Source organism: Halichoerus grypus, chromosome 9 (genome assembly GCF_964656455.1).
Source record: "Halichoerus grypus chromosome 9, mHalGry1.hap1.1, whole genome shotgun sequence".
In the NCBI taxonomy this organism is placed as follows: domain Eukaryota; kingdom Metazoa; phylum Chordata; class Mammalia; order Carnivora; family Phocidae; genus Halichoerus; species Halichoerus grypus.
In genome coordinates this window covers 112,719,198-112,771,579 of record NC_135720.1, presented here as the reverse complement: position 1 = coordinate 112,771,579, position 52,382 = coordinate 112,719,198, and the positions used below count along the sequence as shown (strand labels likewise).

The window sequence follows — 52,382 nt, the reverse complement described above, 5'->3', positions numbered from 1 at the left end:
GAAAATAGTTTGGCACTTCCTAAAATGTTAAACATCTAATTAGCATATGACCCAGCAATTCGACTCCTGGATATATACCCAAAAGAACTGAAAACAGGGACTCAAACAGATACTTGTACACCAATATATATATTAGCATCATTCATAATAGCCAAAAGGTCTAGCAACTGATGGTCAAAAACACCCAAATGTCTGTCAACTGATGAACAGATAAACAAAAATGTGGTACATCCATACAATGGAATATTATTTAGCCATTAAAAATGGCTTCTGGTTGAAGATACGATATAGATGATCCTCAAAGACGTTACACTAAGTTAAGAAAGCTAATCACAAAAGACTACGTATTAAATGATTCCATTCATATAAGATGTCCAGAACAGAGAAGACAGAAGACTGGAAGTAGATTGGTGACTGCTAAGGACTGGGAGTGTAGGGGAAGGAAGGATAGGAAGATCATAGGGAAAGGGTACAGGGTTTCTTTTTGAGGTGGTAAAAATGTTCTAAGGTTGTGTGATAGTTGCATATATCTGTGAACGTACTAAAGACCACTGAGTTGCATACTTAAAATGGGTAAATTGGGGGTGCCTGGGTGGCTCAGTCAGTTAAGCATCTGCCTTGAGCTCAGGTCATGACCCCAGGGTCCTGGGATTGAGCCCCACATCAGGCTCCCTGCTTAGTGGGAAGTCTGCTTCTCCTCTCTCTGTCCCTCCCCCCTGCTTGTGCATTCTCTCACTCTCTCTCTCTCTCTCAAATAAATAGAATCTTTTTTTTAAAAAAGTGGGTAAATTATATGGTATGTTAATTAATTGTATTTCAATAAAGCTGTTTAAAAAAAGAAAGAAAGAAAGAAAAGGCAGCCATCTATGGGCCATAGTTTGCTTACTCCTGACTTAAAACAATAACTATTCTAGGGGCACCTGGGTGGCTCAGTCAGTTAAGCAACTGACTCTTGGTTTCAGCTCAGGTCATGATCTCAGGGTCATGAGATCAAGCCCCACATCGGGCTCTGTGCTTAGTGCAGAGTCTGCTTGGGACTCGCTCTCCCTCTCCCCTTACCCCTCCCCCCTCGAATAAATAAATATTTTTTAAAAATAAAATTAAAATTGGGGTGCCTGGGTGGCTCAGTCGTTAAGTGTCTGCCTTCGGCTCAGATCATAATCCCAGGGTCCTGGGATCGAGCCCCACATCAGGCTCCCTGCTCCGCGGGAAGCCTGCTTCTCCTTCTCCCACTCCCCCTGCTTGTGTTCCTTCTCTCGCTGTGTCTCTCTCTGTCAAATAAATAAATAAAATCTTTTTAAAAAAATAAAAATAAATAAAATTAAAATTAAAAAAATTTTTTAAAAACTATTTAGTTGCTCATGATTCTGCAGTTTGGAGCAGGGACAACTGGTCTGTGTGTGGCACCAGTTGGGGCAGCTTGAGGAGTCCTGAATGATCTACTTCTAAGATGGCCTTACTCACATGGGAGGGCAAGTGGGACCTCAGCTGGGATGTTGGCGAGGGTCCTGGGTTCTTCTCCATATGGTCTCTCCATGAGGCTAGGTTGGGTTTGTCACAGTATGGTTGTCTCAAGATAATGACTTTTACATAGTGATTGGTTTCCTCTAAAGGGCAAATGTGGAAGCTGCCAGGCCTTCTAAAGGTTTAGATCTGGAACCAACAGTGTCATTTGCACCATGTTATGTTGGTGAAAGCAGGTCACAGGCCAGTCCAAATTCAAGGGGAGGGAACTAATAATGATGTGAGTACAGATACATGGTTTACTGGGGGCCACCAAATATCAACCTATCAGTCTTCCCTCTGTCCCCTAATGTTTCATTTTCTCCCCTATGCAAAATATTCTCACCACCCTTTAATCCCCCAAAATCTCACCCCATTGCTCTACCAGGATTGGGTTCGAGGTCCACAATTTCATCATCTAAATCAAGTCTAGGTTTGAATGAGATTTCTTTTTATAATTTTTTTTTTTTTTTTTTTTTTAAGATTTTATTTATTTGCGAGAGAGACAATGAGAGACAGAGAGCATGAGAGGGAGGAGGGTCAGAGGGAGAAGCAGACTCCCTGCTGAGCAGGGAGCCTGATGTGGGACTCGATCCCGGGACTCCAGGATCATGTCCTGAGCCGAAGGCAGTCGCTTAACCAACTGAGCCACCCAGGCGCCCCTGAATGAGATTTCTTAAGTGATCCTCCTCTGGACCTGACAACCTTTGAACTAAAGAGACAAGTGACCTGCTCACCACAGGAAATGGTGAGGCAGAGAAAGGAAAATCCTAAAATACATTCCTATTCAAAAAGGAGGAACTGGCAGACACGTAGCAGCCACAAGCCCATAGCAATTCTGAAATCCAGCTGGCTACACATCACCAATTCCTTAGTTAGCTCCCATTTCTTATGGTAGTTGGACTTATTACATGGCAACTGGCTTCCCCCAGAGTCAAAATATGGAAGCCACCTTCTTAAGGCTTCAACCAGACCAGGTACAACATTGCTTCCATCACATTCTATTGGGTAAAATGGGTCATGGAGCCAGCCCAGAGTCAAGGGGAGTACACGGAGCGTGAATACCCATAGCCATGGTTCACTGCAGATTATCAAAGTAATAGTCTACCATAGGGGTGGTTTATCAGAGTCTCCAACCTTGGTAAGCCCTGCATTCCAATTTTGTACCCCTAATCCTAATAAGCTTTCGAAAGCACAGCTCAACCTCTCTGATGACTCAAATTGGCAAACGCCTGTGGACAAAAGCAGCCCCAAGTGCTGGACTCACTTCTCTGCTTGGGTTGCCAGCTTTAATAAATAAAAATACAGGACATCCAGTTAAATTTGAATTTCAAATAAAATAAACCATTTTTTAGTATGAGTATTTCACAAGTATGGCATGGGCACACTTATGCTAAAAAATAATTTATTGTTTATCTGAAATTCAAATTTGACTGGGATACACACTAAAAAAAAAATATTTGTTGGTTATCTGAAATCCAAATATAACTGGAAGTCCTGTATTTTATCTGGCAACTCTGATCTCTCTGCATTCCTATCTTTTCATGTATCTTGGTTCAGTAATTCCTCACTATCTTGTTAGATTTTTGATGCTTTTAAGATTTAAAAATATTTTGGGATGCCTGGGTGGCTCAGTTGGCTAAGTGTCTGCCTTTGGCTCAGGTCATGATCCCAGGGTCCTGGGATCGAGTCCTGCATCGGGCTCCTTGCTCAGTGGGGAGCCTGCTTCTCCCTCTGCCTGCCAGTCCCCCTGCTTGTGCTCTCTCTCTTTCTTCCTCTCTGACAAATAAATAAAATCTAAAAAAAAAAAAAAAAAAAAGATTTAAAAAATATTTTATAATTTCAAAATCTAGCATAGGCAGTTGTCTTTGACAGGAGGATTGGTCCATATTCTAAGTGGCTTTTATCTATTTGGGAGAATTCCCCTCTTATGAGTTTTGTCCTCAACCTGAAAGTCAGAACTCAAATTCCCAGCCTCCCTGGCAACTAGAACATGGACATGTAACCTAACTCTACCAATCATACACCCAAGGGAGACTTCAATTTGGAAGTGCAGAACATGAGGCTTGCTGAAGGGCTCCCACTTTTTGTTGGACAGCTGGCTATAAAAAATTCAATTTTTAAAAATGAGGCAAATCTATGTATGCTATAGAAGAGATTGTTGGTCATCCCCCAATATCCATTCTCCTCAGGGTGCCTGGGTGGCTCAGTTGGTTAAGCCTCTGCCTTTGGCTCAGGTCGTGATCTCAGGGTCCTGGGATCAAGCCCCGCATTGGGTTCCCTGCTCAGTGGGGACTCTGCTAATCCCTCTCCTTCTGCCCCTCCCACCAGCTCATGCTCTCTCTCGCTCTCTCTTAAATAAACAAAATCTTAAAAAAAAAAAATCTCTTCCCCTCATCTCCTGATTTTCAAATGGTACATGGCTACCTGGAATAAAGAATGTTTCCCAGGGGCACCTGGCTGGCTCAGTTGGTAGAGTTTCTGAGTCTTGATCTCAGGGTCATGAGTTCAAGCCCAACATTGGGCATGGAGCCTACTTAAAAGAAAAAAGAAATGTTTCCAAGCCTCCCTTACAGCTAGATGTGTCCCTATGTTCCAGCCAATGAGAGCTGAACAGAAATGTCATAGGAAGTATCCCTAATGGGAGGAAGCATGTCCCTCTCTTTCCTTTTCTCTTTCTGCTGGCTAGATGCAGACTTAATGCGTGGAGCTCAGACAGCCATTTTGGACCACGAAGTAGAGCCCCATGCTGAGGATGTCACAGCAAAAGGCAGAAGGAATCTGATCATTGCTGGGTCCTAGTGTTGCCTGGATACTTACTTCTAGATTTTATTAATGAGAGATAATTCAATGTCTAATCTTATAAGGCACTGATATTTTCAATTTTCTGTCACTCACAGCTGAATATAGTCTTAAATGATACACCTATTGATGTGGAATGATTTCTAAGATAAACTGTTAAGTGAAAAAAGCAAGGTGCGGAGCAATGTATGCAGTATGGTGCTATTTTGGGGAAAAATGCAAATAGATATACCTAGTTTGTATATGAGCAGCCTTTTCCGGAAGGATATACTGTTTGAATTTTCTCTATGTGCAAATATTACTTATTCAAAAGCTAACTTTTAAAAAAATTAAAAATCTAGGGGCGCCTGGGTGGCTCATTTGTTAAGCGTCTGCCTTTGGCTCAGGTCACGATCCCAGGGTCCTGGGATCCAGCCCCGCATCGGGCTCACTGCTCAGCTGGAAGTCTGCTTCTCCCTCTCCCACTCCCCCTGCTTGTGTTCCCTCTCTCGCTGTGTCTCTCTCTCAAATAAATAAACTCTTTAAACAAAAAATAAAATAAATAAAAAATCTAAAACTAGTTAATAATGTGAAATGTTTTACACTTTTAAATCACAGTAATTTGGTGAAACGATGGTCAATTTTCCTCTTCTTTCTATTTTTCTATATTTTTAGATTTCTAAGCATATTTACATGCAAAATTGAATAAGCCCCAGACAACACAAATAATTTATATTTTAAATATTTGTATTTTGTTGATGTGCATACCCTTTAAATCCCAGGACCTCAAAGGCCAATATGCTGAATGCATATTTTGGACTGCAAAGCCATTCAGCAATATATATCGAACATCTACTATCTATCAGGCACTGTTCTAGGTAAATAACACAGACAAGATTCCTTTGTTCATGGAGTTAAGGTTCTCATGGGGCAGAGGACAAGTAGACAAATAAGATTCTTTCAGATAGTGCTCACTGCTACAAAGAACACAAACAGGGTAAATGGGATAAAAAGTGCTGAGGACACCATTAGAGAGGATGATGAAAGACTTCGAGGAGGTGACATCTGTGCTGAGATCTGAATGATGAGAAGGGGTCAGTTATGGAAACTTCAAGAGGATGAGTATTCCGGGAAAGGAGCCTAGAGCATGGGAGAAACAGAGATATGGTTGGAGCAACTGGGGAGAAGTGTGCGGGCAGGAGGAATGGTTCCAGATGAACTTGGAGGGGTGGGCATATGTGTACCTCAGGGAGAGACCATTACACGCCTAACCAGAATTGCTAAAATTAAAAAAGACCAACAACACCAAGAGCTGACAAAGATGTAGAGCAACTGGAATTCTCACACTTTGCTGGTGGGAACCATACATTTCCACTTTGAAACACAGTTTGGCAGTTTCTTTTGAAGTTAAACCTCTGCTTACCAGGGCACCCCGGTGGCTCAGTCAGTTAAGTGGCTGACTCTTGTCCTCAGCACAGGTCTTAATCTCACGGTTGTGAGTTCAAGCTCTGCATCGGGCTCCATGGGGGGGGGGACCACTTAAATAAAAAACAAAACCGAAAACATAAACTTGCCATATAACTCGCCAATTCTGCTCCCAAGAGAGAGAGAAACATGTTCACAAAAAGAGTTGTAGAAGAATGTTCCCAGCAACTTTTTCACAATAGCCCCAAACTACAACAACCATAATCTTCATCAACAGGAGAATGAGTGAACAAATTGCGGTGTAGCCATACAATGGAACACAGTACAGCAATAAAAAAGGAACAGATTACTAATAGGAACAAAAACACAGACAAATCTCGTGCTCTTATGTGGAGCAAAAGAAGCCGGAAGGACAAAGAGTCCATACTGGGTGATTCCTTGTATTTGAAATTCTAGGAAATGCCAATCTAATCCAAAGCAGCAGAAGGCAGATTTGGGGCTCCTTGGGCCAGGTGGGGATAGATCGATTGCAAAAAGGAACAAGGAAACTTCTATTTTTTTTAATTTTTATTTTTTAAAAAAGATTTTATTTATTTATTTGAGAGAGAGAGAGACAGCGAGAGAGGGAACACAAGCAGGGGGAGTGGGAGAGGGAGAAGCAGGCTTCCCGCAGAGCAGGGAGCCCGATGCGGGGCTCAATCCCAGGACCCTGGGACCATGACCTGAGCTGAAGGCAGACACTTAATGACTGAGCTACCCAGGCACCCCAACAAGGAAACTTTAGACTGATGGAAATGATCTATATTGTGATAGAGGTTACACAAGTAAACACATTTGTCAAAATTCATCAAACAATGCACCTATATGGATACACTGCATTGTATGTAAATTCCACCTCAGTAAAGTTGATCTAACCCACACACACAAGGTGTGTGCTTATTTATTAGCCCGGTATATTATCTGTCTGTTTCTTTCTGTATTTTCTAGGAAGTAGCTTGCAAGTAATAATTTCTCACCTGCTCAGTTGTTTTTTCCCCTACACCTAACCCCAAAGAGAAGTGTGACACCCAGAACTTCTAACTTTTGAGGCTGACTTCATCCCCTCAGCCCTCACCACAGAAATGTTCATCTGCATTTTATAGAGAACAGAGGTCCAGTGTGGTTAAGTCAGCACGAGTGATTTCCCTGAAGTCTTCTTTAGTGAATTTGGGGGAGTCCCTCAAAGCCCCCAAAGAGTTTCTTTCCTCTGCCAGCTGATGCCTAAAATTCATGGTGCGAGTGTCATCCTTTAGGCATCAGGACTTTAGGAGCCTGGGAAGGGAGGTGGCCCCAGTTTTGCTGACTTCAGTCCCCAGTGAATGTTCCATTCAACAAACAGGCCCCATGGAGACTGGGGACACAGAGGTGAGTGACATCCAGGCCCTGCCACTGAAGCACCCACAGCACTGGCTGAGTGGTCTTGGTACAGTGGGACTGAGACAGCCTGGAACTTGCTGGAAACACAGACTCCTGAGTTCCTGGGAGATTCTTATTTGGGTGGGGCCCTGTTAGCAAACTCCTGAGTGGTCCAGTGCAGACCATCTTTGAGAAACGGTGGCTGGGACAGAAGAGATACTGAAACCATTTAGAATAAGCTATGGCTGAAATTGTTCCAAAGTTGATGAATGCACCACAGTAGTATAAACACACGAGAAATCTCACCACGGCACAAGTTGTTAAAAAACAAAAGCCAATCGGGGCGCCTGGGTGGCTCAGTCGTTAAACATCTGCCTTCGGCTCAGGTCACGATCCCAGGGTCCTGGGATCGAGCCCCACATAGGGCTCCCTGCTCCGCGGGAAGCCTGCTTCTCCCTCTCCCACTCCCCCTGCTTGTGTTCCCTCTCTCGCTGTGTCTCTCTCTGTCAAATAAATAAAATCTTTAAAAAAAAAACAAAACAAACAAACAAAAAAAACAAAAGCCAAAAAACAAAAACACAGCAATCGAGGGAAACTCTTGGTTCCTGGGATTTAAGAGAAAGCTTTTGCAAGGTGGAAGGTGTTGGCAGAAAGTCCCAGAAGTGGGTGAGAAGGGCAAGATAGGGGGGAAGGTGAACCTAAGAGTTCAAAGAGAACTGTCAAGGCCCTCTTGGTTTGCAACCAGTTGGGCCTGGCATGGGGAAGGGGCCCACGCTCTGTTTTTTTTTTTTTCAGCGAGAGAGGGAACATAACCCCAGGGGGGGAGGTGGGGGGGAGGAAGAGGGAGAAGCAGACTCCCCACTGAGCAAGGAATCTGACGTGATTTGATCCCAGGACCCCAGGATCATGACCAGAGCTGAAGGCAGACGCTTAACAGCTGAGCCACCAAGGCTCTGTTTTATAAGCTAATCCCTCTCCACCTGCCCCTTTGCTGGGAAGAGCCAGATTTGTATCCTATCCCAACCTAGTTCTCAGAGGTCTTTGGGCTGTTACTGCATAGCTGGATGCTGCTCTGACCCTGTCGTGCAAACAGCCAAAGGTATTTCCCAAGCCTGGGTACATGCAGGACTAGGAGCTGGCTGCCCCCGAGGAGACACAGAGGCACCAATGTCTACTCTCTGGGGACCTAGTTCTGATGCCTGGAACCTGGCTGACCCTCAAACTGAAATTGGCCTTGTGCCCTATGAACTCCCAGAAAGCATTTACTCAGGTTTCTTTGCAGCTTTGCTCCCCTGTCCGGGCCCAACAGGCACAGATCAGAATTAATCGTATCCCAAGAAACCAGTGTATCAGCCTAGTGGGCCTATGTGGGCAGGGGCAAAAAGAGGGGGAGACTGACTCAGGCATTTGGTGGATGAGGAGGGTATTGCTTAGGTCAACAGGAACCACACCTATGGGGAGATCTCTGGGACTAGAGAGAGGTGGCATTGAAGGCCAAATCCTGTGGCCTAAAAGAGGGATAACCCAGTGAGATTTGCATCGTTAGGAAGATCCTTGGCTACAGTATTCATTTTAGCTGATGTCTACCAGGCGCTTATTGGAAGCTGGACCATGTTCTAGATGTTTTATGTGTCTTCACTAATTTGATCTTCAAAAACAACCTAAGGAAATTGTAGCACAGAGAAGTCAAATGATCTGCCAAGCCAGCAAGTAGCAGAGCTCCACCACCTTTCAGAAGTGAGCATAGGGAGACTGAAGATGTTGGTTGGTTGGGTGGTGAAGCTAGTGAGCATCAGCATGTAGCATCAGCACATTCTCCTGCCCTGGGGATTCTCATTTGAGCTTTTCCCCAGGTTTGAATGCTTAATTTACATATAGGACAGAAAATGAAAATAAAAAAATCAACCACTTGTCCAAAAATGTACAGTCAACCAGGATGAACATGAAGGCAATTTCAGCCTCTTGCCACCCCACTAAGGATGGTTACCTACCGGCCTGGTGGTCTCACCTCCCACCACATCCTCTCTTGCCCCCTGCTTGGCTGCCCGACTCTTCCTACCACCAAACGTGGGGGTCCAAAAGTTCTCTGGACTTCCATGCTCTTCTCCCTTCTCTCCAATTATCAAAATCTTTCAAGACTCAGTCCAGATCTCACCTCTTGCAGAAAGCCCTCACAGACATCCCTGGTTGGAACAACTCTGTCCCTGGCCTGGGTGCAGAGATAGGATGTTCTTCCAGCATCGGCCATAATTCACTTGGCATTAGGTCACTTCTCAGTGGATCTGTCTCCCTGGCGACTTAAGCATAGAGATTGCTCAGTATGGAGCTGACACCTGCCTGTGTCATGGGCAGGACGTCATGGTAAGCAGGTCATTAGAAGGTCTTGAGGACCTCTCTCTTCACTGACTTGAAAAAACTTAGGCTTGGAAATCCATATAAATTCCATGTAAAAGGCAAGAAGATAAAATGAAAATAGGATGTATGGGATTTTACTCTCAAAATATAGTTTTAAAAATTTTTTTCTATGTCCTATGAAATAAAATAGTTTTGGCATAGCAGACATCTTACATGAATGAAGATAAGCCCTACTTCTTCATTTCATTAAATTTTAATGAGTTCATTCATTCATTCATTCATTCATCAAACATTAACTGAATCTGGTTGCTCAAAAGCTACGTAAGTTAGATGGCAAATATTTAAGACAGTGAGTGAGGGAGTGTAGTGCAGGGCTGAACTGTACGGACTCTTAAGCTGAACTGGCTGTGTATAAATCCCACTCTATCACTTATTAGGCATGCCACTTTATTTGTTTTTAATTTTTTAAAGATTTCATTTATTTTTGCAAAAGAGAAAGAGAGAGCATGCGCACAAGTGGGGGGGGAGGGGCAGTAGGAGAAGTAGACTCCCCACTGAACAGAGAGCCCAGTGTGGACTCAGATCCCAGGACCCCAGGATCATGACCTATAAGCCAAAGGGAGACACTTAACCGACTGAGCCGCCCAGGAGCCCAGGCATTCCACTTTAGGTAAAGAAGTCACTTAAACTCTCTGTGTATCAGTTTTCCTGCCTATAAGATGGAAATGATAATTACAGTACCTATCAAGGTTGTAAGGATAAAATGAGCTAATATATATTAATAAATATAATTATCTGTCTACATGTAATATATAAATCAGTCAGAATTGTGCCTGCTATGTAGAAATGTTGGCTTTTAAGTCATTATTGTCAGCATTATGTTAAAATGTGGTTTTTTTGGTGTTTTTTTTCGTTTTTTTTTTTTAGAGAGGGGGGTGAGGGGCAGAGAGAGAATCTCAAGCAGGCTCCACACCTAGTGTGGAGCCTGATGCAGGGCTCTATCCCATGACCTTGAGATCATGACCTGAGCCAAAATCAAAAGTCAGACGCTTAACTGACTGAGCCATCTAGGCCTCCCTAAAATGTGTTCTAATAGGGAATGAGAAAGACCCCCTCAGTCTAGAAAGATGAGGAGGTCCTTGCTAGGTCAAGGAGGGGATGGGCATTCCAGGCAACAGGAACAGCACATACAAAGTCTCAGATGCGTACACCAGCATGGCTGGTTAGGGGAACCGGGAGGCTGGGACCTAATGTGCAGTGGAGGGCAGGCTGAGAGATGCAGGGGTCATGCATGCTGTGCTCGAATGTCAGGCCTTTAGACCTTTGTTCTGATGGTGATGGTGAACCAGCTGTGTGTTTGAGGCAGCTGGTTCTGGCAGCAGAGTGAGGGATGATATAAGGCTGGAGGTGGGACCCCCCTTCCCCCAACTAGAAGCCCCGGGAAGGAGGTGGTAAGAAATGCTGAAGCTGTGGTAGTGAGAAAGGAGAGAATGCATGAGAAGGATGGAACAAGAATCACCCTGGGGATGGGGGACTGACTGGATGGGGTAGGAGAGGACAGATCTGGGGCGGCCCCCCAGTTCCACTCTCTGGGTTGTTCCACCCGCGTGGTGGTACCATGAGACCCAGGCACACATGCACTCTTAGAAGACAGTTGCTGTGTCTTACTCATTTCTGTATCCACCCCTTCACCCTCCCCAGCCACCCCAGCACCGAGCCAGGCCCATGTTGTATGCTCAGTGACAGTAGCCAAATTGGGTGTCACGGAATCCAAGCTTGCTCCCTGCCCAACCCCTAGATTAGGTAATTGTGTCAAACGCAACCACTCCACCTCACCATTCTCTGGATTACTGCTGTGCTGCCCTGGAGGCGGCCAAGAGAAGCTCCCCCCTTCCACTTGAGGGGGCCAGCCTGCCTGGGACCCTGCTGTCAGCCCCAGAACTGCCACATCAACCTTGGGACTCCGCCCTCTGCAAAGCCTTCCTACCTCTCTGCAGGAAGAGACTATGAGCCTAAGGCTCCTGCAGCATCGGGAAGAATGGATGGAATGGAAGCAAGAGCCTGACAGTGGAAGCAAGGAGGTCAGCCTCAGCCTCAAGTCTACCGGTCCCGCAAAACGATGGCTCCTTGGAGACATCTGTTCGCAGAAGTGATGGAAACCTTACCCCCCCCCCCCATTCCCGTCAGCCAGCCAAGCGAGGTGCTGCCCAGAGCGAACCCACCACACCTCGGCTACCCATAGTAAGAGAAATTAAGACAAAAGAGCCTAGCTTGAGATAAATCCGAGGCAGCCAGAAGCCAACAATGGAGCACTGTCCTCCCCCCACATTACCTTGGAGGAGCCTCAGCTGGCAAGTACGAGCTAGCTCACCTGAGAGCTGAAGGTGGAGAAGAGCCCCACATCATGGGAGAGAGAGTGTGTGCACCCAAGGCGCATGTGGGCACCACTGCCTGCCCACGCACCCACTCGTATTACCCGTGTACACACCCGTGTGTATGCACCGGGACCCCTGTGTGCGGCTGCGTGTGCCCATGTGCACATGCGCGATGAATGTGCACGCGTGCGCCGTGCCGCCCAAGGAAGGGGCAGGGGAGCAGGGGGTGCAGGGGGGTACATCTTTGCAAAGTTGCTAGTCCGTCTGTGGGCAGGTAGGTAGGAGTGGGTTTGGGTGTGGTTGTGGGAACAGGAGCCGTATGTTTGTTGTGAGGGAGGATTTCTGCCCAGGTGTTTGTGAAGGAGGACGGGACAGATGAGGTGGGGCAGCCGTTCTTCCGGCAGAGGCCCTGGCTGTCCTCATTCTTCCTGGGGTCACCTCCCAGGGTGGCTACCTTTGCCGGAAGTGCCCCAGTTTCATGCCCCAGGTTGGCTGATCTGCCTAGCAGGAAGGCACGATCTCTTTGAGGCCCTGAGGAAGGATGAGCTCCATCTCGGAAAGTTGAAAGGGGCACGTGGAAGTGGGGTTGGGGGGCAGCAAGGAATTCACCCCACTCCTCCAGGGGTGGCTGACAAAAACAACTACCTTCCTGGCGGCAGAGGCCCTGCCCTAGGACAGGAGAGTTGCAGCATGAGGGAGGCTCTGTCTGTTCTGGTAGCAGAGACATAGGGGAGACCACTCAATAGATCCCAAATGCTGTGGGGGACTTCAGGGTGCAGCGTGTGAATTAGGTCATAGATGACCGGGAGAATATCAGAGGAAGGGAGGGGAAGGGAAAGGGGCATTCCAGGAGGCTGAGAAACCCCAGCGAAGGCACTGAGGTGCGGAAATGCAGGGTACCTTCAAGAAAGTGAGAAAACAAGAGCTGAAGGAAATGTAAAGCTCCTCTGGAGGCTGCCTTCCTCCAGAACATGGAAGAGAACCGGGGCCCAGAGAGAGGAAGTGCTTCTAAGACCTAGAAACAGAAATGAGGTCTCCTGACTTCCAGGTCAGTGCTCTTTCTGCTACTCCAGAAAGCTTGCGGGGAAGAAAGCCAGGGAGTCAGGCTGTTGATTTTGCTTCCTTCGCTTTCTCATCCCCAGTAGGGAGGCCCGAGTCAAGGGTCCCTGTTCTTCGCCTCCCTCTGTCAGCAGCTTGCTGTGTGGTGTGGCACAAGTCACTTTGCCTCTCTGAGCCCTTCATCTCCAGGCAAGGTGGAAGGCCTTGCCTCACCTGGGAATGCTACCTTTCACTCCCTGTGAGCTGACATTTGTCTTAGTCATCCTCCTTTCTTCAGTGCCAAGCAGAAGCTCAAATAAGTGTTTTTAAATGAAGGGAAGAAGGAACGACGAGCTCCATGACTCTGGTACCACCCTACCTTGAGAGCCTCAGCCTCTCCCCGGGCAGGACATAGGGTGAAGGAGGCCCAAATCAAAAAGACAGTGAAAGGGAAGGCAGGAGAGATAAATAACATAGCTGCACGGAGGCCCTGACTTCTGCCCGTCTCTGGGCAGATGCCCTTGAGAGCGCCTTGGCCTTGAAGAAAACTGCTGTGGTGAGGGGGCTGGAGGAGGGGCAAGGACCACACGCAGAACAAGGTGGGGGGAATGGACCCAGGGGGAGCCCGGGGAAGCCTCTCCCTCCCTCACTCCTGCTCTCCCCCGTCACTGCCTCTCTGCTCAGAGAAGTGTCCCCAGACCTCCTGTTCCAATCCTGAGAGGTTGGGCTGGCCCTAGAATCTCCCATTTCCCATGCCAGTGATTCCTTAGTTTTTTCAAATAGAAATACCCCTTCTATTTTGAGACCCCCTTTTCATGTTAAAGATTGTATTGCCCGCTTCCTTCTTCTATGATAGCAGCTGTATTTCTTTCAACCTTGTAAAACACAAATGTGGGTGCATACACAAAACCATCCTATGGTGTAGAAATCAGATACAGGTTGCCCCTGGGGGTGGGGACTGGCTAGGAGGGGGTCCCAGGGAGTATAGGGGTATGGAAAATGTTCAAAATCTTGATCTAGGTGACGGTTGCACAGGTCTATATACTTGTCAAAATTCATCAAGCTGTAAACTTAAGATTTGTGCTCTTACTGTATGTAGATTATACCTCAATAAAGTAATGCTAGCATCTAGAAGACACACATACTTGAGGTGCCTGGCTGGCTTAGTCAGTAGATCATGGGACTCTTGATCTCAGGGTGGTGAGTTCAAACCCCATGTTGGGTGTGGAGCCTACTTAAAAAAATTTTTTTTTTTAAATTAAAAGACACTCATACAGAGAAATATATAGAACAGACATGCTCAGTTTAATGAATTATAAAGCAAGCACCCGTGTAAACACCACCCAGAATGCCTGGTGCCCCCATGTAGTCCACAGTGCCGCCTGGAACCAAGTGGCTCCCCTTGGGCCCCAGCACCCACAGACTGGGCATCTTGGCTGCAGACACCGTGCACTTCCTGCTCCCCAGATGTATAGGGACACAGAGACAGAGATGGGGTGGAACCCGTGGGCTTTGGAACCTAGAATTTCCCATCAGTACAACCCCAAGCTTGACTATAGCTCCTGTTCTGGTGAGCTGAAGGAACAGAAAACACACCCATTTCCCCTTTCTGGGAGGGGGGTTTCCGTACTGGCCTCCCCAGGCCAAGTCTTGGCTGGGGGGTGGGGGATGTCCCCAGTGAAAGTCAAGGAGAAATGTGCCTTCCCTGCATCCATGCTAAAAATAATCCCAGGCGGTGCTGTTGCCACTGAGCAGCAGGAAGGACAGAATCATGTTTTGCTTTAAACCTAGAAGCAGCTCAGCAGTTGGGGGCGAGGGAGGGGTGGGAGAGGGAGGCTGGGGATCTGAGAACCCTGGCAGTACTCTCCCCACCCCCACCTCCCAGCTGCAGCTGGTCCTCTCAGGGGTGCCTGGGAGGGGGGTGTGAGTATGAATGTGAGTGTGTGTGAGTGTGTGTGAGTGTGTGTGTGTGTTTGTGCGCGCGCGCATGGTGACAGGGCCTCCCAGCAGAGCAGGAAGCTGGGGAAGGTTGGAGATGGGTGGGGAGGGGTCTCTTTCCTGCTAACTGGAGCGTGTAGGCTGGAAGGGCAGGAGTCCCGTACTCCACAGGGTCCCCACCTCCTCTGAGAAGAGCTCTGTCCCAGCAGCCCACACCTGGCTCCCTCTGCGGCCCCCTGTCCTCCTGCTGTGAGGCGCCTGCCCCTTGGGGGCTCCTGGCACACACAGGGCTGAAGACTGTCACTTCCCAGTCCCGGGCTCTGTCTGGCTTCTGCTCTGCCCAAAGAGATGGGGAGGTCCTCAAGGGCGGGTGTGGTCCAGTGGCGAGGAATTTCCCTGGAAACGGGAAGTACAAGATGTGTCAGTGTGGGATCCCAGCTCAAGGAGTAAGCAACTGAGCACAGGCAAGAGGCACCCCTGGCCACCCTCTCCTGCTCTCTCTCTCTTCCCACAGCTCCCCTGGCTGTCTCATGCATCAGAGGCTTCCCATGGTGACAAGACCATTCGGCAGGTGACCTCAGTTTCCCAAGGTAACAATAAAAAACTATCATGAATTGAATGAAATGAATGTGTGTTGTGTTCCTTGCATTGTACTGTCTTACATGGATTATCTTATTTAATCCTCTCAGCAAGCCTATGTTCTTGGAATTATTACTCTGCCTATTTACAGGTGATGACACTGAGGCTTATGGTGATGAAGTGCTCGTCCTAGGATCCCACTGGTACTACATGGCAGAGACAGGGCTCAAAGTCATGATTTGGAACAGAGAATGTCCACGATGAATGTCCAGAGAACAATTAAACAAATTTTTGGAAATTGGACCTTCCCAAATAATTTAGGACACATGGTTGCTGTACTTGATACTTTGGTAGAAAAAAAAACAACAACAACAGTGGCTTTAGAGCCCAAATTTTTACTACCAGTTATGATTTTGGCCAAGAAACTTAACCATTCTGAGCCTCAGTCTCCATCTCTACAAAATGGGTACAATAATCCTTGCATAGAATTGCTGTAGAGTAATGAATTTGAACCCAGCATTTTTTCTAAACCTGGAAAACGCCAAGCTCCTTACTGCCTCAGGGTCTTTGCATGTGCTGTTTCCTGTGCCTGGACTCTTCAGCCCCACATGTTCACATACCGGTTTGTTCTTGTCATCTCAGTCTCAGCTCAAATGTAACTTTCTTTAGTGCAGCCTTCCCTGACTACCCAGACTACCCCATTACCCCCAACTGCAGCACTCTGTTTTTACAATCTGAAATTATCTTGCTAATTTATTTATTTTATTTGTTTATTTGTTTATGGCCTATCCTCCCTCTCCAACTGCCAAGGATGTAAGTTTCTTGAGAGCTGGGATCTCTGTAGGGTTTAAGGACCCATTCCCAATGCTCAAAGCAGCACCTGGCAAACATCAGAGCTTCCTAAATATTTATGAATGAATGAATGATCGTGCTTTAAAAACAGCATTATTTTCCAGTGTCTGACTCTCTCACAGCCCTCACTAAGCCAAAGGGCAGTAAATGTGGGTTAATGAGGGCTCGAGAGAGGGCTCTGGGCCTGGCCCAGGCCCAGCCCTGGAGCTCCCAGGCTGCAGGGAGCCATGAGGCTGCTTGGGCTTCCGGCTGCTCCAGGATAAAGGTCAGCTCTTTTGCTGGAACATGAGGTTCTGCACCATCTGGGCCTGCCTGTCTCTGGCCTCATCTCCCTGGGTTCCCCAACCTGTGCTCCATGAGCAAGCCAGACCAAACAACTCAAAGTGCCCACTGGAGAACACAGGCTGCTTCACGCTGGTGTGTCTTTATAGACACCGTTCCTTCTACCTGGAACACCCTGCACCCTGGCTCTGCCTGGCTAGCTCCTCTCAGACTTGAAGACTAGCCTCCTCAGAAGAGTCCTCCCTGACCCCTCTGGCCAAACCCAGTCCCCAACTTCCCAGGGCACCGTAATGATCTTTTTTTGTGCCGCTTCCCAAGAAGCCCGGAGATCTCTTGAGGGCAATGACCAGCTTTGGTGCCCCCCAGGATGAAGCACAGTGCCTGGTGCACACAGTAGGTGATTAATAGATGCTCCGGCACAGCTTTTAGACTTTGGGTCCCCAGGAATTAATACAATTCCTGGAACACACAGTAGGTGCTCATTAAGTACCCACTGAATGCATGAACCTCGGCAATCTGACACTGGCATGAGCTGGAGGCAAGGGGTGAGGTGGGCAGGTGAGGGTAGGAATGGAAGATGCTTCCTTGGAAACGAGTCGGTGTCAGAGGGGACCCTCGGACACTTCCCAGGAGAACGAACACGTAAACAGCAAAAATGAAGCTCAAACACAGATGGATGGAGGCATATAAACAGGGCTCTCAGTGAGAAGGATGAGAGAGGAAGGATGAAAGAGGAAGAACCGGGCTCAGAGGGGACAAAATGTGCCCGTGAGAGCCGCAGAAGACAGGAAGCCAGAGACCGGGACAGGCCGACTCGCTACAGGATGTCTGGTGCCCCTGCTTCAGCCTCCAGGGGTAGATAAGGGTGGTGTAGGCCATGTGGTGCTGTGGTCCCTTCCTAGGGTGGTAGGGCTGGGTGAAAGGACACATGTCACAAGATTTTTGGGACATCTTGAGAAACTCTTCCTCTCTTAGCTCAGAAGAGGCCCTGTGTTATGAAATGCAGCACCCAAGATATCACAGTCACAAACCTAGCTTCTTGCTCTTGGGTGAGCAGCTGAGCTGCTCTTGCCTCAGTTTGCCCATCAGGAAAGCGAGTACTATTCTCCTTACTTTAGAAGAACGTTAAGATCACACTGAGTTAGGATATGTCAGTGAAACGTACACGGCCTGACACAAATCCCAGGGATTGACATGATGGTGGGGCTTTCTCCCAAAGTCCTGCTGTGCAAGGGTCCTAAGAGAGGACCCTATGCTCACATGGTTCCATGTCACTGGGTGCCACAGATAGACCCGAGTTCAGAGACTCGGCCTCTGGTTTTTGGATTCGATGCCAGATCAATACAACAAGGCAAAGTTTATTCCCAGGTGAGGGGGTGAGTGGCAGCCTGAGAGACAACTGAGGATGCCCTCAGCCAGCAAACCTGACCATCCAGCTCCACCACTGAGTATCCTCTGGGGCCTCTACACTTCAGCCTGTCAAATGGGCTGAAAACAGTTTTCTGGCTGTCATATTATATACCTCAAGGCATGCACGGACTCCGAGGAGGCAAACTTCCTGGAATCATTTGAGGAGGAAGGGAATAAGACTCTGAGAAATGGAAGATTTACAATTTAGGTACAGGATCTAAGCAGTCTGGCAGAACATTGAGAAATGCTGGCATTGATGGTAGAGTTAAATGTGAGTCCCAGCTCTGTCACTTCTCTGAGCCTCAGTTTCCTTCAGTGTCAAAGGAGGCTAACAATAGCACCCACCCCCCTGAGTGGTTGCGAAGAATAAATGAGCTTGTGTGTATACAGCCTGAAGCCCAACACTTGGTCCCTGGTAGCAATCGATATTCGCTATTATTGTGAATAATAATATCACCAGCTCCTGGGGGAGGAAGGCCCGATCAATCTCTGAACGTTGTTGAAGCCGCTCTGAGGAAGTTAAACTGGTCATGACTCAGAAAATCATTAAGTCACCAAGTGTCAAATTCCATTTTGCAGCTTCTATTAGGAATGTGTGATTCCTGGAGGGGGGGTTTCCGATCCCCCACCCGCCCCACCTCTGTCGTGTTCTCTGTGACTGATGGGGGAGGATCACGGATTAACAGGTCTGCCAAGCTTTTGGGGAGGCAACATAAATAGAGCCTTCAGCTCACTTGTCCAGCCCAACTCAGGAATATTTTTGAAGCGCTTGGGGCAACAAGAGTGGCAAGGAGTAGAGGATCGGCCTCAAGGGCCCAGAGAACCATCAGACCCAAATTGGAGGGTCCATGACCTTGGAGGCTGTTGCAGGGCTGGGTGATGGGAGAGAGAAAGGGGACTGGGGGTTTTACCCTTTCGGAGTCCAACTTTTCTCCTCCAGGGTGTTCTCTGCACCCCACTTGACTCAAGGTGGGGTGCAGGGCCCAGGTGGGAGGTGGGCAGATGAGAGCAGGGGTGACTGACTGACAGCAGGATGCCAAAGCTGAAGAAGGAAGTATAAATATAAAGCGGCCAGTGTAGGACTGGACAGAGGCCATATGAAACACACGGTACATTCCGGCCCCAGCGTAACAAACTGTACCAGGCTTTTGGAGAGCTGGGAGCACTGTGGAGGGGAGGGAAGAGAGCAGAGGTTCCTTCGAGGTTGGCCCTGCCTCCTCCTCCCCCACTTCTCCCACAAGCTCGGGCACCACAGGGAAAGTCCCGATGTTCCTTTTGCAACCACAGGAAACCTACTATCCCTGCTCACACTCTGTACCCAGTGTTCCTCTCAGCAGCTCCAGACTGGGAGGGAGCTGTGCGTGGGGGAGGGAGAGAGGGCTGGCAGGGGGGTGGGGAATGTAGGCAGCCACAGCAGCCCAGGTAACATGAGGGAGGTGGCAAGCATCCCTTGGGACACTAACTCACAGAGTCCCAGTCGGTAAGCCCTGCAAGGAAGGGCCAGATGGGCAGTGAGGTGTAGGGAAGGAAGTGCCTTGCCCAAGATCACACAGCCAGTTGTTCACCAGGGTGGGACCAGAGTGCATCCAGAGCTGGGCAGCACTGGGCAGCTCTCTTGGGTGTACTGTGCAGGCGTGGCAGGCCAGGGAACAGGCAGTGCCCGGGAACCGAGGGTGGGGAGCCCAGATCCAAGGCTGCCTCTATGCTCCGGTTAGCTCTGGGCAGGTCTGACTCGGGCACCAGCCCCTCCACTCCTTCCAAACCTACCCTCCTCCCCCATCTAAATATTAGAGATAATGCATGGAAAGTGGCTAGCACGGAGGCTGGCTTTTGGTGATGTCAACTAGAATGAGTCACCTCCACGCCTCGTCTCTCCTCCTCCACACACACAGCTCAAGGCCTAGAACCTCCTGGGATCTTTCTCCCATATCACCACCTCCTTCCTGAGTCTCTATAGCTCTTAACGTTTGGTACTCACCACCTGCTGCCTTGGGTTATTATTTAACCTCACCTCACGAGCTGTGTGTTTGTCTCTTCAACTGGTCCGCAATCTGCCCAAGGGCAGGAAATCATTTCAATACACCCAACATTTACTGAACATCAACTCCAGTGCCAAGCCTGGCCTGTGGGGGATGAGCTCAAGTGATGGGGGGAGGCCTCAAAGAGGCAGACTTTGTTTCTGCCTCAAGGACTTTTTAATCTGGTTAGAAGAACAGGATTAGTAAACAGATCACTAGAATATGAGACAGGCAACACGCTGTGCCCTGAGAAAGGTACAGACTGAATGTGCTGGGCATTGGGAGGGGAGAGGAATCAGATTTGGCTGGCGCTGTTTCAAGCAGGCTTTAGCAGTTGGAGCTTAAGAGATGGATAGACTCGGAGGATGGGCGCTGGTGGCAGGAGAAATGGCACAGCACACTGTGGAGGCTGGAAGGTGGGAGATGAAAGGGCTCTCAGAACTGTGTCTTCAACTTTCTAATGACGTCCTTAGCAGGACCCAACAGAGCCTTCCATATGGTAGGTGCTCAGGAGATAAGTCCTTTGTCCCCTCCTCGGTTTGGAGACGGTGGAACCTTCAGGAACTGCACTCAATGACGTCTTTCTGTAGACGGATGGGTAAAGAGAAAACATGGCTCTGAATAAATCCGGGTTTGGGGCTGGAACAAAGGGAGGTGTCACGTTCCAGTTTGGGGTCGTCTCCTCCACCCCGCCGTCCTGGGCTCTTCGTAGTCCTGGCGCCCCGCCAGGGGTTTCCCAAGCTATCCCAGAGGGCTGGGCTTGGTTTGCCAGCCCCTGGGAATCCCTGGAGTCTCCAGGCTGGTGTGAAGAGCGGTCCGGGAAGGGGGTCCGAGGCCCGTGGAGGCTCCTCCGGGGGATCGCTCGCATTGGCCCCCTCCAGCGGGCTTCCGTTGTCACGTGACTGCATCCCAGGTCTTCCAAGTGTGGGGCTGGCGCGTTCGCAGCTATCCTCCGGACTGGACCGAGCGGTATTGGGGCCGGGCGGCAGCCTGGGCGGCTCCGTCTCCCTCCGGGAGCTACCAACACCTGCCCCCCCCCCGCCCCCGCCAGCTGTGGTGTTCGGGCCTCGCACACGCTTGGGCTTCCACAGCGGGATGCAGGTGGGGGATGGAGAGGTCTGAGTGCTGTAAGGCTGGAGCCCGGGCTGGGCGGCGCCCCCCTCCCCCCGCCGGCCGGGCGCGCGTCTCCGGGGCTCCGCACCGGCCCCCGGCCGCCCCTAGTCCGGCCCCAGCGCGCACTCGCAGGGCTGCGGCGGCGGGGAGGCTGCGCGCCGAGCGCAAGCCGCGAGCACAAACAGGGCGAGGAGGCTGGTGTGAGCGCCTGGGCCCGGTGCCAGCGCGCCGGGGCTGGAACACAATGTCCCGAGCGGGCGGGCGAGCGGGGAGCGAGAACAGCCTGACTCAGCAGCTGGGTAAGTGGGTGTGCTCGCTCACCAGATCAACCGCTCTTGCAGCCTGCGGTCAGCGACGACCCAACTCTCGGAGGCTTCCTCGAGCGGGGGGGGGGGGGGTGGGGGGACTGGGGGGCGGGAGGGGGGAAGGCGGGCGCACGACCGGCTCCCCTGTTCCCGCCCCTGCCTGCCGCGCGGGACCTCCACGTGGCCCGTTTGCGCATCCCTCTGCCTTCTCGCCGCTGCGTTTCCAGCGTCGCACGGCCCCCAGCCCGAGCGGAGCAGGCTCGGCCCACCCGGGAGGGGCGCTGTCCTCCAGCCACTGGGCAGGTGTGGCCCGGCCTGCAGCTTCTGTGTACAAGTCCCGTTTCCCCCAAAGCCCACCACTCTGGGAGGCCTCTGGAGGTCTTGGTGTGGGGGATGTAACTCGTCGCGGCAGATGGGGGTAGAAATTTGTTCGAGGGTGGTGGGGAGCACAGGAAGAGGATGCTGAGAGAAATGGGATATAGGGCAAGAAGATCTCCCCCACCTCTGTCCTTGGCTGACCCAGAGTTTAGAGTCTCTTCCTGTCCCCTCCCCTCCCCTCAAAACCACTAGGCCCCTGAAGATTTCCTCAGAGGGAGGGAGAAACAGGTGGGGAGGTGCTTTGAAGCCTGAGACCCTGCTTCTCTGCCTTACCCACCCTCCCACCCAAAGCCACAACAAAGACCCATGAATCCTGCCACCCAGCCACAAAGTTTCTCCTTCCTCCTCTGTGCCTGCTGTCCTGGTGGGGCCACTTTGAGGCTGACAGCCCAGGGCAGGGAGCTCAGATGGCAGCCCAGAGCAGGACTCTTCCTGGAGGCGGAGACCTGTCCCACACCCTAGCCTCCTGGGGTGTCTGCTAGGTGCCCCAGGGGACACGCTGTGCCTGGAGTGTGCCAGGGCTGGCAGGGAGGGGCTCCGTCCTCTGCTGAGTTCCAGGAAAGCCCTGGCAGCCAGTGCAGGCCTGGGCTCCAGGGCTGTGGAGGGTGGGGCTGGGGGAGGGACCCCAGGCAGCTGACGTGCCTCACCTGGGTCTCATGCCCCTGGGCCATCTGATGGCATCTCTGGCATCCTCTGAGGAGATGGATGCTGATGCAGGCCTGGGCCATGGACCCCCTTCCCACACAGATAGTCATTTTTCCCATATACGTGCTCACCCAGCCAGTGCTTACCGAGTCTCCCAGCCAGGAGGTACCTTAACTGTCATCAACTCCAACCTTCTACCTAATGTGTGAAATCTGTCCATGATATCCCAGGTCAGTCATTGTTCTGAAGCTGTCTGCATACGTACGGTGACAGGGATATTCTCACAAGGCAGCCCACTGCCCTTCTGGACTTCCCTATCTCCAAGTCCAGTCACCCACGGAACACCTGCCCTCACATGACCTGGAAGTGACTGAACTCGTCCTCATGTGGCTCACACCAGCTCTTCCCCATTGCCCACTATGACTCTCCCATCCCCCAAACTCACCACGAAGGTGGGTTAATTTTTAACTATTTTCTCTCCTTCAACCATCCTATACCTGATCTACCAAATTCCTCCCTTTGTTGTTTTTATTACAAGATGTATTTATTGTTCCTTATTTTTCTCATTCGCCTCTTCTCTATCCCCATAGGTTCCACCTTTGGCTCAAATTCCCACAGCCTCTGCCACACTTTTCTGACCTACGTTTTTCCTTTCTCTTGCCTAGCCTACTGGAATAATGTTTCTCAAACGCTGTTTATTGTGTATGCTTTCAGCTTCAAGTTCCTCAACCAAGCACACTGGGTACACCAGCTGCTCAGCTGTGTGTTCCACATGAAGGGACCCGGACTCATTCGTGGTGTGCCCAGATCACAGAGGCGAGCTCTGGGCCTGGTACCTAGCAGAAGGGCAGCAGATGTTAGTCAAGTGACCAACCCACTTGGTTGTGCTTTCTCCTCTTTCTCTCCTGACTCGGTCTCCCCATTCCCATCGAACCTGTTGGTTCCTGGTACTTGCTCAGGCCCTTTGGTTTTGAAAAGTCACAATTTTTTATCTACCAAATCTTCAGAGAGGGGGGGGAAGGGAGAAGCTGACATCCAAGTTAACGTCAAGGAGTCTGTGCCAAATGCCAACTGCAGAGACTTTGAGTGCAGAGTGGAATGAGTGCAGCTGCCCTGCTGGAAGCTTCCCTAAGAAACGAAACCCACAGAGGAGGGGGGAAGGCCGAAAGGTGAGTGGCCCAACCAGTGACTTCGGGTTTACAGAGGGATCTTTTCACAACTGGAGAGTCCAGCCTGCGTAGCTCTGGTCCCTGGTCTGATGCCCTTAGATTGTTCTTTCTTGGCACTGCATTGTGCGTGCGCGTGGCGCGTGCGCACACACACACACACACACACAGTCCCCGTGATCCTGGCCCCAGCACTTCAAAATCTACCTCCTGCAGGAAGGCTCTGATAATTTCCACCCAGTTTTGATCATTTTGTCAGCTTCCCTCTGAGCCTTAGGAGCTGCCTTCAATCTCTTCTCTATTCTGTTGCTTACTTATGTCCTGTAGTATTTTCAACCCCATAGATTATAAGCTCCTTCACAGCAGTGATAGAATCTCTCATTTGCTTATTTAATATAATCTATTTATTTTGAGAAGGAAGCATGAGGTAGGATACTCCAACTTTGGAGGCCATGTAAACCTGGATCTGGATTCCAATACTTGGCTGTTTGGCCTTGGGCAAGTCTCTCAACCTGAGCCAGTTTCTTCATCTATAAAAGTCGCTAGTGATACTTACTTTGCAGAACGAGGTGCAAAGACTACACAGAGACTACAAAGGGGCAAGAAAGTGCCTGTTGCATACTGATCAGACAATGGCTTGTCTTCCTTCCCTGTATGGTTGGAGCCTTTCCTGTATTGGGGGACAAAGTTCCTTAACTAGTCCCCCCCATACTGGAACACTTTTAAGCGTGAAAAAGGATACTAGTAATCATTACACCGGTTCCACAGACGTGACCCGGAGCGCAAGGCCATCCTACCCTAACGCACAATGACGAGTGAGGGCAGGGTTCGGATCCCCAGCCGCCGTAGCCCAGCGCCTAAGCAGGGCGCCAAGCAGAGCTCAAGCTCAATGAGCGTTTGTTGAATGAGCAGTACCGGTCCTCCCCTCAGTTTCTTGCAGCAGCAGCGAGTGGAGAAACAGATTGAAAAGCCCGCCCCCGCCGCCTCCCCACCCGCACCCGGGTCCCAAAGCCTCGGGTAGCCTCCTTTCTCTAAGGTCTTCTCCTGCCCGCTTCCCCGCCCTCGGTTGCCTTGGAAACAGTGACGTGTGCGTGAGGGGCGTGACCTCTCTCCATCCTCTCCCGGAGTCCCTGGCCCCTTCCTACCCCGACCTGGGGAGAGGATGAGATTGGGGTCCTCGACCCTACCGTCCGCCTCCGGGCCTGGAGCTAACCACGCCCACCTGGCCGCCCCCCTCCCGCAGGCGCGTGGCTCGCTCGAGGGCGGCCAGCCCACCCGGCGCCGCTGAACTGGCGGGGGTCCGGAGAATGCCGGCTTCAGCCTTTGGGATTCCCTTCCACCACTTCACCCCCGCCGGGCCAATGGATCCCGAGAACGCGGGCCGGCGCTGAGCCCAGGCCCGCCCCTTCCCGGGCAGCCCTAGGGCACGCTCCGCGTCCTGGGGGGTAGGCGGGAAGGGTGGGAGCCCAGGGGGCGCCGGGGCGCCGCGGAGTGCGGGAGGGGAGGGGTTAAACAAGGTGCCGGCGCCGGGCGCGGCGGGAGTGGGGGAAGGGAGCGAAGGGAAAGTGAGAGCGGGGGCGGGCGGGGGGGACGGGAGCGAAAGAACATCCTGTGCCCGCCGCCGGATGCGCGCCTGGGGAGGAGGTAGTCCGGGGAGGGGGGGCAAGAGTGGGGGAGGCCCGGGGCGGGGAAAGGCGCGGCCTCCGCCCCCCCACCCGGCTCTCCTCCTCTGGGGGCGCCGCTCCCAGTGCTTTCGTCGCGTTTCTCCCCGTCCCCACGCCTTCGCTGGAGTAACGAGCTCACAAGAGGCCCCCGAATCTGATTCCTAGGCCGGGGTAAGCGCCAGCTGGGGAGGGGACGGTCTCGGAGAGTGTGGGGTCCATGTCAGGGCACGGGCGGCACCCCCAGCCTTTCGCCTCTCTACTTTCTGGCTTTCTACCGGGGGTGGAGGGGGAGCTCGCAGGTATGGATTGCCCCCCCCACCCCCGTTCACCGAGAGTCACAACATACGTTCTTTCCTTCAGTCTGACAGCCGCACTTCCTGTAGGTGTCAATAGACCCGTATTCCGGAGGAGGAAACTGAGGCTCAGATTATGGAATTTGCCCAAACCCAAGCCCACAGGGACTCCAGTGAGCTTTTCACTATAGAGTACGCTATTTTCCCCTTGGCTTCTCCTGTGCATACAAGCGCCGCCCCTCTCCAGAATCACCCACCATAATGGCCTAGCACTGTGTCTTGCAGGGTAGGCCCCCAGTAGCGTATTAGGCTTTTCTAATTAACTAGGCTGAAACACTCATTACCAGAGCTGGGAGTCTGAGGTTTCATTGCTGGGGAATGGGCTGGTAAGTATTTGGGGGGGAGGGCTTCAAAGAGGGCTCCAGAGTTGCTCAAGGCAATTAAGTGGATTAGGGTTGTGGAGAGGGATTAGTCTGAAGAAGAGCAGAGTGGGAGGGGTAGACCAGAAGAATAATGTGTCTTTCGGATGTCACTGAGGCCCACCATCTGTGTATTCACTGTTTTCCCACACCCAACATTTTTGTCTAGGTGAAACCTGCTTGTAATAATAATTATTACAGTTGACATTTAATGGGCTCCGCATACTGGGTACTGTTTCAAGTACTTAATCCTCACAAACAACCCCATGAGGCAGACATTATTATTCCCATTTTACAGGTGAGGAAAGTCAAGTACAAAGAGAGCACAAAGCTAAGTGGCTGAACTGGTTTTGAACCCCGGCAGTCTGGCGAGAGCCCACACTCTCCTTCACTAAAGTAAATTGCACTTACCATGATGGGAACATCAGCTTTGAATGTAGAAAGCCAGTGCACTTGACAGAGGGGTGTGCACTCGGGCAACCCAGGTCTTTTTGCCTTGGTGAGGACAGGTAAGAAACTTGGAGGCTGACTGTGTGTATATGGAATCTCAGACTTCTCTCTAGTCAGTGATTCCAGATCTTTGGATTTGACAGACGAAACAAAGCAAGAAAACAAAAGCCACGTGCCTACAAAGTTGCAGCTTTAATTTATGCACCCTAAGAACACTCAGAACACAACTATCATCTATTAGCACCATCATTTAATAAAAGCAAGTGCATTTGAATTCTAAAAATAAGAAAGACCTCATATAAATCAAAAGCAGTCATTCCCGAGAAGGGACAGTCATTGACTTCACACCAACAAATGGACTTCCCTCTGTGTTTTTTACATTGTGCTGTGGACTAATGAAATATCACTCTGGGGATGGCCTCGGCCTCTTCATCCCTCTGCATCATTTGAGAGCAGAACCAGAAGAAGTGGGCTTTAGGTGTAGCAGGAAGGAGTTAGGTTAAAGCCAAGAAGGAACACTCATTTGGAAGCTTTTAAAGAACAGGTGAGCACTGCATTTGCTTAGGAAAAGAGGGTTGCAGAATCAAGTCCATGGACTGGAGAGGTCAGCAGCTGTGGGAAAGGGAAGGGCGGGAACCTTGTTCTGAAGGACCTGTCCTCAGATCCACTAGGGTAGCCTTGGAACCTAAAGCAGTCCCATCAGGCAGCCATTTCCTGCCTGGAGTTGATGGGGCATCCATGGGCCTCTGTTACCCCTCCTTGCAGAGTCCATGTAGTCATCCACCTTGGGCCTGGGTTGAGTGCTACAAATGAGCTTGAGGAGGGCTGAGGACAGTGGAGAGGAAAGGAAAAGAACAGCCACCTGGGAGTGTTGCCTACAGCCTGGGGTGTGATGGGTGAAGGCTCTGAGCAGTCAGGCCTGGCTGGCTGCAGCAGCCTTGAGGATGCTATTTCCCTATCTCCCCGCCTCCTTCAAGCCCAGGTGTAGCCCATGACCTAGAACCTTCCAACAGGAGCTCAAAGCCAGGCAGGTGAAGACCTATTCTGGTACAACGATGCTCCATGCTGGCCCTGGGCCTGAGCCTGGCTCAGGGCCTGTCACCTCCCTGTTCTGTACGAGGAGGCCACAGGTATGGGGACAAGTGGGGAAGGGGAGAAAGAGAGAAGGGTCTGCTCTCACCTGCCCCATCCTATTGGGGGAGACCAAGTCCTCCAAAGGTGGACTCTCATGATTCTGGGATGGTGGCATTTTCTGACTCCACAGGAGGCCTTCAGGCCTCATCTCATCCTGTAGGGATGGCGTGGGGTGGGGTGCCGAGCACTTGGGTGCGGGGCACTGGACTGTGGTACTCCCAGATTTAGGCCCCCATCATGTAGAGGCATACATCTACCCAAATTGTAATCTTGGAGTTATAGAATGGTAAATGTGGATCCCCCCAGGTTGCAAACAGTCACAGATTGTGACCCAGCAAGGGCAGTCGCTCCTCCAGGGTCACACTGGTTAAATGGGCCTGGAACCCCAGTAACCAGATTCCTCAAGTCCTCAAAGAATAACAGAAGTCATGATTTGAGCACCTACTAAGTGCAAGACTCTACTGGATGTTGGAGATGCAGAGAGAGCTGCCCTCAAGAGCTTCTGGCCAGACAGGTAGATCCTACCCACTACAGGGGAACTACAGTTTCTGGAAGATGATGGGTTTGCCTGAGGACTGCAAAACTTCATAAAGTGCTCCCCTTGATGGACGGGGCTCCTGCCTGCAGAAACACCCCGAGGCCCAGCAGTGAATCTGTGGTGAAGAAATCAAAGATGGGAGGCCAGAGAGTGAGAGAATGGTATTGCCTATGGGCACATCCCAAACACCCCTCCCAGAAACTTCCAAAGGAACCAGCCCAGAAATCGGGCCTCTGCTGCCCTCTAATGGAGGAAATCAGCCTCTAGCGCTGCCTGCTGGGGCCCAACCAACCTGGCTTCCCTAAGGAAAAGGGGATGTGAAGGACCTTCCTGCCCCCCCCCCCCAGACTTTTTATTCCCATAGTCTTGAGCTTCATTTCCGACAGCCTCTGAAGCTGAACCTTCTCCCCTTCCCAGCACTCCTGGCTGCCCCATTTCCTGATCACCGCCCTCTATCCCGTTTCCCCGGTTTCCTTTGTTGCCCAGGTTCTGATTCTGGTATCCTGGTTCCTGGCCCTGCCAGAGTTCTGGTTCCAGAAGGCCCTTGCCAGGTGCCTTGGGCCTAGCTCCCACCCGGGCGCAAGGCCACACTGAAGACATGGGTATGAGCATCCCCCAGTACCTGGGGCAAATGGACATCCGAAAAGGTGTAGTGGGCTTGGCCACAGGTGCTGGGTTCATCTACCTGCTCTACAAGGCCATCAGGGCTGGTATCAAATGCCAGCCGCCCCTCTACACTGCCTCACCCATCTGCATCGCCCGTGAGTGTACGGGCCCTGGGGAGAGGGCTCTGCCCCAGGAGGCACCTGCTCCCGAGGCCTCCAGTGTGGGAGGGCCCAAAGGTGACTCCTCCAAGTTCCTCTGTCCTTCCTTCCTCTTCTCCATCTGCCTCAACCCACCATAGAGATGCTAGCTCAGAGTCCCCAGGGAGTAGCTGGCACTTGAGTGGATCCTCAGGACTCATTTGGCAGGTCTCCAGATTCTGCCTTCACTGTAGCTCCCAGGATGCCCCTGCTCGGAGGCTTGGCATTAGCAGTTCTCCCTAAGGGAACATTGGGCCACCTGCATGCCCAGAGCCTCCACTAGTCCACACGACAACTTTGTGCAAAGTAGAAAAAGGCACCCTTCTGCAAGATGTGTTATTGCCGTCTGTTGGGATATCACTGCCATGTACTGATTATGATGAGATAGGATACATGACTGCCGTAGGCCAGAAAATTGTTATAGTAAATATCCAAAACTAGGACACTTACGATCTGAATGATACCTCATCAGACATAGCACCCCTCCTGCCACACACACGGCTCAGCTGTACTTGGTGGTCCTGCATAGAGCAAGAAGCCCCTTCAGAAAAGGCAAGGCAGCCTTGTCCCCAGGTCCCTCTCCCCCACTTCCCAACCCCATTCTTTGATCACTTCTGAGTCCACAGCCTGAACTGGGCTGGGGTGGCTGTCTAGGCCTGGCAGTCGAGCGAGAGCGGCACGGGCGGGACTCGGGTGAGCTCCGGAGGCTCCTCAACTCTTTGGAGCACAAACAGGATGAGTACGCCAAGAGCATGATCCTGCACAGTATCACGCGCTGTGTGTACTTGCTGGAGGCTGAGGTGAGGGAAAGACAGCCGGAGGTCCCTCCCAGCCAGCCCAACCCCTGGGGGCTACACCTGATCCTTACCCCCTTGGCTGGCCAGACCCTGTCCTGGGACCTGTTTCTCTGGCTGATGGCGGGAGGGCTGGTGCTGAGGGGTCTTGGTGATATGGGGGGCAGTGGGTCCAGGACACCCGCTTCTCCTGCCTCTTCCGTCTCTCCTGGCCCACTCTAGGCCTCTTCTTGTACTACTGATGACATCAGCTTGGTGGGCTCCATGCTGGATGACAAGGACAACAGTGTCAAAATCCAAGCTCTGAACACACTTAAAGCTTTCTCTGGCATCAGAAAATTCAGGCTTAAAATCCAGGTGAGTCCAGAGGCAAGTGGTGGGGTAGAGCGCCCAGGATGTCCATAGTCCATGGGTTCTTTAATGGGCATAGGATAAATGGTCATGTTCCAGAAGTTGTTTGGGTCTGTGTTTGTAATCCAGAAATATGCTTTTCCTTGTAATTAAGTGAGACTGTCCTCAAGGGTCATAAATCTTTGAATCTCAGGCCGAAACTGAACTGGGGTGCTAGGAGTATCTCTGAGCCCCAAACAGCAGAAAGCACTGAGGTTCTTTCTGATATCAACTAATTCTACATCACCAATGGGGGTGTCCTACAGTTCAACTCAATTCTGACACTGTCTACCTAGGGTGAGTGCAGGTCCCACAGGTAAAGGACAAAGGACAGTCCCACAAGACGCCCCCCCCCCCCCACTTCCCATGCCAGTCACAAGTGCCAGTACATTTGGCTATAAATTTGGACTTCCTCCTCTGGTTTGGTAATTCACTAGAATGACTCACAGAACTCAGGAAAACACTGTACTTACATTTACCAGTTTATTACGAAATACACAACTGAGGAGCAGCCAAATGGAAGAGTCATGTAGGGTAAAGTATTGGGGAAAGGGTGCAAAGCTTCTGGGCCTTCTCTAGGCAAGCCACCCTGTTAGCACCTTGATGTGTTCACCAACCCAGAAGTTTGCTGAGCCCTGTCGTTTACGGGTATTTATGGAGGTTTCATTATGTAGGCGTGATTGATTAATCATTGGCCATTGGTGAGTGAACTCAATCTCTAACCCCTCCCTTCCTTCTTCAACCCTCTAATCATGGCTTGGCCTTTCTGGCCATTAGCGCCCCCATCCGGAAGCTGTCTACCATCCACCAAGAGTCACCTAATCAGCATAAGCTCTGGGGTAACTGAGAGGAGCTTATTATGAATAACAAAGGGCCCTTCTATCAGGCAATTGCAAGGATTTTTTAAAAAAGATTTTATTTTAGAGAGAGACAGCACACAGGGAGGGGCAGTGGGAAGGAGAGGCAGAAAATCTCAAGCGGACTCTTGTGCTGAGCTCCTAAAATCCTGAGATGGGACCTGAGCCGAAACTGAGTTGGATGCCCAAACGACTATGCCACCCAGGCACCCCACAAATGCATGGATTTTAGGAGCTCTGTGCCTAGAACCAGGGACAAGGATCAGATATACCACCCCCCGTGCTGTGTTGGTCTGATACTTGGTGGCTGGCCACTGATGCCTTCATTATCACCATGTAGAGAAAATATAAGCCACGAAATGTTCCCAGGCTTACCTGTTTCCACACCCATCCTTCCCTGCTAATGCTATGAAAAAATGGCTTTCTTCCTGTCTAGGGTCAACGTTAGTCTCAGTCCTGGATCCCGTCCCCTTCTTTAATAGCCTCTCTCCTTAATTAGCCTCTTTGTCTGATATGGACTTCCCCCCACTCCTTCCCATTAGTATTCAACATGCTCTAATCCTTCCAATCTTAAAAAAGAACCCCCCTTCCTTCCTTGACTTCCAAATTTCCCTCTAGCAAATGGTCTCTCCTGAATTAAAAATAAGTAAAATATTGAAAACTTACATTTTATATGTGTACAGTGGAAAGAACTATAAAACAAAATGCATGGCTGAGAAATAGAATGTGATCAACAGGTTGGATGCTCCCGATGCCCCTCCCCAATCCCAAACTCTCCCCCAAACAGAGGCAATTATTTCCTGCATGTTGTGCATCAATTCCTTGATTTTCTGTATAGTTTTGCCATATATTCAGGTATCATATTCCAGCAAGGCAAGGCAGATAATAAATGAATGGGCAAAATGTAGTTTGGGATGTTTTTAAGCTCCATATATCTGGAAGTATGCAGTTTGTATTCTGTGGTTTGCCTTTTCCCCCCAACATTGAAAGATTCACCTTTATTGGTGTGGATAGCTCTGTTTCCTTATTTCCCACCGCTGTATAGTATTCTACTTCATGAATATCCTGCAATTTTATTTATCCATTTGCCCATGGGTAGGCCCTGAAATTGTTTCCACATTGTGCCATGAGTGTTCTTGTACACATCTCCCTTGAGGATATAAGAGACTCTCTAGGATCTGTATGCAGGAGTAGAATGGCTGGGTGAAAATGTATGCCCGACTTCTCAGGAAGGATTGTATCAATTTACACGCTCTACCGGCTGTGCATGAGTGTTCCCGTTGCATTATATTTCCTCCCCCAAACTTGGTATTTTCACACTTTGATTTTTTGCATCAAGCTTTTTTGGAGAGGGGCACCTGGCTGGCTCAGTCAGTAGAGCATGTGACTCTTGATCTCGGGGTCATGAGTTCAAGCCCCATGTTGAGTGTGAAGCCTACTTAAAAATAGAAAGGAAAAAAAAAAACTTTTTTTGGGAAAAAAAGGTCTCTAGGTCTCCACTTGCTGGCCACCTCTACTTTATCCCTTAAGTCTCTGAGTTTCCATAAGTCTGTAATTCTCAAACATATCAGAATTGCCCACAGAGCTGGTTAAAAATGAAGATTTCAGGGCCCCACACCTAGAGAGTCTAGTTCAGCAGGGGAGCTATGTTTTTCACAAGCCTCCCAGGAGACTCTGATGCAGCGGGCCTGGGCAATACTTTCCCCAGGGTGTCCTGGGGACCTGATCCCTGTTCTCTCTCTGGGTAAAAGCAGCCACTCACTGGCCTCAGTTTTCATCTAGATGTGCTTTCCTGCATCTCTGTCCATAGCCTGGGAACTCCCCCAACCCCAGGGCCAGTTGCCCCACTTAGATATCCTAGGGGCCCTCTAACCCAGCATGTCCAAAGTGGACCTACCTTGCCCCCATTCTCTCAGTCAGACCACTCTGTCCAAAGGGATCTGATCCCATCAACCCCTTGCTTGGTATTCCTCAGGGCTCTCAGCATAAAGTGCATGATCCTCCACCTCCTTGCCCGAGCCCTAGCCATTCACACTGTATGTTTCATGCTCTCCCACTCCCCGGCCCTTGCACCTGCTGTTCCCTCTGCCTGAAACACCACCCAGACTAACTCTAGAGAAAAATAAAGTAGGACCATAAGGAAGCTGGTATGGGGGTGGTGGTACAGTTTCAAAAGAGAAAATCTTTGGGACTTAGAGCTTGGTGAAGAGTTCTTAGAAATAACACCAAAAGCATGATCTGTAAGAGAAAAAATGGATACATTGGACTTCATCAAAACTAAAGACATGCCTCGTGGAGGAACCTCTTAAGCGGATGAAAAGACAAGCTGCAGACAGGGAGAAAACATTTGCAAAGCACATATGTGACAAAGGACTCCTATCTAGATCATATAAAGAGCTCTCAAGACTCAATATTTTTAAAAATCCAATTAGAAAATGGGCAAAAGACATAGAGATACAGCACTGAAGAAGATCTAAGAGTTGCAGATAAGCCCATGAAAAGATGTTTAACATCAGTAGGGATTAGGGAAATGCAAATTACCACCACAATGAGACAGCACTATACTCCTATTAAATAGTCCAAACTCAAAATTTGTGACAATACCAAATGCTGGTGAAGATAGAAATGGGCTCTCTCGTATGTTGCTGGTGAGAATATAAAATGGTACAGCACCCACTCCAGAAAATAGTTTGGCCGTTTCTTTAAAAAATGAACTATCAGGGTGCCTGGGTGGCTCAGTCAGTTGAGCATCCAACTCTTGATCTCAGTTCTGGTCTTGATCTTAGGGTCATGAGTTCAGGCCCCTGCATTGGGCTCCATGCTGGGCATGGAGCCTACTTAAAAACAAAAAATAAAAAATGAAAGATACATTTATCATACAACTCAACAGTTGCACTCTGAAGCATTTATCCTAGAGAAATGAAAACATGTCTGCACAAAAACCTGTATGCAATTATTTGTAGCCATTTCACTTGTACTAGTCAAAAACTGGAAACAACCAAAATGTCTCTCAATAGATAAATGGTTAAACTGTGCTAATCCATACCATGGAACCCTCAGAAATAAAAGGGAATGAACTATTGATACCACAACTTGGATCTCAAGGGCATTCTACTGAGTGAAAAACCAATCTCAGAAGGTCACAAAGTAGGACTCAACATGTAACATTCTCAAAGTGACAAAAATATAGAGATGGAAAACAGATGAGTGGTTACCAATCGTGAGGGCTGGTTTTGGTGGGCGGGGGGGGGGGGGGGTGGGGGGGAGATGTGACTATAATGGAGTCCCGTGAGGGAGATCTCTGTGGTGAGGGGACAACTCTGATGGAATAATCTGTTGATAGCAGTGATGGTTACGTGAATCCACATATGTGACAAAATGACAAAGGCTGTGCACACGCCCTGTACCAAGACTAATTTCCCAGTGTTGATACCGTATATAATTACATAAGGTTAACCATTGAGGGCATCTGGGTGAAGCGCCCACAGGATGTCTCTGGGCTATTTTTGCAACTTCCTGAGAACTTATAATTATTCGAAAATAAAAAGTTTCAAAATAAAAAGTGAGTTGCCCGTGACAGTGCTGTGGAGAAGAATGAAATAAAGATAGAGAATAAGGAAGGCTGGGTGGGGAGCGGTTGCCATCTTAAAAAAGGGAGTGGTTGGGAAGGCCTTACTGGGAAGGTGACATTAAAGCAAAGTCTTGAAGGAGGTAAGAGAGTGAGCTGTGACTATCTGGAGGGAGAGCATCCTAAGTAGAGAAAACAGGCTGTGCAAAAACAAGATAAGTGTGTACTTGGCATGCTCAAAGAATGACTAAGAGACCATTGTGATGTCAACCGTGGGAGCAAAAAAGAGAATAGGAGATAAGGTCAAAGAAATTGTGAGGGGAGAGCGGCAGAGCAGATTGGACCTTGTAAGCCACTGTAAGGACTTGAGCTCTTACCCTGAATGAGCTAGGGACTTGAGCAGAAGAGTGACATGTCTGCTGTTCTGAAAGTGGATGCAGAGGGGAGGATGGAAGCAGGGAGACAGGAGGCTATTGCAGAAGTCCAGGTGAGAACTGATGGTGGCTTGGAACGGGGTGGTAGGAACAGCTTGACTGTTGACAGATTTTGAAGGTAGAGCCAACGGAATTTTCTGAAGGACTAGAAAAGCAGTGTGAGGAGAAACAAAGTAGTTAAAGAGGACCACAGATTTTTTTTTTTTTTTTTTTTTTAGTTATTTGACAGAGAAAGACACAATGAGAGAGGGAACACAAGCAGGGGGAGGGGGAGAGGGAGAAGCAGGCTTCCCGCGGAGCAGGGAGCCCCATGCGGGGCTCGATCCCAGGAGCCTGGGATCATGACCTGAGCTGAAGGCAGACCCTTAACAACTGAGCCACCCAGGCGCCCCCGGACCACAGATTTTTGACCTGAGTAGTGGGAAGGGAGGTGTGACCAAAAGCAGAGACAGGGAAGGTGGTGAGAGAAACAGGTTTGGGGGCTGGGTATGTGTTAACTCTGAGAGGTCTAGCAAGCATTCTGGGAAGGGGCGCCTGGCTGGTTCAGTTAGTGGAGCATGCAACTCTTGATCTCGGAGTTGTGTGTTTGAGCCCCACGTTGAGTATAGAGATTACATAAATATAACATCTTAAAAAAAAGAAAAAAGCATTATGGGAAGAAGTGGAATTGGCACTGGAATATATGAGTCTGGAGTTTTCCCATAGAGGTCTGGGCTAGGGACAGAAATCTGAAAGGCCTCAGCATCAACAGTGTTTAACACAGTCTGGATAATATCACTAAGAGAGTGAGGAGGATAGAGAAGAAAAGGTCGGGCAGAAGAACCAGCAAAGAAGTCTGTGGAAGAGAAGCCAGGTGCAGGAAGGAGGCAGGTGTGGCCAACTAGGTCAAGTGATGTTGAGAGTGTAAGTTAAAGGGAGTTGTCTACTGGGTTTGGGCTTGGGCATCATAGGTAGGGGGAGGGAAGAGTGAACTCAGAGGCTGGGATAGTGGTGGGGATCACCACATAAAAGCAGACCCTTATCCCCCTACCCCCTCAATCCCCCAGGAACACACCGTCAAGGTACTGGAACTGATCTCCACCATCTGGGATTCGGAGCTGCATGTTGCCAGCCTCAGACTCCTCAACAGCCTCCCACTGCCTGACTATGTACATCCACAGCTGCGACGGGTGATGCCTGCCTTGATGGAGATCCTGCAGTCAGAATATATCCTGGCACAGGTGCCTAAGGACCATGGCCCAGGCCCTGCCCCTCCTACCAGCCGTGGCACAGCACCTAGAGGGAGGAGCAGAGATTTGTGCCTTCCCTGCTCAGGCCCACATTTACCTGCCTTCTCATGCTTTACTCGTTCTTTTATTCAGGTACAAGCCATACGATTGCTGAGCTACCTAGCACAGAAGAACGACCTTCTGTATGATATTCTCAACTGCCAGGTGAGAAAGGAACTGAAGAAGGATTAATGGATACCAACTCAGATACTGAGGAAGGAAGAATCATGGATTCTCCAGGCAGACTTAGTCCTAACAAGATCGTCTTGTTTCTCTTCCTGCCTTTGTACTAGATATATTGAAAACTATCCCCTCTTCAATTCTCCCAATAGAATGAGAATTAATTTTGTTGAGAGGGGGGTTCTCCTTTAAGGGGCTTTCTGAACTCTGAGAGCCACGAATCCAGGTGATAAAACAAAAGTAAATGTAAGTATTTTCATATTAGAGAAAAATTACTTATAACAAAAACCATTATTAGGAATAGACAGGGTCGCTACATAATAACAGTTCAGAAGGATAAAGGATCTCGGGTGCCTGGGTGGCTCAGTTGGTTAAGCAACTGCCTTCGGCTCAGGTCATGATCCTGGAGCCCGGGATCGAGTCCCGCATCGGGCTCCCTGCTCAGCAGGGAGTCTGCTTCTCCCTCTCCCGCTCCCCCCTCTTGTGCTCTCTCTCTTTCTCAAATAAATAAATAAAATCTAAAAAAAAAATAAAAATAAAAAAAAAAGGATAAAGGATCTCTAAACTTCTATGAATCTAATAACATAACCTCAAAATTTATATGGCAAAACTTGATAGAATGACAAGGAAATTTTTTTCTTTTTTTTCAGTTTTAGTGAGGTATAATGAAGAGATAGAATTATAAAATATTTAAAATGTACATAGTGGTGATTTGATATATATATATACATTGTGAAAGGATTCTCACCATCTAGTTGATTAACACATCTATCACTTCACATATTTATCTTTTTGTGTGTGAGAATATTTACGTTTCTACTCTCAGCAAATTTCAATTATCTAATACAGTGTTATTAACTTTAATCACTATGTTTTACATTAGATCTTCAGACTTTATTCATCTTTTTTTTTTTTTTTTTTTTTTTTTTTAAGAGAGAGAGAGCACAAGCGGCAGGGGGAGGAGTAGAGGGAGAGAGAGAATCTCAAGCAGGCTCCACAGCCAGTGTGGCTCCCAACACAGGACTCGATCTCAGAGGACACTGAGATCATGACCTGAACCAAAATCAAGAGTCGGACGCTCAACCGACTGAGCCACCCAGGCACCCCCAGACCTTATTCAATTTATAGCTAAAAGTTTATACCCTTGTACCAAAATCTTCCTATTTCTTCTACACCACCAGCCCCTAGCAACCACTTTCCTACTACTCTGTTTCCGAGTGTGACTTTTTTCTTTTTTTTTTTTTTAGATTCCACCAATAAGTGATACCATGCAGTATTTGCGTTTCTCTGTCTGGCTTATCTCACTTAGCATAATGTCCTCAAAGTTCATCCATATTGTCACAAATGACAGGATTTCCTTCTTTCTCATGGCTGAATAATTATAAGGAAAAATTGACACATCTACCATCACAATGGAAGATTTGGGAGATGTATTTTTTCAGCAATTAATAGATAAAAACCTAAAACCAGTAAGGGTATATTTACTGGGAATAATATAAATAAGCCTGAGCCATTAGACACACCTAGAACATTTTACAATTAGTTAAGCATATATTCCTCTCAAGCACACAAAATATTTATAAAAATCAGCCACATGCTAAGCTTTAATGTTTGACTCAACCAATTTCCCAGAATCAATATTATGATCCTATCTCTCATGTTTTATGACCACAGTGCAATTATGTTAGAGAATGATAATGAAAGGAAAACTAAAAAATTCCTATACAGTTGAATCTGAAACTTGGGTGTACTGGGGAGTTGCGGCAATAGGAAGATGGAAGAAGAAGAACCTCAGAACTTGTCTTGGATTTCTTTGCCATTGTCGCTCTACTCCCATCACAGGTGCACTCCAACTTCCTGAACCTGTTTCAGTCCACCCAGCCAGGGAGTCTGCTGTTCGAGGTACTGGTGTTTGCTGAGCGGCTAAGTGAGGGCCGGAATTCACCCCACTACCGTGCTGTGAGGTGGCATTACAATGAACAATCTCTTCATGAAGCTCTCTTTGGGGATGAGTCCCGACTGGCAGACCGGCTGCTCGCCCTGGTCATCCACCCTGAGGAGGAGGTTCAGATCCAGGCCTGCAGGGTCATAGTCAGCCTGCAGTGCTCCCAGGATGTGGGAGTCCGGCCCTCCTCCTGCCGGCCCAGTCATTCCTACTTCAATAGCGGGGAATAAAATTAAGGAGAGCCAATAAATGACTATGGGAGAAAAGCTTGATGAAGTTTCTGTCTAGGGCCTTCCAGGGGCTGGGTGTAGATTTCATCCAGCATAATCCCTACCCAGAGCATGGTGAAGCATGGGCACATCTCCCAAAACACATCCCCACTTCCCTGTTTTGGGGACAGATTGCCTTCTCCTCTTGCTGTTTTTCAAATTTGAATGTGGAGCCAATGCTTTCAGGGAGTTTCAGAGAGAAGGCATGTTTGGGGGAACTGAGACCAAAGATAATCAACAGGACATGGTATTGCATTGGATTTCTTAGGATGGGCTAGGCTGTGCCACAGTAACAAACAACCTCCAAATCTTAGTGGTAAAAAATGACAAGGTTATTTCTTTATCATAGCCCCTAGCAGGTCAGCTGGGGGTGGGGGGACAGGTGTCTCTTCCAAATCATCTTCTCTCAGTGCCCAAGGCTGAGAGTGGCTCTTATTGTGTATCCTCAACTCCTAGAGAAGGAACAGGGAATGTGGCAGTGATCCCTGGCTCTTAAAAGTTACACCAGAAATGATGCTCACTACTTCTGCTCACATTTCACTAGCCAAAGGGGGTAGGGAAGATCAGTCTTACCATGTGTCCAAGGAAGAACTGAAAGTATTTGGTGACAGCATTAATGACAGAGACTACAGGCATACTGGAAGAGAGAGCTTTGGAATAAGACACTCAGGTTCAAATCCCAGCTCTGTCACTTACTAGCTGTGTGACCTTGGGCAAGCCATTAACCCTATTTGGGCCTCAGTGCTCCCTTCACCTGTAAAATAAATATAATAATAGTACTTATGTCATGAGGTTGTTGGGAGGATTATATGGGGATTATAGGAATTAATGAATGTAAGGCGCAGTGTTCTGCGTGCAAAGATCAAAGACTGAGAGAGTGAAAGATTAACACTGGAAAGGTCCTTAGAGCACCAAGTCTGATGTTTCTCCAGTCTCTTTGGGTTACAGGCACTGGGGAGTCTCAGAACCCTCTATGAAAGCACCCTGAAATGCCACTGGAACTTAGCTTTAGAAACCAGAGTGACTATGTGAGTAATATAAAACCATAACCATGAAGTCTCCAGAAACAAGAAGACTGTCAAACAAAATATGGTCACCTATTTTCAGATTTTCCCGGTTTCACCTATTTTCATTGCATTTCCCACTTGTTCATTCATTGTGTTATCTGTGAGCCCTTGCTGGAAAACAAGCAGTAGTGGTTGCTACTGGTTTAAGAAAACATTATGGAGAAAACCCTAAAATTGGAGCTGCTCCATCTGCTACTACTTGATTCAGGAGGAAGAACATGTTGGCCCAGCTATGGAACCTTGTTGTTCTTCAGGGGCAGGATTTAAAAACCACAGTCTAGTCCAAGGCCAACCCTGGCATTTTGCTGAAGGAAAAAACAAACCCAAAGAGGGAAAGTGACTTGCTCAAGATAACATGATTGGTCTGGGGCCGAAATAGGGTTAGAACCCCTTAGTCTTGGGCTTTTTGCTTTCCTATTCTTTGGCCTGAGGCCCACGGGAGTGGACCATAGTCTAAGCCAGAATCTGTGGTAGGTGAGAAAGACAGTGCTTCTGGCTTTTAGGAGTCCATTTAGGACTGAACTACTTGAGGATATTTGTCCCCACTGAATTCCTGACCCAGGACTTCATCCCTTGGGTGGGTTGGGGGAGGGTTGTTGATGAGGATAGGCTGAACAGAGAGCCAGCCTCATCACCGTCTCCCAAAGTTTGACTTGTCACCCTGAGTAGACATCACTACCAGATCTGAATCATCAGCCCTTGTCTCTCTCCTGAGTTCAGGCCTGAGGCTGTTCCTTCCTGCTTGTTGGATACACTGCAGTCACCCCAATGGAACTTGTTAAAAGCCAACATCATCCTATCTACCCCTCATTCAGCTCCCTGTGTTTCCATGTCACCAGCTAAGTATTGGGCATCACCTTCAACTCACCACATCCAACCAGCCATTCCGAACATCCCACATCTCTCCAAGTTCTTCACTTTCCACTGCTGCTACCCTATTCCCTACATCAGGACTTTTGGGTATCATTTTCTACTTCTGTTCTCCATTTTCTCCAGCCCAACACATTCCAGGCTAATCTCAGAACCCCACATTGCATCATTCTCAAAAACATTCAGGGGTTTCCTACTGTCATGGTGAACTTCTTCTCAGCCCCAAAGCTAAGTCTCACGATCTGACAAGTATAATTGTACTTACAACAAAAGTAGGTTGAGATTTAGCTTCAAAGACATGGTCACTGGCCCCCTTTTTTAACATGATAGCACCAAATGAATTAGCTTTGTATTTAAGGCCCTTCAGGATCTGGTCATATTGCTTGCCACTAGCCTACCATATAAAATCCCTTCTCCAGCCAAACTGGAGTGAACTAGTAGTCCCTGCTGACCTAATCCTACCACGTGTGGTCTTGCCTCTAAACCTTTGGTACAGTGTTCCCCCTGGCTACAGCGCCCTTCTCTCTTTTCCACTGGGCTGTGTCCTATAGTGTCATCAGAGTTGAATTACGTCCTACTGCAGCCTGGAGCCTTCTTCAACCGGCCTTTGCTGCTTCCTGCAGCACTTCATACTTGAACCTTTCATTTAGCGTTTGGCAAATTAAATCTTTGATCTTATAAACTTTGTTCTTTTTGTAGTAGGTCATATCTGACTCCTTATAAAAGCCTTGAGGGAAGAACCTGCTCTGCATAGGCACATGGTGAAAATTGGCTGATGGTAATGAAAGGGGAGTTGGCAGTGGGCAATGAGATGGGGAGGGGTGGTTCGGTTATTTGTTGCTGTATAACTGTGACCAAATTTAGCGTGTCACTCTGGGTCCAATCAAGAGAAAGAAACCACACAGTGATTTGAACAGGGAAATTTTAATATAATTATTTATGACAACAGGGGATTAGAGTAACAAAAAACTTGGTTAGTAAGGAGTAAAGAATACATGAATAGTAGATGTCAGAGCAGCCCCTACCCCCCAGGGCTGAGGCTTAGGATAGGGCACCCAAGGGAGAGACACCCCTCACCCCCACTAAAGCTGAAATCCAGACCTTGTTGAGAACATAGCCTATGGCTCACCAGATGGCAGAAAAGTCGCTGTACTCTCATGAGAGTGGAACTTGCCAGAAATCTGGCCTCTAGGATGCCAGGGAGTTCTTCACAAGGAGGTGCCAAATCAAAGGCTAGAAAACTGGGCTCCTGGGTGGCTCAGATGGTTGGGCGTCTGCCTTCGGCTCGGGTCATGATCTCAGAGTCCTGGGATCGAGCCCCACATCGGGCTCCCTGCTCAGGGGGGCGTCTGCTTCTCCCTCTCCCTCCACCCCTCCCCCTGCTCACGCTCTCTGGCTCACACGCACATGCTTTCTCTCTCTCTCTGAAATGAATAAATTAAAAAATCTTTTTTAAAGAAGTCTAGAAAACTGCCTGAGTAGGGTACCCCGGAAGCTGCTGCCCACTGGGCGCTGCTGGCCTCTATGTACTGCAGAAGCCTGGTGCTCAAGACCTTGTGAGTGCTGCCGGAGCCTCATGCCGGAGAAGCCAAGTATACCGCAGGTGCTGGGTGCTGGAGAAGCTGCAAACGCTGCAGGAGGTGGAGGCACTCTGCTTACACGACTGCCCAAGGTGGGCAGTGCCAGGAGAAGATGCTAGCTGCTGGTGCTGCTGGTCGCTCCAGGCACTGGGCACTGGTGAAGGTGCTTGCTCTGCGGGAGCTTGCCAATTACACACACTAGAACCAGGAAGCAAAAACCTTTTCCTCCTGCAATGTCCCTCCAGCTCTCTTCCTCTTAGCAATTTAAAAGATCAGTAAGCATTTGTTAGCTCTCACAGGAATCCAGAAGCATCTTAGCTGGGCGCTGCTGATTCGGTCAAGCTATGGTTGTTGTCAAACTTTTGCCCGGGGCTGCAGTTATCCAAACGCTTGACTGGGGCTGGAGGATCCACTTTCAAGATGGCTCATTTATTTGGCTGGCAGGTTGATGCTGGCTGTTGGCAGGGGGCCTCAGTTTCTGGCTTCCCCTAGAAGTGAATCATCCAAGAGAAAGCGGGGAAAAGCTGCAATAATTTTTCTGACTTAACTTCAGGAGTCGTACATTATCACTCCACTACATTCTATTCATTAGAAGTGATTCACTGATACAGCCCACATTTAAGGAAGGGAGAATTAGGCTCTTTTTTTACATTAAAATTTTTTTAATCTTTTTTTTTTTTTTTTAAGTAGGCTCCATGCCCAATGTGGAGCCCAACACGGGGTTTGAACTCACTACCCTGAGATCAAGACCTGAGCTGAGATCTAGAGTCAGACACTTAACTGACTGAGCCACCCAGGTGCCCCTAGGCTCTACCTTTTGAAGGGAAGAGTGGCAAAGAATTTGTGAACGTTTAAGAACATTTAAGAACCACCCCAGGTGGCATCGATCAACCAGGACTAATGGAATACCTACTGTGTGCTTAGCAGCTAGATGCATCTATCTCCCCCTACAGAAGTTCGCTTTCAAAGAAGAGAAATTTCATAGCTGATAGTTGCCATCATATCTCTTCCCTCAGGCTTCCTCTCAGATGGTTAGCTTTTTTCTTTACCTTTTTTACCTTCAGGCAATTACATTTCCAAGGAAATTTCCATCTTTTCAGTTGATTCTGAGAAGGCTTCATAGAAGAGAGGGGCTTGCATTGAATCTCTGAAGAGGAGGGGGGAGGAGAGGAAAGAGAGGGAGTTCTCCAGGGTGGGAAAACTTTGGCACTCACTACAACTTCTCTGCCGATGAGTAACAGATTTCAAAATGAATGAGCAAGAAGCAAACAAATAATAATAGAAAACCGAAATGTGATTTCTTAAAATAGTTTATGTATTGTTGCTTGAGATGCAGTGGCCTAGATACATACAATAGAGTGAGAAGAGGGAAGGAAGGCAGAGAATTTTACCAAAAAGGAAACTAATCAGTTTCCCTCAGATGGGACTATGGTAGGGGCTGGCTTGCTGGTAGATGACAGTTAGCCAGCCAGACTGCCAATTATAAGACAAGGGAACTTCAGCTGTCCCCACAAGATGACTTCCAGCAGGATCTTGGCACAGTGTTCTCAAGGAAACCGGACTGGGGTCCCTGGCTTTGTCCTAAGGCTTAAAGCAGAGCCTCTCCTTCTCTCTCAACTCACATGTTACCACTAACTGCTCCCTGAGCTCAAAGCAATAAGAACTTCAGAGTTGCTGTTATGAGTGAAGAAACAAGAGAGAGGAGAGAGATTGATTTATCTTTTGTGAAATAGGAATCCTTTAATCATCAGCAAATATAACATTTATATCTCTCCAATAATAATAGATGGCAAGTGTGGTAGACAGCCTTCTAAATGACCCCAGTGACCCCCACTTCCCAAATATGCCTTGTGTAATCTGCTCCCCTTGAATGTGACCTGGACCTAGTGACTTGCTTCTAACCAACAGAAGATGGCAAAGGAAGAGACTTTTTTTTTTAAAGATTTTATTTATTTGAGAGAGAGAGAGAGAGCACGAACGGGGGGATGGGCATAGAGAGAGGGAGAAACAGACTCCCTGCTGAGCAGGGAGCCCGACTCAGGGCTCAATCCCAGGACTCTGGGATCATGACCTGAGCCAAAGGCAGATGCTTAACCAACTGAGCCACCCAGGTGCCCCGAGACTGTTACTTTTAAGATTAGATTACAAAAGACTATGACTTCCATCTTGCTTCCATTCTGTCTTGCCTTTCACTTGCTCATGCTCATGAAGACTGCTGCCATGCTACAAGCTGCCCTATGGAGAGGTCTATGTGGCAAGGAACCTGAGCAGGACTCAGGCCAAAGCCTGTGAAGAACTGAGACTGTCAGTCTAACAGCCTGCAAGGAACCAAAGCCTGCCAACCACCACTTGAGGAAGCTTGGAAACAGATCCACCCCGTTCAAGCCTGGAGATGAAGGCGGCCTCAGCTAACACCTTGACAGCAACCCTGTGAGAGACCCAGAGCCACAGGACCTAGCTACACTGTGATTGGATTCCTGACACACAGAGACTGTGAAATAAGAAATGATGTGCTAAGCCACTAAGCTTTGGGGTATTTCATTATGCAACGATAGGTAACAAATAACAAATGATTGTTGCGTGGGTCCAGTCACTGGGTCGGTTCTCTTCTTTCAAAATGAGAATGAGAACAAAAAATCTGCAACAGTGCACTCAAGTGTGGGAGCTTAATGTCTGTGATCCCTGCCCACAAGAAACTATAGCCATTTGAATGTCCTGGAACATGATATGGTTTCCTTTGAGAGGAATAAGAAGTGAGTGGATAGAGAGCTTTCCTCCTCTCTGACACCTGGCCCCACTAAGTCAAAAGATAAATCAACACCCCAGCCTGGGAGGTCCCCCTTCCTCTCTGCTGTCTTCCCCTCCTCTTAACCCTCTGCCCCAGAGCTTCTCAGTCATTGCCACCTTAAAACACCTCTTTTCCTTGAGTTGGGCCAGGAAGTCCCATAGCCAAAACTAAGTGATGCATGTCTTTCCTTAATTGGGAGGAAAAAGTAAGTGAATAGATATTTTTCTCCTAAATGTTTGGCACTTACTACAGCTTATCTGCTGATGAGTAAGAGATTTCAAAATGAATGAGAACAGAGCAAACAAATAATAATAGAAGAACAGAAATGTGATTTCTTAAAATAGTTTATGTATTGTTGTCTGAGAAGCAGTGACCTAGATACATACAATAGAGTGAGAAGAGGGAAGGAAGGCAGAGAAAGAGAGCGGAGTTCATGAACTTGGATTATATCTTTGGCCATTTCCTGGTGTTCTACAGAGAGCACCAGAAGGTCCAAGTGGTCAGAGCAAGTGTGAGAACCTCAGCTACTTCCACGAGAGTTAACAGATTCCTCAGATTTGACCCCAGGGTGGAACCTCAGGGGAAATTCGCCGAGGCTGGAGGTACCCCAGGTCACATTATTGGAAAGCAGGGAAGAGGCACTATGTAACGAATCCTGTGTCCTAAGGCTGGAAACCATCAAGGCTAAGTGCAGAGCTCCAATGCCATCTTCTGGGCACATGGCTGGCAAATATTTGTTGTTTCCAAGGGGTGTAAATGTGGGTACTGTGTTTGGCCCAGCCCTGTCAGTCTGAGCTCACAATGACAAAGGCAAATGAATCCTCACTGTAAGGCCTCTCCATTCTCCTATCACACTGGGTGCTTGTATGCTGGGGGATACTGGAGTCAAATGTGAGTCCAGGAGGTAGAGAAGGTGTGGTATGGAGATTGCATGATTAAGGAGATTAGAGACAGGACTCTTGGGCACGAATGGGAATTACCTTGTGGGATTAGAAAGCATACCCCTGGCAAACACACACACGACATAGACTGCTAGACTGCTGCCGTGCCTCATTTTTTTCAGGGCACATGGCTGCCTAGAATAGATACTACATTTCCAAGCTTCCCTTGCAGCTAGGTTTGGCCATGTGACTATGACTGGCCAAAGGAATGGAAGAGTCCTTAAAGGCAGGATTCAAACCCTTTCTTCCCCCATTCTCCATTCTGCTGCCTGAAACAGGAACAGCTTGATAAGCAATCTTGGACCTTGCTGATTAAAACAATACTCATAGATGCCAGAGCAGCCTGGGCCACTGAGGCTTTGGAGCTGCCATATCAGCCCTGGACTATGTATGCTTGGAATGTTACATGGAAGAGAAATAAATCTCTGTCTTATATTAAGCCATTTATTTTGCAGTTTCTTTTACCATGTCTACACCTATTGGTATATCCTATAGCCCTGTCTTGGTAAATGAGATTACATTATTAGTGATTTGTTTTACAATTTACTTATTAGACAGACATTGATTGAGCTCTGAGTGCTCTTATTGTATCCTCTTAAATAGGAGCTGGCAGCTGAGCACAGAGCTGGGTACCAGAGGGGAGAGCGAGTTTGGTCCATCAAGGGACACAGAAAGGGGAGGTGAGCTCATCTATCTGCCTGTCTTTCCCAGGACCATCTCTTGCCTTGGTTTCCACAAGTGGCAGATATCATCTTTTGTCCGTGAAGCAACTGTTTTTAGGGAGAGGAACTATGATTACCATGGCAGTCGAGAGGGGAGGAGCAAGTTCAAGTTACAGTGAGCAAAGCTGATGATGGCACAGAGCAGAGGGAGCATTCCCTCTTGATGGCTGCTAGAAGAAAGTGACAAAGCAGCTTCCACTGACCTTCCAGAGAGTGGACCAGGATGGGTGCATAAGGACAGCGCAGTTGGTAAGGGGGAAGGCTGTGCGGCATGGGATTTCCTCACCAAATTGCCGGAGGAGAGGAAAAACCCTGACCAACAAATTTGTGATTTTAAAAAACCCAACATATTAAATACATATGAAAGAGAAGCATAGAAATATCAGGCATAGGTTGGTGTTCAGAGCAACATGCAGCTGTAAAATTTGAGAAGTTTTCCAACAGGGAGTAGAAACCTACCTTCACACCAGGTAAGCTGTACCCCTTCCAGACATTTTGTCCCTGGCTTGGGGGGTGGGGCGGAGCTGCTGTCAGTTGGCTTGTTTAGCTTCTGTTTCACCTCCTCCTGGTGTGACTTCCTGTATAGCTGGGCTGGAAAGCGAAACGTTAGACTACTGCACCCAGGACTCCAGATGTGATTTAGGTGTCACTGATCGCATGCACCGCCTAAGAACTGACGTGCACGGAGGGAAGTGGGGCAGAAGGGTTTGTGTGGGAGGCATTCTTTTTTTTGGCTAGGGCAGATATCGTAGACATGACACAGGCAGTCATTTTTGGCAGCCGCTCCCTGATCCCTAGATCACAGCTAAGGTGTGTGGTCCTGGTGCTGACGGTCGCAGTGATGGCCTTCTGACTCCTACCTTCCTGATGGAGACTGAGGTAGTAGCTTCCTTGGCAGCTCAGTTCTGCAGTGTTTTGGGGGTTTCATTCCTGGAGGCTCAGTCTGGATCTCACTTCTCCAGTCCTTTCAGTGACCTTGTAAGTCCCCAGTTATCTGTCTTACATCCCTTTCTGCTTAGAACAGGTACAGTGGTGTCTGTTAGCTGCAACTGAAGCCTGATGATAACGTGCTTAACATAAAGCATGTGTCACTAAGTGTTTGGTGAATGAATGAATCAGTGGGCAAATGGAGACTGAGAGATGTCTACAGTCAAATCAGCTGGACTCAATAGAGTGGTGAAATCAATTTGGTGGATTCTAACCAACATTTTTAAAGATTTTATTTATTTTAGAGAGAGAGAGAGAGAGCCCGAGTGGGGGAAGGGGCAGAGGGTGAAGGACAGGGAGAGAGAAAGTATCCCAAGCAGAGCCCACACTGAGTGGGGAGCCTCCATCTCACAACCCTGAGCTGAAACCAAGAGTCAGATGCTAAACTGACTGAGCCATCCAGGCGCCCCCTAACCAACATTTTTAAAAGATGGAATAGAATAAATAATCTCAGAACAGATCACATATAGTAAATGTAAGTGTTATTTTGTGAAACTTTAGTTGCATACACACATACACACATATATGTGTACACACACATACACACACATTTACAGTGATGATAATCCAAATATTCAACCACCAGCATGACACAGACATCAACTGGTTGGAATGGATGTTAACAATATCTACTGGTTGTCTGAATACCAGTATAAAATGTATCTCTTTTAGTAAAAAAAAAAAAAGCAAAATTCATTGGTCTATGAACTGTAGCCTAATGCTTTTGGGGAATGCGAGGCAGTGGGCACAGGTTTCTACGCAACCTTTCTTTGGCATTGTCCCTGGCCAAAGGAACATGTCCATGACTCACTCCTGCCCCTGGGGGAGCATTTCCTGGATCTAGAGCAATCCTCACGTGTCACAACTTGGGCTATTCTGGGTATCTGTGTTTCTGCCTGCCAACATCCATCCCCATTTGTCAGGAACCAGCAATTCCCCATCTCCCCACTGCCACCACCAGCCCATGTGTCCATTGAGGAGCCACCTCAACTGGGGTTACCCTCATGGCCCTGCAAGTTTCCCAAAGCACTGACTGCCCTGACTGCACCATGTCCTTCCACAAGCAGACAGCCTGTCTTCACTGTGCTGTGCTCATTCTTACCTCCAAATCTTTGCGCACCCTGGACCCCTGATTGGAAGGCCTTTATTCTCAGCTTGCCTGAATCCTAGTCTCTCTTCAAGGCTTTGAAAAAGAGCACTGCCCCCTCCTGCTGGCATCCAGGGCTGTCCTGGGCATTCCACATAGGACCTTGGTGTCTCCACCCCTTCACCCCCAAATATTTCCCACTGCCCATCTTCTCTAGGAAGCTTTGGCTGGGCTGTCTCCACATCTCAAACTCTTTCGGGCACCTCCTTATTCATCATTCTCCCCAGATTACCTTAAGAGTTCCTTCAGGAATGAATTGAGTAACAGACAATTTCCACTACAGTTTTTTCCAGAATTTTATTTTGGATTTTCACAGACTGATAAAACTTCTGGGGCCCCTGGGTGGCTCAGTCAGTTGAGCCTCCGACTCTTGTTTTCAGCTCAGGTCATGATCTCTTGGTCATGAGATCAACCTCGTGTCAGGCTCTGCGCTCAGCTTGGAGTCTGCTTCAGATTCTCTCTCCCCTCCAGCTCTCTCTCTCAAATAAATAAAATAAATAAATAAAATCTTAAAAAAAAAAACTTCCAAAAAACTTTGGGGGTTGACAGATTTTGCACATTAACAATGTGTATATAACAACCATGTAACAACAGGGAAAATCAAACAAAACTACCATTGTATTATTGCCATTGTTTCATAAAAACACATTTGAACACCAAAAAAGTAGGAAGGGCATAATTTTAGAACACAGAAGCATTCTTTAAATTTATCTTTAACAAAAAACCCTACATTACCCTCATTTTCATCATTTTGCTGTAGACCAGTGACAACATTGTCATGGAAACCACTAGAAAGGTGCAGGAAAGAAGAAAGACACTGGAGAATGTCAGAGGAAGGAAGGTGAAGGGACAGAGAACAGGGGTTCTCTGTCTTAAAAATTTTTTTTAAGCCAGGCACATAGAATTTCAGGGGCTCCACCATCCCCTCAGGGCCTTCAGTGAACTTCCCAGGGGCCCTTGGACCCCAGATCAAGAATCCCAGCTTGCCAATCCTGACACAGAGTGGCTGGCCTCTTGCCTCCAGATCTGCCCTTTTCTGAGCAGTTAAAAGTATTTTCCAGTTTTCTAACACTCACAAGGGCATGACCAAATACTTCAGGGAAGGAGGGAACTCTGTACAAAGAATTATGAGTGCCTGGGGATCCCCTCTAGTTCACAATGGGGCTGGGAGAGATGGTGAGCTTCGTGGATAGGTAGCTAGCTGCCCCAAGCAGCAGACTATGGGTCTGAAGAGAGCTGTAGATCACGACTCCTGGAGCGAGAGGACACAGTAATGACAGGAATCCCTTTATTGGGAACAAAGCCTTCTGGCCACCTACCACAGGGTGGGACAGTGGTAAGAGCTTGGGCTCAATAGCTAGAATGCCCTGCATTTATATCTGGCTCTGTGACTTAATTGTGTTCTTTGGGCAAGTTATTGTGCCTTGAACTTTTGGGTTCCTCATCTGTAAAATGAGGATAAGAGTTATGCAGCAGAAATGATAGAATACACTGAATACTCCGGGACTTCCTTGAATTTCCCAGCCTCCCCTGCAGAAGGCTGAGGTCATGTGACTAGTTCTGGCCAAGGGTCTGTGAGTGGAAGAGGTGTGTGTCACTCCCAGCTGAGGCATTTAAGTGTCCGTGTACTTCCTCCATCTCTCTCTTCCACCTTCTAGCATGACCCTGGAGGCCAGTCTTCCAGATGATGCAGCTACAAGACGGAAGAGAGGTCTTCTGTCCCATATCAGATTTTACATGGTGGTAAATAAGACATTATTGTGCCAAGCCACTGAAATTTCAGGAGCTCTCTGTTGTGACAGCGAGTATTAATTACCCTGACTGAAACAGCGAGAGCTAAATGGGATTATGGATCCAAAACCCTCTGAGTACAGTGGAGGCTGTTATTCTCAGAGAAAAGCCTTAAGACCCCTATATTAGTCAGCCCAGCTGCCATAACCAAATATCATAGACTGAGTAGCTTAAATGACAGAGATGTATTTCTCACAGTTCTGAAAACTAGAACCCCTAAATCAGGGTGTCATCATGGTCAGGTTCTGGTGAGACCCCTCTTCCTGGCTTGCAGATGGCTGCATTTTTGTGCCGTGTCCTCGAATAGCAGAGAGAAAGAGACAGCAAGCTCTCTGGTGTCTTTTTTTTTTTTTTAAAGTAATTTCTACCACCAATGTGAGGCTCAAACTCATGACCCCAGATCAAGAGTAGCATGCTCTATCAAGTGAACCAGTCAGGTGCCCCTCTGGTGTCTCTTCCTATGGGGGCACTAAACCCCTTAGGGGGGAACCCCCATGACCTCATCTAAACCTAATCACTTCCCAAAGTCCCCATCTCCACCTATATCATCACACTGGGGGGCAGGGCTTCAACATATGAATTTGGGAGGGGCATAATTAAGTCTGTAGCCCCCCTACTAAGCCAGGGCTGCTTACATCTCTTCTTAAGAACAAATTTTTTAAACGATTTATTTATTTATTTTAGAGAGAGGCAGAGAGAGAGAGCAAGCAGGGGGAGGGGCAGAGGGAGAGGGAGAGAGAGAATGTCAAGCAGAGTCCCCGCTGAGCACGGAGCCTGATGGGAGGCTCAATCTAACGACCCTGAGATCACGACCTGAGCTGAAATCAAGAGTGGGACGCCTAACCCACTGAGCCACCCAGGCGCCCCAAGAGCAAAGTTTTAAAAGCAGAAGCGGGCAAAGGTGAGGTGAGGTGGGGTTTTCATGGAGAGGGACATCCTGAGGAAGGCCTACCTCCCCCACAGTTCCACTGATTGCTACATTCCACTGTCCCTTAACCCCCTCTTCCTTCTGAGTCTTCCTCTCTCCTCCCCTCCATTTTGTCTGCAGCCCTGACTTTCATACATTTCACAAACAAATTCTTAGACAATTATTCGGCTCATCAAGACTGACAAGTCCTAGGTCTTGGAGGCCATCTCGTCTTACCTCCTGATTCTTACTGACAACAAGACTGGACCTGGAGAGGGCGTGAGAAGCACCAGAAGTCGGCACTAGCTCCTCCAAAAGATACAGGGTGGGGGGCAATTGGGGGCACCAAGGACAAAGAGAAAGAGAGAGTCAGACTGTTAGGAAGGAAGCTCATTTCATTTCAGTATATCTACTGCATAATTTTTCAAAACAAAATTTTCTTTCACAGGTGTTTTTTTTCCTTTTTTTTTTTTTTAAAGATTTTATTTATTTATTTGTCAGAGAGAGAGAGACAGAAAGAGCACAAGCAGGGGGAGCAGCAGGCAGAGGGAGAAGCAGGCTCCCCGCTGAGCAAGGAGCCCGATGTGGGACTCGATCCCAGGACCGTGGGATCATGACCTGAGCTGAAGGCAGACGCTTAACTGACTGAGCCACCCAGGCGTCCCTCACAGGTGGGTTTTTTTTCAATTTGGAAGTAATGCCCATGGAGGCCCCTAGGACCCCTAAAATGTACAATCCAGCCTGTCCAGGGCTTGAATCAGGGTGTCACCGGAGCTCTTTTCCTTATTCCATTGCTTCCCAGGGCCTGAGAGAGTCCTTGGCGGTGCTGGAAAGGGCTTCAGTCCGCCTCCACTCCTGAGCAGCCTGTGACCATTAACTTCTTCACCCCCCACCCGCGGCCCAGGGCGGGCCCCTGGGGCGCCGGTGCGTGCCCGGCAAGGGGTTTATCACTGGGGCCCCTGGATCCCCAGCAGAGCCTCGAACCTGAACCTTGATGCCCAGGCCCATGGCCACAGCC

The 52,382-nt window shown here is 48.6% G+C and overlaps 2 protein-coding genes and 1 long non-coding RNA gene across 4 annotated transcripts in view; 2 read left to right on the top strand and 1 right to left on the bottom strand.

The window, feature by feature from the left end:
* Positions 1-14,154: 14,154 nt before the first annotated feature.
* LOC118538724 (uncharacterized) lies at positions 14,155-20,611 on the bottom strand. Its single transcript, XR_004918738.2, has 2 exons — positions 19,912-20,611; positions 14,155-15,206 (listed from the first exon to the last, which is right to left on the bottom strand). It is a non-coding gene; the product is annotated as an uncharacterized LOC118538724 (long non-coding RNA).
* A 120-nt stretch (positions 20,612-20,731) lies between these two features.
* ARMC12 (armadillo repeat containing 12) lies at positions 20,732-38,561 on the top strand. Of its 2 annotated transcripts, XM_078055412.1 has the most exons (10): positions 21,143-21,363; positions 22,623-22,844; positions 23,107-23,561; positions 26,233-26,443; positions 26,528-28,817; positions 29,514-29,659; positions 29,876-30,010; positions 35,949-36,122; positions 36,264-36,335; positions 38,193-38,561. In XM_078055412.1, the coding sequence occupies exons 5-10, from the start codon at positions 28,655-28,657 to the stop codon at positions 38,523-38,525; spliced, it is 1,023 nt and encodes a 340-aa protein (XP_077911538.1). In that variant the 5' UTR covers positions 21,143-21,363; positions 22,623-22,844; positions 23,107-23,561; positions 26,233-26,443; positions 26,528-28,654; the 3' UTR covers positions 38,526-38,561. The 2 variants fall into 2 exon arrangements, with proteins under 2 accessions (XP_077911539.1, XP_077911538.1); XM_078055413.1 differs by lacking the exon at positions 35,949-36,122 and having other exon boundaries at positions 20,732-21,363; positions 26,233-28,817.
* A 13,809-nt stretch (positions 38,562-52,370) lies between these two features.
* The window catches only part of CLPSL2 (colipase like 2), a 2,315-nt gene continuing 2,303 nt past the window's right edge, over positions 52,371-52,382 (top strand). The window contains exon 1 of the mRNA XM_036096102.2: positions 52,371-52,382. This exon is cut by the window's right edge and continues 72 nt beyond it. Coding sequence (XP_035951995.1) covers positions 52,371-52,382 — 12 coding nt within the window.

Bases quoted from the DNA above. Each gene is read 5' to 3' on its own strand.
- ARMC12 (XM_078055412.1), top strand. From the start codon at position 28,655: ATGGGTATGAGCATCCCCCAGTACCTGGGGCAAATGGACATCCGAAAA. The intron at 28,818-29,513 runs GTGAGTGTACGG...GTGGCTGTCTAG, and splicing joins CTCACCCATCTGCATCGCCC to GCCTGGCAGTCGAGCGAGAG. The intron at 30,011-35,948 runs GTGAGTCCAGAG...TCAATCCCCCAG, and splicing joins AATTCAGGCTTAAAATCCAG to GAACACACCGTCAAGGTACT.